The sequence below is a fragment of the Agelaius tricolor genome, unplaced genomic scaffold (assembly GCF_023055355.1).
Source record: "Agelaius tricolor isolate 1412-34295 unplaced genomic scaffold, bAgeTri1.0.p SCAF_23, whole genome shotgun sequence".
NCBI classification, from domain to species: Eukaryota; Metazoa; Chordata; class Aves; order Passeriformes; family Icteridae; genus Agelaius; species Agelaius tricolor.
The window spans coordinates 10,572,927-10,634,968 of NW_027269283.1; the positions used below are offsets into that span (position 1 = coordinate 10,572,927).

A 62,042-nucleotide genomic window follows, 5' to 3' on the forward strand; every position below is an offset into this window, starting at 1 on the left:
ACTAGCACCTAAATTCCTCCTAATGGGTGAGCATTAAAAAACCTTGAGGAGATTTTATTCCTTGCCCAACAATCAGAGTAGGTATATGATTATGCTTCCTTGTTGTTTCTAAGCCACATGTTGCCCTAAAAAACCAGTTTCAGCACAGACTGTGTCTGTATCTATAGTAGATTCTCCTCTAACCAAAGAGAGAGCTAGTGGTGATTTTGCAATTCATCAGAATAAAAGCAATTTCTTTCCAGATTTGTTATTCTTCTCCCTTCCTGGGTATGGGCAGAAACATTAAAGAACAGGACCTCCCACTAATCTGAAAAAACTAAATGCTAGACAGAAGTAAAATGAGATTTTCATAAGGAACCAGAGGTTTGGAGGTGTCAAGTGTTGGAATATGACTGTCCCAGCCCTCATGCCACTAGAAGGGAAAATGAAAATTAATGCTGGACTGCTGGGGTTGTGAAGGAAGCAGCATAACCACAGAATCAGCACCAAGTTTTTTGAATACAGGCCCAGTTTTTACTTTGGAACAAGAACTTGGACTCACATGAATTGCTTGAGGGCCTGGCCTTGGATAATCAGTGGGTGCTCAGTATCTGGCAGGATCAAGTCCATGGTGAACAAGAATCTTGGCCCAGATTTGAAACACCACTTCTTCTGCTTTCCAACCCCATGGTGTAACCACCAGACCACAAACGTCTTTCCTACTTTTTGCTGTTAAGAAGGAAGCGTCAGTTTTCAGGCTTGGAGAAATGTGGCGGACTGAGGGCAGGAAGGATCTGTCATTCATAAGAAAACGTGGCCTAGAATTTCAAGATTTATTTAAATTTTAAATTTCCTTAATGCTGATAGAGTCAGGGGGCAGAAGAAGGTTCCCTGCCCATGGCTCTCACTGCAGCATGAAGTGAGCTCTCTCCTCTAGCTGCCTTTTAACGTGTCTGCAAACATTAATGACACATTTAATTCCTTCACACTTTGGAAAACAGTGGCACCTTGCACAAAATAGAAATCTGGCTCATTTTTGATTCTTCCTTCTTCCCAAGGCCCCAAAAGGGACCTTGAATTAATGTGTTTTCCTGATTAGCATGATGATATAAATCACAGCAAGCTGCTTTCATGTGGAGATGTGAAGCCAGGCTCCAGAGTGCCCTGCAGTGCACACACTCTCAGCAAATATTGTGTAGTGCAGTGACACCAAACAGAGCTGCTGCTGCTGCTGCTTCACGTGCTACACAAACTGTTGCAATTATCTCCAAGGATGTGGGAACTTTATCTGTTTCAACCTTTTGCTCTCAGACATTATAAAGTTAATTATAAAATGTGCCAAGGGGGAGGCAAGGAGAAACCTTGTTAACCTTTTCTTTCTGCGGTTTTCCCCCCTCATTGCATTTACATTGGCCTTGAAGAGCTGGGACATTTTGCAGATGGTTTAGGGTCTATAAATTCTTATTTAAATCATCGTGAGCCAAGTATAACAGGTAGCAGCCCAGACTTCTCTAGAAAGGACAAACTCCAGCTAAGCATGTAAATAATACTCCAGTGCTTTTTCATATATAAATACATACACTGAGCCAGGTGCTCTGCAAGGTTTATTCACATTTTCCTATTGTTGCTCTGTAAAATGCACTGGGTATGCATTGCATGACTCTGCAATATTTTTTTAAAATACTATTTCTTAGTGAATAGTGCAAAGTAACAGGCTAAAGGAAGGTGCTACTTCCTTCACTGCTCATCTCAGGTGGCTGGTAAAGACAACCAAAACTCTGTCTTTATCCACCAAACCTCAAATGGCCAAGTCCAGACAGGCTGCTGCCAATCATGCAGAAGTGAGAGGGAATTACCTGCTCAAGATCAGGCAGGTGTAAGAAATGATGGGTGATCAAGGAGGACAATGCTATGATTTTTTTACTAATGGTGAGGAGTGTGGCAGCAATACAGCATGGAAGGGTTGCTCTGTGCTGAGCTGAGAGAAGCAGGGTACTCCTTTCTACTCATTATTGCCCATTCCAGCTGGAAACCACCCTGAGACAGGTCCTGATGGCACCTTTCACATGTCTGAGCAGGACACATCCTCCATGGCTCCAGTGTCCCTTGGGGAAGATACTGCTGTCTTCCTCTAAATGTTTTGAGTTAATTAATAAAGGCTCTGCACATTGTATTTCTCCTGAAGAATCCTCTGCACATATTAACTGTTTTTACTTAGAAGTGAAATGAATAGCATTCCCACCTTATTTTTTTCCCCTGCAAAATTCAAGAATTTTTTCCTGGTTTGTTTATTTTTATACCTTTCTTTATAACTTTTTGTTTCAGTCCCCATCTTCCAATTGTGCATCATGGTCCATCTGTTGGTGAGCCCAAGAGTGTTAAATGTATATAGCTCCCTCCAGAGTTTCCCAATGAGATTCAGTGAAGTTCCATGAGGGACACGTAGCTCTTCTCCACAAGTGCCCCAAAAGAGGGATATATGATTCAATTTCCACCCCCCAAAATATACACCCCTGAAAGTGAAATAGAACACAAGTGGTTCTAGAGGTATATATTAGTTGTAAATGCACATACTCAGCGCTTCCAGGTGGCCCAGTGCATCCCTTGGCATCCCCTCTTAGAGACAGGACTCCAGAAGCAGCACTGCTATGATTTATGCACAGGGCTTTTTGGGGACCCAAGTCCCACTCAGAGGATCCCTCTTTTCAGCCAACAGTATTTTCAGAGCAGTTGGCTGATCAGTCTTTGGTTTCCTGGCCTGCTGCCTTCACGTGTGGTTGCCTATCCTTGCTGTTCTGGCAAGGGGAAGAGAAAATATTTGGCCTTTGGGAACAGGACAACTCAATGCCCTGTGTAGCTAACAAGAGTGCATGAGCCTGAGTTCAAATATTCTGTACCTGTTTTGCACAGGAATGAATATTACACAAGGTGCCAGGCAAGTGAAGCATAGCTAATGTAAAAACACCTTGGGCTGGTTCCCAGTTACCCTGCAGCTGTGTTAGTATTTACAGCACTGCGAGTAAAGTGCCCCTGAATCAGAATAGGAACAGCTTTTATTCTCTTCGAATGCATAAATCAGGCCACATAGTTCTGCTGGAATTACAGGCTATTTGTACTCATTTGTCTCCCTCCACGTGCTTTGCCCAGCAGGTAGCCTGTAATTATTTGATAATAAAAATTATAGGCATTTTTACATTGCTGGTCCTCTGCAGGAGCTGAAGATTACCCAGCCATTTTTACACGAGCTGAGAATGCAAGCCTGATGTCCTGGCAGACTTCCAGGTTGGAAGACTCCATCGCCTGTCTTAATCCTCCTGGTATTTCTAACAGGCTGTGGCACTCTTCTCACCCTCCCGGGGCAGAGCACGGCCCAGCAGCTGCATCGCCGTGCTCGGGGCTCCGCAGCACCAGGGTGGAGGGAGGAATTCTTCCCAAAAGGAAGAGAGAGAAAGGCTCATGGCTCGGTTACTTTGATAAGGTCCCTTGGGAGCCACAGGGATGAAAGAGGCCAGATGAATGAAATCTATCACTGTGCCCTGTGGGGCTGATATGTGATAAAAGCTCGCCATGGTTTACGTATGATTATTAAAATTTTCAGACACCTGTGTGAAAATTGCTCTGCTTTGGTTTTATTCCTTCCCCCCAAAAATGCTTTTAGAATACTCTGAAAGAAGTCAAGGAGATTAGTGTTAGAGGCTGGAAGTGTCATATGAGAGGTGTGTAGCCAAAACAAAAGTTTGTTAGTGGTAAAAGCCTACCTGTTCCATTATTTTTCTCATTTAAGTTGGGGATGCCTGAAAAGAGTAAGTGCTGGTTTATAAAGAAAACTTCTTGCAGAACTATTTCTTTCTCTCTATTATCATTATAAAGGACAACTTTTTTTTTGCCTATGCATTTGAGAATTTATATATTTGTAAATATAATAAAACCGCAGTGGTTTGGACATTTACCGAGAATGACTGGCTTGGGGAATTTGAGAAACAAAAAGAGATAAAAACATCAGCTAGAAAAAGGAGTGCCTGCATTACAAATGGACTTTGTTATTTTTTATCTTGGCAAGTATCATTAAACTTTAATTCTTTATGCACTCAGGACAGATAAGTTTGTCCCGCTTCACATTAAAGATGTTATGCATTATTTTTGACAAAGTCATTAAACCCATTGCAGTGAGACCTCACCCCAGCATGCTGAAGGTCCTGCTTAGCAAATATGGGACTATGGAATCAGGCCTCAGCTTCTCCCCACTGCAATCAGCAGGAATACTGCTGTGAACTTGGAGACAAGCTTCCTTATTTTCCCCTAAAGTTTCCTTTTATTTGGTGAAACAGCCAGTTTCACCAGGAAAAGTGAGTGTGCAGGGTCCTGGGGTTCTGCCGGGGGCATACATGTGTTTTGATTTCTTTGCCTCATTTGCAAATACTGAAACTAGTTTTTCAGTCTGGAAAAATGCATTAAACTTCAGCCTTTAGTGCCAGCACCATAAGTGTTGACCTGGCAGAGCCATGGCAGCTCAGCCTCTTCCCTCACTGCTTCCAAAGGCGGCCGGGCCCTCACACTATGGGACACACGCATTGTTTTATGTGCTCAAATGGAGAGAACAAGAGGGTTCATCAATACTCACCGAAACAAAGAAAAGTGTTGTTCTGTCCCAGACACATCTAAGTTCAGATTTGTTCTTTGCTTCGTGCCAAGAGCTGATTCTGAGTCCTTTGTCAGTTGCAGCTCTGTCCCACAGGCCTGGTTTGAGGAACGGAGAGGGAATGGATGGCATGAGCAAGCACCACCTGAGATGGGCATTCTGACTTGCCCTCAAAGAGTCCCATATTTTTTCTGTGTAGAGTGTTGAGAGGATTTTTAAGGGATTTACCCCATTCTTTTGATGGCCCTGGTCATAATGAAGGGTCTGAGGGTGCCAGCGACACAGAGGGCAGGAGGACCAGGCTGTGGGTATGTGGGGACAATTCCCTCATGGCCTGGGGATAGAGGGATGATCCCCTCATGGAATGGGGACGATCCCCTCATGGCACGGGGCTGACGAGATGATCCTCTCATGGCTTGGGGATGGAGGAATAATCCCCTCATGGCGTGGGGATAGAGGGACGATCCCCTCATGGCGTGGGAATAGAGGGACGATCCCCTCATGGCGCGGGGATAGAGGGACGATCCTCTCATGTCATGGGAATAGAGGGACGATCCCCTCATGGCGTGGGGATAGGGGGACCATCCCCTCATGGCGTCCCACAGCGCAGACCTACCCCCCAACGGCCTCCGAGACCTCGGGGGCCAGGGCAGCCCCACGGCCGCAGGTCGATTGAGGTGGGGCCGGTCCGTGAGGGAGAAGCGCCAGTCCCGAGGCGGGCGTCCATCTCGATCTGTGGTGCCGGGCCGGGACTGCCCTTCTCCTTCTCCTCCTCCTTCTCCTCCTCCTCCTCCCCCGCGTGTGCGGTGCGCGGCCGCATGTGGGGCGCAGGCGGCGGAGTCTCCACCTCTTCTGGCAGCGGGAACCTGTGGCTGCCAAGCTCCATTAAAGCCATCAGCAGCCGGGGGGACGCGCTCCGCGGCGAAGGCGGGGTGGGCTGCGGTGCTTTATTTTAAAATATATACTTTTCTTTTTTCGCCCCCCCTTTATCCCTTCGCAAGGCTCGGGCTGAGCAGGACGCCTGTGGGCTGAAGCCGGGGTGTCTCCGCCGCGGGCACCGGAGCGCCGGAGGCGGCCCATGGCTGCACCGCCGGGCGCCGCGCCCCGCTGAGCTCCGCGGGCACCGGCGGCGATCGCGCCTCTGGCCGGGACACACAGCGGGCACCATGGTCCGGTGCTGGTGGCTCGCAGGGCTGCTTGTAGGTAGGTGCCACCGGCGGCCGGTGCCGTCCCGCGGCGAGAGGACGGGAGGGCGAGCGGGGGGCTGAGTCGGGTTCGTACCCTCATGAGGTTCCCCGTCGCCTCCCTCACCCATCCGGGCACAGTGAAGGGGCAGGAGCGGGCAGGAGGGTGCAAGGGGTTGGAATGCAACGGGACCGACTTTATGGGGAGTGCAGAGGGACAGCGAGGAGTGTGCAAGAAGTGTGCGAGGAGAGCGCAGCGGACTGGGGAGGAGGATGCAGGAAAATGCAAGGGGAGTGCGAAGAGGGTGCAAAGAAGCGGCGAGGAGGGGGCGAGGGGACCAGGAGGAAGTCGCACGGCGGGTCTCGGTGGGGCCGGCGCCGGGACAGGGATCCCGGGGTGCCCCCGCCCGGACAGAGGCACCTGGCGTCCGGAGCTCCTCGCTCGCCGCTCCCTGCCCGGGTCACCCTCGGTGCCTGCCGGCCCGGGCAGGGTTTCCCTCACCCTCGGTGCCCGCCGGCCCGGGCAGGGTTTCCCTCAGCCTCGGTGCCCGGGCGGGGGCACTTCCCTCAGTCCGGCCTGGGCAGGGTTTCCCTCAGCCTCGGTGCCCGCTGTCCCGGGCAGGTTTCCCTCTGCCTCGGTGCCCGCCGGCCTGGGCAGGGTTTCCCCGCCGTGCGCCCGCGGAGTGCCGGGAGAGCCGCAGCCCCAGCGCCGCTCGCCGGGGCAGGGACGGGCGGGGAGCGCCCCGGAGCCCCGGGTTGCTGCCCCCGAACTGTGCGATTGGGAGCGGGGACAGAACCCCTGAAGCCTTTTCGGAAGGAGTGAGCGCCGTGCAGGGATGCCAGAAGGGCTGGCGGTCCGGTGCTGAGCTGCCCAGCGAGGTGCTGGCAGAGGCAGTCGGGCATCCCCTTTGTCACCGCAACTCGTTCCTGTCCCGCGTGTGGTGCACGGAGAGCACCGAGCAGAGTTTCGCGGCAGGAAGGGCTTAGAAGTGATTTTCACTGGAGCTGGGAATTCTCCTTGGGAGGCTCCAGCACCTGCTCTGGCAAGGGACAACCTCACAAGTAGCCTCCTGCTCCAGGGACCTGATTCTGAGCCCCAGCTGTGCAGACAGACTCGCGGGGCAGCACAAGCTGCATCTTTGCAGCTCTCCTTCAGAAAGGTATCTTTCAACCCCACGGTTCTTGGAGCAGTTTCAGAAGAAAAGGTTCTGTCTTAAGAGACCAAATGGGAAAACAAAGGCAACTGTGCTATGAAAAATACACAAAATTACTTCTTTGTTTATTTTTCTTTCTTTATTTATTTGTTTACGACAAAGAGCAGAGTCAGAGGGAGACTCCTCTATCCTCAGACAGTATTTTCCTAGGAAATGCAGAGAAGACCCTTGGTTGAGACTCCTGAACAGAAGGGACAGGTGAAAGGAAGGGTGGGAGGATGTCCCTGAGGGCCTTGTGCAGTCTGGACACTGAAAATCCAGGCACCTGGTTTCTACTGCTCTTTCTACCACTTATTTCACTCATCTGAGGTTTTGGGCAGCAAATACCACACTGGCTTGCCTCTCCAGCTCAGGGCTTAGTGATCAAGGCAAAAGAACTGTGTAGAGAGAGCTATTGGACATTACTTGCATTAAGTGTAAAGGACCAGACTATAGAAAGAAATCTCTGAGCAGGGCACTTCTGTACAGTTACTTTCCCTGTTCTTACGTGGGATCCTTGTCATGTGTTTGCAAAATAAAGCTGAGAAATATGAATCCTCCAAGTATCTTACTAGCTCAAGTTGCTCTGCTCAGGAATCTGTTATACTGCATTATGTAAGTTTACTCACTGAAGTCTAATTAGAATAATTCTTTCTTAAATCCTTATGCAGTTTCTCTTAGTTCAGTCTAAACTCTCTGCTTCTTTCATCTGATGTCAGTGAGAGAATTTCCATTGATTTCAGTAAGAACAGAAACTGAACCTCAAAGTAACTGTTTAAACACCTAAGGCAGACCCAGAACTCATTAAAATCAAAGCAAGCTTTGCTCACTGTGAGCAAGACTGGCATTCTGCATTTTGCATAAGGCTGAACATTAGCATGAGCATGACACCAGTGCATAATTAGTTGAAAAACCACTTCAGTTAGGTAACTGGATCTGACTTTGGAGTCTCCTCCAGAAAAGAATCACTCATTCCTGGAAATGTCCCCAGAGACCTGCTGAGTTTTACCTAAGCTTTCATGAAAGTCTGTACATTCCAATAACACTGCTCTGATATTTTTCATGCGTAGCTTCTCCTACATGGTTTTAACATAAAAGATCTGTTCTTGCTTTCAATGTTTATTTTTAAGTTTGAAAGTGACAATGTTGAGGTAAAATAAGATCAGTTGCATTCAGTTAAGAGATTAGCAAGAGAATCCCATAAGTGATAGAACAACACTCAGCACAGAGATGTGTGTCTATTTACACAATAATATATCTGTTCTTACTGCTAAACCAACATCATTGTCTTTGGTTCAAATATTTATTTGGTTAATGTTTACTTAGCTAATTATTTTTACCAAGTTGGTGGTTTTTATTCTTCATTTCTCAGGCCAAAAAAAATCAACAACTAATGTGCTATGCTGGATTGTGTGATATGACTCAATTTGTTCTTTCAATAATTATAGGGTTAGCCATGTTTCAGAGTATATGGATATAGATAAAAACAGGGCTGAGAGGTAAAAAAAGCACAAGGGAAAAAAATATTGTGTGGTTTCTATATTTTCCCCACAAGCACAAATTGTTGAGTAAGGAGATTTTCAAAAGCCAGAAATTGCTGTGAAGAAAACCAAAGCTGGAATCCAATGCTAGGGGAGACTGCATCTGGCAGAACAAAGTTTGGAAAGAGGTTTTGCTTTCAGTGGGATCCTGTGTTTCCCCACAACAAAGCATATGTCATCTATAAAGACAGAGCTTTCATGGATGAGATACAATCACTGCTAAAATCAACCTCAAAATTAGGAAGCACCTATACAATGCTCTTACACAAGTGCTTTGGTTTTCTTACTCATTTGCTGAGGAAGATAAAGGTATGAAAGAAGAGAAACTTCCTGATTTTAAGATGGTGTATCTCAGATATAATAATCCCAAGAAACTGACAGTGAGAACGTGAGAATTTCAATGTGTAACCCTTCTTCTGTAGGCTAAGAGTGCTGCCAGAAACTGAAAATATGATTCATAGAACAGCTCCTTCTCTTCCCATTTTAATTTGTGTAAGATCCGAGGGGTTAGTAAGCTGCAATCTGTGGGTTTTATTTTCTGTAAGGAGTTAAAAAGTCTCATGGTTTAAAATGCAAAATTAGAGAAGTTCTGTTTCTAAGAAGCTCTGATATCTATTTGAAATGCCAGAGCTTCAGGGTGTTAAGTGATAAGAGGGTTGAAATCCATCATTATTTTTGAGTTTTAGCAGGGTGATGGTGTGATAATTGTGGCTTTCATAGTGGTGTTTTCTCATTTTCATTGAATCATCACGGTTTGAATTCAGCTGAAACTGAATGCTGTAAGGAAGCTCAGCTCCTGTGGCACTGTTAGACAGATATTTGGATTGGTGCAACCTCTACTTACAGCTGGTGTGAGGGGACATAAATCAACAGGAGAAGTCTCACCACAGAGTGCTTGAAGAGATTTGCTTGAGTTTAGATTTTAAAATAATGCTTTAAACTTGAGTGTATGTCAAGCACTGAAAAAGTCCCCCATGGTTTCTCCTGGGTTAATAAGAAACATTGACAAATGTGTGACATTTTGGCCTTGTCTAACTCCAAGACTGTGGTCTTTGGAAGCAGCTTTCTCCTGGCAGTCTGGGATCAATGTATACACCAAGCTCCCCACTGAGACAATTGGATTCACCTTGTTCACACTCTCACTAAATCCACAAGTGCTGGACAAGCAAATTACGGCTTGGCTCTCCCCTGTTGGTACAAAAACACAATGACATGTTGTTTTTAAAGCTTTTCAGAGAAAAAAAAAAACCAACATATTTCCCAGTTAGGCTGCCTGGAAAAGACAGATGAGAATATAAATGACAACAAGGTTTTGCTGCAGAAAAGCTCCCAGAATTTGTTAGTTTTGAGTAGCACAAGTCCTGTTATTAGATTATGCAGCACGTAGGTTGAATGTCAGCTCTGATTTTAGCATCTGTCGGCAGGGTTTAGGAGAACTGGAACACATCAAAACTTGGCTGATGTGGACAGGCAAAACAGTAGACTGAAATTTCAGGCTATCTAGAAACCACACCCAGACCCCAAAACACATGTTAGAAGTAACTTTAATTCTGTGCTCCAGCTGAACAAGTAACCTTTTTCTGTGGTCACTTGTGGCTCTAAGTTAAATGTGTGTGTATTGCTGGTGTGGGCTCTGGATCAGTTTCCCTCCTTTCTGCAGAGCTTTTTTCCCGAGGATGCCTTCTGCTATGACTGCTTTTGAATGCCCTTCTCATCCTTGGCTTTGCAGGAGCCAAGTAGCCTCAGAATATTAGATCCTATTAGATCCTATTTTTATTACTATAAACAGTATCCTTGCAGCAGCGCCAAGAGTCCTGTTGTGTTAGGTGCTAAATAAAGAGAGAACAAAAGGATTGTTCTTGCTTTAGTGGGTTTATAACCTAATTTCCTGGACTTAGATTTTCAGCAGTGAGTACTTGACATGGCAGGGACCTGCTGGGATTCCCAGCTGTGTCCAGCAGTTTAGTACCTATTGCAGTCCCTTAGGTCTGTACATCCCTAAATGCCTTTGTGCATCCAGCCCTCATTTCTCGTCCCATGGAGGCCAGGCAGGGATTCTGAAGAGCAGGACAGTGAACAATGTGCTTACACAAGAGAGCAGCTGTCCCCCGTGGGAGCAGGGAACTGGGACAGCTCCATAGCAGTGGGAGACTGAAAGGCCACTCAGATTATCCTGCCAACTCCCTGCCAAGAGCGGGCTGTTCCCTGCTGAACTAATGCTCTGCTCAATCCCTCAAATCCTGCCAAGCAAGTGGACTTAGGTTGCCTACTACACTGTGCCTTGAGAAGTTCACTCTGCCATACAAGCCACATGTTTTTCCTCTCCTCATTCACTCCCAACAGAATCCTTTTATTCACTGCAAGGAATTCCTTCCTTTCCTTGGTGTTTGTGCTTTGTGAATATTTATAGGCTGTTATTGTATCCATCTTGCTCAGCCAGGCTATATGTACTCTGCTCTTTTAATCTTCTTTTGTAACTCAATCTCTCCCACCCCCTCATCATTTTTTGTTGTTCTACTCTCAACTCCCGCCAGTTCCAGTTGCTCATTTTGCTTTGGGTAAATGCTCTGTTTATGTTAATATTATGTGGTGGGTGGTCCTCTCTGCACTCTTGGTCCATGTGAGTGATTTAGACGTTTGAAATGAGGTTGACATTTTATAGCCAAGCCATGGCTGATTACTGGTTCTGCTCTTCAAAGCACTCCAGGAAAAAATATGCTTAGCCATCACTATTACAAATGGCCATGATAGCCACTAATAAAGTGTCTGTGCAGGGGTTCAGGGGTGCTGCCAAAACCTGCATGGGTGCTCTATACATTCATAACAACAGTGTGGCATTAATTTCACATCCATGGGCTGTTTTTTCTGTTGAGTTTCCGACTCATCTGAATTAAAGAATATAGATGAAATATTTGCCATTTACAGACTTCAGTAAAACTGGGATCAAGCCCTTGAATCCCCTTTATAGTGTTAGGCTTGGTTGTCTTTGGGGTAAACAGCCAGAGAGGCAGTTTTAAGAAGCCATTTTATTTAAATATAGTTTATACTGATGAAGATCTTTGGGGTGCTTCTCCTTCCTTCCCTTCCCTACCACAAATCCCATCTGTCTTGTCATCTGTTGCTGGACCTAGCACTTAACGAGAAAAAGACATGATTCCATTATTCCATGAGCAAAATATTTACTTCTCTAGTGCCTTTAAAACCCCCAGGCAACTCACCACAAGCCCTTCACTATTTTAATTTTGGATATGAGACAGATCAGGCAGTGCTCACAGCCTTAGAACAAAGCCAGGCTAAAACCATAGAATGGGATGTCTGAACTCATGTGCCATTGTGCTAAATGTATGTGGGGAAAGTATGTTTTGAAAACTTCTCTAAAATCCCAAACTACTTGGGACTTTTGAGTCGGCTGAGCTTCCTCTTAGGATCTGCAGGATTTCATGTGTGATTATGCTCAGCTGTGCAGAGGAAACTCAGGATGATGCTCTGCAATGATAGTTCATGGGTAATACAGTTACTGTGCCAGCCCTGAGGGCATAACTGAGAAACATTTTGTGAATTCAAAGCATTTTATGAATATCATGAACTGAGCACCAGAATGGTGAAACAGCTAAATGTGAAAATACCTGTTTTACAGACAAATAAGAGAATGGATGAATAATAGAAATACTTTTCCAGAAACCAAACAGTGCTCCAGTGAAAGCGCTGGCATCCTCCCTCAACCACTTGACCACATTCTGGCTTCAGTTCAGGGAGGCATTACTAATCAGGAAAAATGCTCATGCACTGGCTTAATTTCAAGCACATGCTTAAGTTTCACTGCAACCAATTAGACTTAAGCGTGTGCTTAAGTCCCGTCCTGAACTGTGTTCAGTTTGCATATAGGCAAAATGCAAGGTTCTGCTGTGATACACTTCTCCATCCCCAGTGGGTTATATTTAAATTTTATAACTTTATAATATTATAATATAAAATTTATCTCTTCCCACAGAGCTATTCTCTTGAGAATGCCTTTTTCTGAGTGAATTAAAGGCACTACTAACTTAATCTCCACACAAATGCAAGAAAAATTGATTTGCTAAATACAACCATTTTGTTTGCTTCTAAAAGAATGCTTATTCCTTCAGTGGCTAACCCAAAATCTGTTCTGTGTGCTCTCAGGAGAGAAAAATGCTAAAGAAACACTGTTTTGCTGTGTTAATGAAGTCTGTGTGGAAAAACATAATTCACTTATGCAAAATACATTGATACATTTCTTATCGCCTATTTCTTTCCAGTCTGAACATTCCTCAGAAAATATCAAAGGTTTTATGTCATCTCTAAATGAAGAAATGGGTAATGCTCCGTGACTTCAGGCCCTGATCTTACCCTGTGAATGGGTGACTAACTGAAACATTAGAATTATAAATGGGAATGATAAATTCTGGCCATAGGAGGCAATAACATGTAACAGATTAAACAATCTAGCTCTGGAGAAGAGCTGATCCACAATAACTAATTTGTTGCAAACTGTAATATATGCATTTTCTCCTCCATTTATGAAGAAACAGATGTGTGACTCAACTTTGCTTTTTTCCAGAGTCAATCTGCTTGGGGGAGCACAAACAAGATTTGTTTCCAAAGAGGAATACGACAGCATTTCTCTCTTGGTTGATGGTTTTTTCCTTTAGAAGTGAGAAGTGGCTCCGCATCTGGAGCACACAGCTCTTGTGTAGCACAAGGCTCTCATTTCCAGGCTTGGCTGTTGCCTCGAAATCTTCCACCTTATTTTTACCAACAATTTACTGTGAGGAGAATTTGAGAATTTCCAGTTCTGCCCTTCTTGTCAATTTGATGCCATGGATCTGATTTTCCTGAAAGTGGCTTACACAAGTGAGGGTTGGAATGGTTGGTCAGCAGCTGCTGCTGGTGCTGTTTGCTCCAGGCGTGGTTGGGTTTGCGCTGATGGTGGTGATGAGCAGTTCCCAGCTCTGCCACTCCCTGCCTGGGTGCTTGTGCAGCTCCTTGCTCCAAGGCTTTGGGCTGCTCCTTGGGATGCAGCACACACTGGAAAGCTGGGAAAAGCCCCTGTTTTGTCTAAGGGCTGTGCTGGGGAGCTCTCTGGAAACGCTTGTGGTTAATCGATACAGACGGACGGCAGAGCGAGCGAGGGGGAGAGATCACAGTCAGGCATTTTTTTAGATTTTCCTATGAATGAGGATTTTTGTCTTGAAGATGAATTGTGAATAATTCCTTCCTCCTGCCTGAGAACTCTATAGAGCAGTTAATTTGTGTCTCTCTTAAGAAAGAGGAGCTGCTCTGATGCGCCTTACCAGGGGCTGGGTAACAGAGTGACATGAGTGACAGCCACTTTATGCTGCTCTTGGAATAGAGAGGTGCTCTAACTACAGATTTTAGGTCTGGGACTAAACTTTCCTAGCTTGAAAGGATGTTTGGATCTGGTGGGGCTGGAGTATTTGAGAGAGAAAAAAGCAGCCACAAATTTTGGACACAAGCCAATAGCTTTTGGTTTGAGGATGCATCCAGCTTGGAGTCTTGTGCACAATTAAGTAAGACAAAATCCCTAGGAATTCCCATCATGTCAAATATTTACATTCTGGAGGCTTTTTTTTTTTTCTTTCCCCATGAAGTTTGATCCCAATTATAAAAATTCCCTTTTGTATTGAATGTGTCAAAATTCATTGCTTGCATTGCCAAAGTGTCTTTGCTCCCAAACAATGTAGACCATTAGTGTTTCTGCCAAGAGTAGCACGAAGGGTTCAGCGAGATATTGGGGCTTCTGCTGCAATAAACACACGCAGAGCTCAGTTTGTGACTTGACTGGGTTATATCCTGTATATTTTATAGCTGCATTCTATGTATCTATAGACTGCACTGATACCTCTGGAGTCTTTCTGTGGTTATGGGCAAGAGCAAATTTGACCCTTATGTCCATTATTACCTCTAATACAAATACAGTTATTTTTTAGTTTACTGTATTCTCTAGGATAATAATTTTGTGTTTGTTTGAAGTGTGGTTCAGTTTGGACTGCCCTTGTTCTGATGACTCTCCAGTGTTTAGGCCTCTTAGGGCAGTCAAATGAATCTTGGCATATTCTGAGTGTGAGTTTAAAAAAAAGCTCTGGGAGTAGGGAGCACACAGGACCACAGAGTAAAGTCATGGCAGAGCTGGGATGAGGACACAGATCCCCAGCTCCTAATGGCTCTCCTAAATAGGCACCCATGGGGCAGCCTCACACATGCTGCAGCTGCCAAATTAGAGCTTTAACTAATAGCAGTGGGTTTTGTCATCCCATATTTTTCCATTTTCACATGAAGAATCACAGGAACTGCATTTTAGGAAGCACGAGTGCAAGCAATTGTGAAGGAGTTGGCTGTGCCTGCTCACCTCGTCCAGCCCTTAAGGATGGTGAGAGCAGTGCAGTTGTGAGCCTGCTCCCCAAAGAGCCCTGAACTCTAATAATGTGTCTTTCCAGCTGTTTCATGCACTCCAGTGCAGGGTGAGGTACCAGAAAACGCAAGGCTGCTTTCCCTGGCCTTTGGGTACTGCTCTCCTGCTTCACTGGGGGCTTCCCTCCCCAAGTGTTTATTCCTTTTGTGGTAGTTCAGGCTTTGTGTGTTCAAGTCTACATAAATCCATTTCAAGTGATCTGTAAAACCTTCACAAATGGCAGCATCATAGTGAAGTGGCTGAATTTGTCCATCAGATAAAAGTCTGAAGTTATTGAGTGGGATTCCCGCTCCTCTTAGAGGGGTTTTAGTGGGGCTCCCTCTCCAGGAGCCTTTGACTTGCACAGCAGGTATTTAATTACTGAATTCCTACCTGACTTGGTCCAGAGCTTGTATATTGTGACTCTGTGTGTTCATCTCCTGGACTGAGGCACGGGGTGTGCAAACCTTTCACATCCTCATTCTGTGGGAAGGCAACACAGAGATGTTGGATCTTTTGTTCCAGCTGATAAGCAGGCTGGAAAGCAACCTGTGTCCTAACATTGGTATGGAGTGAATAAATGTTGGCTTCAAAATGTCCAGCACACTCCTGGGTAAAATGCAAAGTACAGCTGGAGCCAATGGACCCCCTCTGGGCTCATAAAGCCCTGGCTGGGTTGAGCTCCACTGGAACCAGGGTCAGTTGTGCCACAGAGAATCAGTGGGGTTTCGGGAGGAGCTTCACCAACAGCTCATTCCATGGTGCCATGAAGAGGGAAATCCCAAGTTTCTTAGAGAAGCGGGCCTGCAATGAGTGCCATGGAGAGCTTAAGCAAAGAGTGAATAATGTATAGGAATAGATGTACATATGTGTGCGTGCATGCAAAGGTCTTCAGGATTTAGCTGAGTGTTCACACATTCCCTAAGCCAATAACATCCGTTGTTATGGGAAATGAGGTAAGTGACAGAATTACTGTCCTTATGGCGGGCGACAGGCAAGGCCAGCGTTCCCATGCTGTAATTCCCCGTTCCAGCCACTGCCTCAACAATAGCATCAGAGGGGAAGAACACGAACAAAGAGCGCTCCGTGTTATTTGAAGATTTCATCTAAAAACCAGCTGGATTCAGACGAAACTCAAGTCGGAAAACTTGAGCGAACTAAAACCCCGCTAAGGGTCCTTAGCTAAGGCTTTGGTGCTGAGCGGGCTCCGTTCGCTGTGCGCGCGGGGCTCGGCGGTCGGGGGGCTCCGCTCGGCGCTGCCCCGGCCGCGCTGACCCCGCTCCCTCCCCCGTGTCCCGCAGCCTGCGCGGCCGCGGAGCCGCCCTGCCGCCAGCAGCTGCGCCACCTGCAGGACAGCGCCGGGACCGCCGCGCGGCTGCCGCCCCGCCTGGAGGGGCGCTGGGTCTCCACCGGGTAAGGCACCCCCAGAGCCCGGGTAAGGCACCCCCACCCTCCAGAAACGCGCCCCAAACCCCGAGAAGGCACTCCCAGACCCCGGGAGCCCGCCCCTCTCCCCTGACAATGCGCCCCTAAAACCACGGGAAGACACCCCATACCTGGGAAGGAACATCATCTCAAAGGGCCCCAGATACCCGGGAACTCTCCCTTAACACCCCGGGTAAGCCACCTCGTTCTCCTGGGAAGGCATCCCCATCCACTGGGAATGCATCCCCAGACCGTGGAGAACCTCAGAATGGACCCCCAGAGGCCCCAACTCCTCAGCGCAGCTTCTGCCCATCCCCACAGAGCAAACTGCTCGGCAACAAGAAGAGAGAGATTCCTTTTCCCCGTCCCAAGCCCTCATTACCATCTGGAGGAGGGCTGGGACCCCCGGGTGTCCCTAGAGCCACCTGCTATTTCCCTGTCGGGGTGCAGCTCAAACGGGCAGAGCAGCCCTAATTCCTGCTGCCCTCTGCACTCCTCCTGTGGACATGCCTGAAGTGTAAGGCCTCTGTCCATCACTTTTAGATTTTAGTAGCCGATGCCCAGACTGTAAGCCACCCGCAGGTGGCCACCATGTGTTCCCACATGCTTTTGCCCAGGAAGCTGCTCCTAGCTCTGCTCACCCCGCTCCCGCACCCCAGCTGCCATGGGAGGGATTTCTCCCCATTCCCCATGGCTCAGCGCTGCCTTCCCCACAGGTGTGAGGTGCGGCCGGGACCCGAGTTCCTGACCCGATCCTACCTCTTCTACACCAACCGGCTCTTCAAGGCCCTGCAGTTCTACTACTGGGACCCGTCCTGCCGCGACCCCTCCTACTCGCTGGTCATCAAGGGCAAGCTCCGGCTGCGCCAGGCCTCCTGGATCACCCGCGGCGCCACCGAGGCCGACTACCACCTCCACAAAGTGGGCATCGTGTTCCACAGCCCGAAGGCCATGCGGGAGGCGGCCTCCCGGATCAACCAGACCTCTGGCGAGGGCTGCCGCGGGTTCCTGCCCCCGGGGCGCTCCTGGGCTCCCGGAGCCCTGTACGAGGTGCTGAGCGCCAAGACCGAGCGCGACTGCACAGCGGCCCTGGGCTTCGCCATGCACGAGCTGAGCCTGGTGCGGGTGGAGAGGCACTTCCAGCCGCTGCTGCAGCCGCAGCAGAGCGGGAGCCGGCTGGTGGAGGAGCTCTACCTGGGGGACATCCACACGGACTGGGGGGAGAGGCTGCACTACCGCCCCACCGGCTACCAGCGCCCCTTGCAGAGCGCCCTGGTAAGGATGAGGCCTTTGCACGGTCCCCTCCTCGCTGCACCAGGGCTTTGCCGGCAATTCCCCGGCTGTTCCAGTCACTCCTGGCAGTGCTTGGTCCCCGCAGTCCTAAGGACACGCGGGTGAGGTGGGGTGGGAACCTGGGGCATGCGGGGTTCACCCTCTGCCTTCCTGAGAGGACAGGACCAGGGTGGGTGAAAGCCCAGCAAAGCCAACATGGGAAACAAGGCTGCACTGACGTGGGCCTGGAGCTACCAGCTTTTGTTGGGCTGTGTTTTCCTAGGAAATGCATTTTCCTTGTCTCCAGCACCAAAGTCAGTGAAGGCTTCAGGCTGCACATTGTTAGAGCCCATCTGCTCTGCCCTTCATCTGCTCTGCCCTCTCCTTGCTCCTTGGGGTGTGCTCCAGGCTGAGGGGAACAAGGGATCTGCCATTAACTCTTCAGCCCTTGCTGCAATGCCAGTAGCACAGGAACTTGCCCCCAGTACATTAATGTTATTACATAGGAAGCAGACTTCCATTTTGATATACATAAAACTGAGCAGCAGACTTTGGTTGCCTTTTATTCTATTCTATTTTGTTTTATAGCACCTTAGTTTATTCCCATGAAAGCAGCTTTCCATCCGAATCGAAGCTGATCAAATCAGAAATATGGTGGAGCAGCGAAATGGGGTGAAAACACCTCTCTGAACTTTGTCAGATAGAAGGGAAATAAATGAAAAAAAATTATTTTGGGGCAGCATTTCCCCACACCTTGAACCACCCCAATTGAACTTCAAAAAACACAGCAACACTCCCCTCCCTCTCAAAAGTAACATTCTCAAATTGGTTAAACTTGTATTATCTTGGGCCAAAACCATATATATGAGCAAAACCAGATGGTAAACATAAATACTTTTAAAAGTTAATTTAAAACCAAACCTAAAGATACTGAAATTCACTCTCTGAATGCAGCCCTGTAATTAATCAGCCAACAGCTCTCCAATGGACCCGCACATGATGTCACCACTTGGCCATAATTAGAAGCTGCCATACATTAGAAATAACTTCACACGACTGGTTTAAGCAAGTAAGGGTTTTGGCTCCATGTCCATAATGATAATTTTATTGGGCACAGGATTTTTCTTTCTTTCTTTTTTTATTTTTTTTTTTTTATTTTATTTTCTGTGAACTGACATCCATTTGCCTGTGCTGGTGAGTTACACAGCTATGTCAGGAATTATTTTTTAACTCTCTTTTTGAAAATATCACTCTTTTCCCCTTAAATTTATATCTGTTTTAAAGAAACCTATTCTCCCCAAATTACCTTTCATTATCAAAGAATTTCCTGCCTAAGGAGAGCATATATATTTGCCAACTTCTGGGATTATTTAGCCATAATGTACTGTGTACTGTCAGCACTCATTACTGTGACAGTAGCAGTAAAGCAAGCTGAAAATGACTAAATTACAGTAGACTCCAATCAACTTGCATGTAAATTACCCACCCTACAGTTAACTACTGAGTTATTTAACCTTCTTGCCTATGACAGTTCAGTAAAGATTAGCTCGTGTTCTAGAAAATTATATAATGTTCCAACCCTGCTTATTTAAAAATAAATCAGTTGTGATATATGAAGTACAAGAAAAATTTCCAAGCTACACAAAACCCCTGCTGGCAGCGGATCAGGGCAGGGCTGCTTTGACTCAGAGCTCTGCCCCGGCGGGGAAGCGAAGGTCAGGGCCTCCTTCTGCACAGGGTCCCCGAGTTTCCTTCCCCCGTTCCGGCTGCTGGCAAAACCCCGCGTCCCCTCCCGGCTTATCCCGGTCCTGCCCCGCATCCCTGGCTGTGGGAACGGGGGCAGGAACGGGGCGAGGGGAGGCAGAACACCTTGGGCTGTCCCGGAGGTGACAGAGCTCTCCCCGGCCGGTGTCACAGCCTCCTTCACTGCCGAAAGCTGCGGCGTGGTTCTGTTCTGGCACCGCCCCGCGCCCTCATTCTCACCCAGCTCTCCATGGAAACCGGATGGGAGCCCCCTGGATGTCCCCAGGGAGCGCTCCCCGTCCTGGCTGCGGCTCTGCCCTTGCCCCGGGCTGTCCTCAGGGCTGTCCTCAGGGCACAGCGCGGTGTCCTTCGGCTACCAGAATAGCAAAGAGCAGGGCAGCTCTTTATCCCCTTAATCTGCTCGGCAGCCCTGCCAAGCTCCCCGCAGCTCCGCACCCTGCTGCGGCCGAGGGAAGTCGCAGCTTTTGAAATATTCTGGAAGGGTTTTTTTTTAAATTATTATTAGTTTTTTGCTTCCCAATTGGCAGAACTGTTATTTTCTGTCTCCTGCAGCACCACGTGCAGCCTTGCCCGGCGTGCGGGATTATCTCCAGGGCCGATGAGCATCATCCCCCGATCCTGCCCGCCCGAGCCGCGCTGCCCATGCAGCTCAGCGGCAGCTGGGTCAGCACCCACTGCGAGGTGCGCCCGGCCGTGCTCTTCCTCACCAGGTACTTCACATTCCACGGCAACAACCACACCTGGGAAGGGCACTACTATCACTACTCCGACCCGCTCTGCAGGCAGCCCACGTTCACCATCTACGCCTCCGGGCACTACAGCCAGGGCATCCCCTCCTCCAAGGTGCGCGGCGGCACCGAGCTGGCTTTTAAAGTCACCCAGGCTCGGGTGACGCCGATGGACCAGGTGACGGTGCTGATGCTCAACTCCTCGGAACCCGGGAGCTGCGGGCTGGAGGGCTCCTGGAGCGCCGGCGTGGAGCAGGATATCACAGCCACGAACGGGTGCTTGGCTCTGGGCATCAAGCTGCCCCACACCGAGTACGAGCTGTTCAAAACGGAGCAGGACACGCAGCAGCGCAGCCTCCTCTACATCGGGGAGCGGCCCACGGACGGCTCCAGCCCCGACAGCCCCGACAAGCGGCCCACCTCCTACCAGGCCCCTCTGATCCAGTGTGCTGCGGCCTCGGAGGAATTCTCTAACTACATCAGTCTGAAATACGTGGGAAGAAAGGATGCTAATGGGATTGAAGCACTAAAACCTTTGCCTGTGGCCTTTTTATTGTTTATAGCACTTCTGTTTCTAAGATGGGACTAGTTATCTCTTCAGGTACAATGCAGAATTCAGATAAATCTTGGTGCTAGCGTGATTTTTATGTCCTTCAAATGAGCACATCTGGAATCAGTTTTACTCAGATTTGGAAACACTTTTTAAAAACACCCAATAGTGAATGAAGCCAAGGAGATATGCCTGACTCCACACTGTTTGTCCTGTGGCTTTATTGCCTAATCTCCCCTCTTTGCGTGCAAATTTAATGTACTGACAGGGATGCACTGCACATTGCAACAGATAATTTAGCAACACGAGGGGGGAAAAAAGTGACATCAATTAAAATTGCTGCTTTGAGCTTTTGACATTGCTAAGATTTAATCAAGAGCTTGATTCAGATGTAATTCAAACATCCAAAGTGTTGGCTGCTGAGTTTCTTTGAGGTTAAGTTCCCTCCCATCACACTCCTTTTTGCTGTTCATGCAAATTTAATCTGCAGAGTCAGTCAGCAATAAACAGTCAGCAAGTGTTCTTGAGAAGGGCACGGTTCACATGCCTCTTGCAGTTTACAGATATTTTCTGCACTTTGCCTGTGTATGTCACACACAGGGACCCACAAACAGTCTTTGCACTTGGAGATGCCCAGAACAGCTCTCATAGAGGGCTTGACTTTTCCAGCTGACCCTGGGCATAGATTACAGTAGATGGAAAACACTTCTATGCACAGCTCCAAGCTTCAGCATTCCCTGGCTGCAGCACTGCATCCCTGCCGTGTTACCCAGCTCTCCAGTGCAGAGCTGGCCTGGCTGTGAGCCCTCAGCAGTGTCCCCGTGTCACTGCTGCCATGCCCAGCACAGGCACTGTCACCATGAGCCCTGGGAAGGGAAAGATCCCTCACAGCCCTCTCAGGCCATGCATTCCCACTGCCTCCTTTGCAGTTACTGGCACAGCAGTTGTTGATCCAGCTCTCCTCTCAAAGTGTCACTTCCAGCCTTATTCCTGTACAGATGTTTTATAAATCTGCCTCTGGTGAACAATGAGCTGAAGAGATGCTCAGATCAGACAGCACAGTCAGGTCAAACTGATTCCTACTGACAAGCAGGACAAACTATGAAATTATATTCCCTGTCTGCTGCAGCTAAGCATCATATTACTTCCTCGAGAAGCCCTTCTCCAGCAGCTAAATCCTCTCCAAATAAGCCTATATATCTTACCCACAAAAGATATTTTGTTAAAGCAGCTATGCAATAGCCACCTTCTTAATGCTGTATGTACGAACTTGCAGCTTGTACTTAGATAAATTATGGGGTTTATAACACAAAAATACTTTGGGGGGATCTGTACATTAATAATTCAAATGAGAAGCTTATTAAATGCATTACAGTTGTGACATAAATGTTGTCAGCATGTTCACGTGTTCCAGGCATGACCCAGTATTAGTCATGCACATAAACAGTTCTACTTGAAGGTGATACACAAAAGGGCCAGGCTTGGCTGCCTTGCCTTGGGTTCCCTCCCTAATCCCTGGAGACTTCAGCAGGCAAATCTTATTTCCAATCCTGTTGGCTGTGCTTTGTTCCCTGCTGCTGCACGGAGATGCAGGGGCCACTGAAGTGATCTCAGAGCAGGTGGTGTCTCCTTGGGGATGTTCCCATCAGGATGCTGTGAACTGGGCAAGTCCTGGGCAGCTCAGCTGCACCTCCTGTAAGCCACACTCTGGCAGAACTTTTCCACCAGGAGTTTCCCATCACTGTGCTCACAACAGCCCAGAGAAAGGCTCCTGTGGCTCCCATCAGCACAGGCACCTGTTCTGCAGGACATTTGCCCATGGCAGGAACAGGAACAGCCTTGTGCTGCCTTTGGAGCATGGCTGGAAGAGGGACAAGGCAATTCTTGCCCTACATTTACCCCCATGAATCACAGTTGTGTGCAGATTTTTTTTTTCATTTACATGGCACCAAAATGGATTAAACTTAACAAGCATCCAGGCCCTGCACGGTGTAAAAGCTCTTACAAGGCCACAGATCCTTACAGGTGGGGATGGGATTAAGGTGCTGTGAAACACCATCACCCTCTTATGCAATGTCAGCCACAAGCCCTTGGGAAGGCTCTGCCCTGCAGCAGCTCAGGCTCCAGCAGCACCAGTGCCCCACGGCTCTGCTGGCTGCACTGCCCTGGGAAACCTCATCAGGAGCCTCCTTGTCCTCTCCTCCCCTCTAAGGACACCTCTGAGAGGAAAAAAACCCACAGAAGAGCTATTTGCATAAATATCATAACTTTTATTGTTCTGTTCACAGTTTTTGAAGACACATTCCTAAATTACACAGTTATTCTCTCTTAAGAATTTGTGCCTTTTTCCAATTTGAATTTGCCTGGCTTTGACTGCCAGTTGGTGATTCTTGTGTTGCTTTTTAAGATCAGAGAGCTGCAGTGTGCAGTATTTTCTGCCTGTGAAGGTACTAGTGCACTGTAATCAAGACAGTCTCAATTCTGGTAGAAAAACTCAGCCAACTGAGTTTTCTCTCACCCTCTCTAAGGCATTTTCACACTCCACCAGTAATTTCTGAATCATATTTTTTGCATCCATTCCAATTACTCAGCTTCTCTTGTAGAATGTAAATATCCAAATTGCATCCAAAATTCCCAACTCTCCCAGCTGAGACATACAGAAGGATAATCACTTACAGCTAACAGTAATTAAAAACAAGAACACATTCGTATTCATTAGGCTTTTACCCTGGGACTGCACTGGGAATGTGCACGGAGCTGTTTTCATTCTGGTCCTGGCTATGGATATTTCTGTAATGTTTTATCAGTAGTGACTTTGTGCCTGTGTTCCTCAGTGATCTGGAACCACAGAATCTGCCAGGTCCCTGCAGAACCCTTCTCTGGGCACCCCCATTTCATGGTGGCTGTCTCTGAACTGCAGCAGTGTGTGGCTGCCAGGGAGCACCCAGCTCTGCAGGGCCCTGACAAACCCAGCTCTCTCTGATCCCAAAGAGAACTGCAACCCAAAAGACAGAATGAGAGGACTTACACCAAGCTCCATCAGGAACATCCATCTCCTTTTCCATCCCTTCCCAGGCTGTCCCAGTGTCCTGAGGCACTGACCACCCCCAGCAGTGGCTCAGACACGGCCCCAGGCTCCTCCCTTGCAAACACTGATCAAGGCTTTTGGGCCTCCTGAATTAAAAACTGTTAATTTTTAATCATGACCATTGCTAAGGAATGACATCACCTTCCCAGTTCTCTTACATCATCCCTAGGTTTTATCTCCTGCATTTATTTCTTAACAGTTCTTACCCTATTGCAGATTTCCTCTGAACTTCAGCTCCTCATCACCCTCTCCAAGCACTCCAACCCACATTTTTCTTTTCCTTTGGGTTGTGCTTTCCTTATTTTCTTCATTTCCTAACTCCCATTTTGAATGGATTGCTGGCTGCTTCCCTTTTTCTTATTTGTTTTATATTACTTTCCATCTAATTTTCCCCCTTATTTCATCACTGAAGTAGGATGGGCAGTTAGCCAAAGTTGTCCCCCTTCTCAATTGCAAAATTATTGTTTTTTTGGCTATTTAATACCTTTCACTTAGAAAACTGTCAATTCTACTTCAGTTTTTCATCTAATTTCCTCCCCACTCCCAGATCTGATATGAAATTTGCTCAGCTATGCCCTTTTGAAGCACCAATTAAATTTATTAGCAGCTCACATGGCTGTTTGCTGAGCTCCACTGCAATCAGGATCCCAACCTCATTTCTGACATTCATTTATCTTTATCTGGCATAAACAAGACCAAATAATTTCATCCTTCATGTCTAACACTGCTTCAGAAAAACAGGTCTAGGACACAGACCAGGAGCTTTAATCCTGACTACTGGATTCCTTTCCACCACAAAACAAACAAATACATTTTTACTGTCCCTGTGAAGAAAACCCAAGCCAGTGTGTGCTGGATGTTGATGGTAACAGGCACATGTGTCTTAGTAAACTCTTCTACATTCACTTCTCTTAGAATAATTTTTAAAAGATTTATTATTATTTTTTAATCACTCCAAAAAGCAAAAATAAAATAATCTCCCAAGTCTCAAACAATTTTCTGGCTTCCTGCACTGAGACTGAGCCTTCAGTACCTTCTTTAATAACACAATCTCCTCAGACAAGCTGCCTTTCTAATTTTCTGCTTCTTTAGCAGGTGCAGAAGTTTAAAGTGTGAGCCAAGTCTGCCAAACAGTCCTGGGTCTGACACACACAGCTCAATTAACAGTAACTTATTTCTCCAATTAACCACCTTCATGCCTCCCTGTTTAAAATACCTCAGAATGCATTTTTGCATTCTAGATTTCTCAGATAAGATGGAACCAAAAAAATCTGAAGCACTTTTGGATATGTTAACAGCATTGTGCTACTGCTTTGTCTGAGAGACAATCCACATGGAATATCAAAGTCTGTCCCACACTGTAAATAAATCCACTGCACTGGAATAGCAGGGGGAAGCTGGAGACAGAAAGGAGATGGGTGACAAGGCTTGGTGCTGCAAACTCCCCAGAGTGAAGAGGAAAACACAGAGGAAGCAGGAGGTGAGTGGCTGTGTGGGATGGGGAAGGCACCAGGAGCAGCCAGGGCTGTGCCAGGGAGAGCCCAGCCAGGGCCAGGCAGGGAGGGAAGGGCAGCCCTGGAAGGGTGAAGGGAAGAGAGACCCAGATGGAAAACAGGCAGCAGGGAGGAAAAGCCATTAAAGATGCTGGGCTGGACAAGGGTTCTTTGCCAAGGAGCAGGGAGGGAACAAGGATGGCTTGGCCTGGAGCAAGCGCTGAGGGAGGGGATGGAGCGAGATTTGACAGCTCAGGCAGAACAGAGCAGGAGGCAGCCTGGGCAGCAGAGCCTCCAGCCCCACAGAAATGCTCCTCTGGGCTCAGCACTGAGGCACAGACTCCTGGCTCCAGCCACACTTGTGTGTGGCCTCCCAGGGAAATGTGCAAACAGAAATTGCTGCTTCAGCTCCCAGCTCCTCCCCACCAGGAGCTCAGGTCAAGAATGGGGATCCACACACAGAACACAAAGAACTCCCCCAGCACACACATGGGTTACACCCAACAGCACAGTGCCACAATGGGAGTTCAACTTTTAAAAACCTATTTATATGTAACTTCAGAGAAATTTGGGTTCTCCAAGTCCAGGCACACAAAGGTGGGCAGTTTTGGACAATTTCTGAGCAGTGTCAGCTCAGTTTTTGATCACTGAAATGATCAGACACTGCAATGTGCTCCCCAAACTCAGAGCACAAACCTGGTTCTGCCATTTCCTACCTCCTGAGTGCTTGACTTTGTACAGCCTTAATAAGGGTCTTTTAAAAGTAGCTCTCTGTGGGTAATTGTGTGTGGGACACTTGCCAAACTAAACATGAGGGAGTTCAAGAGGCTTTTCTAATCTTGTGAGTTTATCCACTAAAGAAAAAGATTTGATTAAAAAAATGAAGTACAGCTAAACTGGGAACAATACTTTACTACAGGCTGTTCTTCATAGGCACTTCAGAATCTTGAAAAAAACTCCCACAAAATTAGGAACTTATTAAATCAGAATGAAATGTACCAATGCAGAAACATAAACAGAAAAGCCAGATGTATAATGTCAACTTGTAATACACAGCTTCAATTATTTCTTCTTAATTCATTTGTTTTCTTAACTTCTTTTGTTTTGCTCTGTGGAAAAGGCCATTTTCTAATGACAGATCACAGGAGGAAAGATCCAAAGTTCAAGTTTACTCCAAGGAAAAGCAGCCTCGTTTCTGTGTCCCTTTTGTACTTTTCACTCTGTGGAGGCTTCAGGACAAGCTCAGGCCTGGACTGTAGCAAAGAGAGCTACGTGCAAGTTTAGTAAAGGTTTTCAAGTTTTACTCCTCAAGTACAAATGTGAAATTAGCTCTTGAACAGGAACTGAAGCCACAGGAAATGGCAGAGTGAGTGACAGGCACAGAGTCACTCAGCAAGTGTGCAGGTGTGTGCTCACTGGAGTACCACGTGCAAGATTCCTAGCTGGCTCTCACTTGTGTTATTTTAAAAATAATCTTCATTTATCCCATAAAAAAACCCAACCCATTAATCAACCAACTTTTATAGTTAAGCAGATTTGAGCAGTGGAAACACAATTACTTTGTTCTGTGAAGCTGATCTTCTCCAAATCCCAAACACATAAACTGAATTTCACTCACCACCTGTCACTTCTCAATTGCTCACTCCAGGACTTGGGCCAGGGATGCTTCCCCATTCCCAAACCATGGCACAGTGGCTCTCCAGGCTCTGGGCAGCACCAGTGCAGCACCAGTGCAGCTGTGACCCAGCCACAACAAACAGGAGCCTCAGAGTGTTTTTTTAAAGGGGCTTTAATTTCAAACAGAGGGATGTTTGGTGGTGCTTTTTACCTCACTTCATATAGAAAACAGAACTCAGGATGGGGAATTTCAGGATATCACATAGGGCAAGAGAAATGTAGTTTCAAATTAAGAGCACTACAGTGAAGCCACTATTGTGCCTGAAAATTAAGGACATTCCACTGAAGAGACAGAAGTGCCATTTTGTGAAGAAAAGGGATGACAGCTTCTTCCACTGGCAATGCAACATCAAGTAAGCCAAGACATAAATGATCCATTCCTTGTGCACACCACGATGTAAAATTGCTGACAAGAATTGCAAGTTCACATGTGCAGCAGATACAAACCCTTCATAGTTTATTGATGAAAAGAAATTCTAGTGAATTGCAAAGTGAAGTTCCAACTTTATCCCACTAACAGCATTTCAGGAGGAAAAAGTAACACCACCATTGAGCTTTACAATCCTGTATTTTTAGAAAATGACATTATGGTACATCAATCCCCCTCAACATAACAACATAACATGATCTTGCTCTTCAGCCCCCAGGCTACTCCCCAGTAACCTGAGCTGCTCCTGGCTTGCAGGTGCAGCTGTTCCAGCTGTGCACTCCCAGCTGACAACTGCCAGTGCCCAGCAATAGTTATGATCATCCATGCACGGAGTATTTGCTTTAAGATGTGGAGAACGACATAAAAATAGAAGAAACCATTTTCCATTTGTTTCCCAGCTCTAGGCTTCAAGCTATTTCAGATATCTGTTTATCCCAAATTTGCCCAGAGTGCACCAAGCAGCCTCTACTGGGTGTTACAAAAATCAACAATAAATGTGCAAGTGGTCACCTTAAAGTAACAGCAAGGACAATAATTAGATTAGTAATAACTTGATTTCTACTACCATGAATCAATCACAGGTTTCTAACATCTGATGTTGTGTGAGGAACCCAGACAATTATCTTATTTAGAAACTCTACATTTTGTGCACAACTTCCTAAGATACACAATGTCCTTCAGAATAATTCACTTTCTGTGAATACTTCATGAGAACATTTGCTCTTGTGTTGCCATGAAAGGAACAACTTACAAAAAGAGCCAGGTGGCTTAGGAATATCCATCCAATCTATATTTGCACTCTATCTACAAACTGGCCTTTTAGGAACCTTGGAGGAAAAAAAATATATCCTTAAGATTTCTCTCTACTGCCTATGAAAGAAGGGTTTGGTCAAACAGGAGCTGAGAATTCCCCTGATCAGTGACTTTATATCAAGCTCAGCAAAGCAAAGCATTACCCAGACAATTCAGGGCTACTGTGTTCAGGCTCTTGTGAAAAATGGTGAGGGAAAAACTCAGGATTTTGGTAAACTCCAAAAATACAAGCAGTTAATTTAAGAGTCTTGTTTAGGACTGATGGTGTGGGTCAGCCCAGCTGCAGGTTACAGATGTTACCAACACTGAAATCCTCTCCTGGTCTCCTTGCTCAGTGTTTGAAGGGTCTGGAAAAGCATGAGAAGGTTTTCTAGGACCTCTTTATGATCCTGGAGTGCAAACAGCAGGAGCAGCTTTGCTCATGCACAGTTCCAGGCTGGCACAGATCACCAAGAGGTCACTGCTGAGCACTGGGGGAGGACAGAGCTGCTCTTGGCTTTGCCCTGGGCCAGCAGAGGCAGCTCACACTGGCTGTAAAACCTGCCTGAACATCACTCCAGATATCCTCACAGGAGACCAGTTTAAACCTAAAATCCTCCCCCTTTATCCTGCAAAGATAGTGATTTTTTTTTTTTAAACCAACCACTTTTAGGCTGTTTTAAAGCAGAACAAAGGACTCTCAAAAAATTATTTTTTTCAAAGTGAATCAGAAATTCTGATAAGAGAACAAGATATTTACAGCCACTTAAAAAAAATCTACTTCATATCTCCATCTCCCTTCAGCAAAGGTTTTCTCAAATATATTCTTCAAAGCCATGAAAATTAATTTTGCAGTGTCACTCACAACCTTGCCTTTCTGAAAAGAATGCTTCATTAGAAAGTTTTCTTCAGCTTCCACTGCCCAGGCAGTATCTTCTTTATCAATTCTGCCCAATTTGTCCCATAAACTCCCTGGTTTTTCCTTCCCAGCTCCTCTCCCTCCTGCCCTGCCCTTTGCAGCCAGGCTGCAGTGGCTCTGTCCCTTCCCTGTGAGCAGACAAGGCACCAGCACTTTAAAATGCCAAATATACACCTCTCCTTTCTATTGAATCTCCTAGAAATACTTCCAGACTCATGTTCAGAAGTTGAACACACCAATTACAAGGTTTTTTTCTCACCTATTTTTCTTATTAAGCTTTACATAAAAATTCACTTATTTGCACTTGCAGAGGAGGAAGCCCTTGAGACACAAGTGGGACAAACATAAAGGTCAAGGAGTGCAGCAGAGAGGCTGCACCCATCCCCACAGCTCTCACAGAATCCCAGGAACAGGGAAGGAATGACAGAAGTCATCTGTAAAAGACTCAGCTTCATCTCATAATATGCTACAACAAATTTTGCCCCTGAATGTTTTTGGATCTACCATTTGAGAATAGATGTGAATTTATCTGCTCAAAAACTGTTTAATCTACTGAATCCATCATGTTAAAACACATTGAGCCTGCTTATACATCTTGTGGTAAAAGGAAGCTTAGAAACAAAATCTCCTTGTTCTAAAGGTGCTGTCAAGTGTCTGAACTCCTGAAGCCAACTAACCTGGAAGGTGGGATGTTACCTTGTACCTCAGCATGGTGACTCTGAACAACCTTTGTGTGTCAGGCTCACGATGGGATGGTTTGCTTTGATATTAAAATTAGTCTGGAAAAAAAAGAAATTCACCCTGAAATCAGACTGCAAGTTTCCTTATGCCATGAACAAAACTGACAAGAGAACACTGTTTCCTCCCCACCTCTAAAACTGTGAGAACAGCACAAAAGTAACAAAGGAAACATTAATTTGGGGGCTTTATTTAATTTTGCTTTTCTTTCTTTTTTTCTTTTTTTTTTTTTTAAGATGCTACATAGTCAAACAAGATTGGTCTTTTTACGGCATAGGACTAATTTACTACTGATATTTTTGTTTCTCCCCTAAATAGACTTATTTACATACAAAAACAGTTTCCTGACCACTGTTTCCCCAATGCTCAGATGACCAAAGCTCCCAACAATGGTGTAGTGCCCAAAACACCAGGAGGCAGAAGAATCTTGCACCACTACAGCAGCAAATTTTTAGTTCTCGTCACTGGCTTTGAACAGGTGCCTTTTCATACCACAGAGAATTAGTCAATTTTGTGATAATAAGGAAACATGAGATGAAATACATTAAATAAGTCAAATATGCATTAAACATCTCTGAATAACATTTTAATTCAACTAAATGAACCAACAGCAATGTAGCTTGGTCCCTTGGTGAGAACAAGGCATTGACCTTTATTCTGAACGAGCCCCTCGGTGCTGCCCAGCTCCCTCAGTGCTGCCACACCCAAGGCTTTGCAGCTTCTCACTACTCGTTTAAGTGCCAAGAAATTGGTAACTTGCACAGAGTTGAAGACACTGACAGAAACTGTTAAATTCAAGAGCAGAATGGTGGATTAACGTATTTTACAGAAGTTATCAACACCTCCTGCCTAACCCAGCTCCAAACATCCCTAGGGCCAGCTCCAGCAGTGGAGGAAGAGGTTTTTCTAGTTTTCCTTTTTTTTTTCTTTTTTTTTTTTAAAAAGAGGTAATCCAGCAACATGTACCAGGGCCTAAGAATGTTTAAAATGACATATACAATATTCCATTGTAGTGTTAATTCAGGATTTTCTCCCCCCTTCATCATTGAAGCATATTCTCTTTCATTCATTCCCTCACCGTACATTTTGAACTTTCTAGATTATGTTACATAGTATTTGTGCAGGGGTAATTTAAAGGCAAGACCTGTGAGATGTCATACATTAATTTTTTTTTAAACATTGTTATGAATAAATTTAATCCAATGATATGGCAGAATCATCAAACCAATTTACAATTTCCAGCATGCTGCCTCTACAAGGCTATTTTTCCTATAATTACACCAAAGACAAAGAACAAAACCACCAAAGCAAGTAGTCTGGAGCTGAGCCCTTCATCCTTGACAGCAGCTGCAGAAGGAGATATTGGGTTGTTTGTCTGGGGTACCTTCCTCATCCGCAGTCCATCTTCTTCCTAAAGGAAGAGAGATTGATTATCTCTACAAAAAAACCTTAAATATTCACCCTCCTCATATTTATTTGGGTGGGGGTTATAGAATAGGTGAAAGCAATTTTACAGCTAAGTTAGAGCTCTGTGTACTGAATGGTCCTGAGAAGGGAGGGTGGTGAGGCAGGAGGGGAAAGCCAAGGCAGTGGGGAAGCACTGAGGAGCCCTGCAGGAACTCCTGCCCAGAGCCTGGAGATGGCTCCAGAACTTCAGCAAAACGATGGAGGAAATGCCATGAAGGTGCTTTGCTTGCTCCATAACAGGAAAGGTGTTGTTGAGGAAAATGTTTCTCAGCAGAACTCAGATGAAGCTGCATGTTTTTCACAAGCCAAGGCAATTACACTCCTCATTTTCCATGTCAGATGGCACAAGCAGATCTTCCAGCCCTTGAAGTGAAATCAGCTTCCCCATCATATTAATGCTGACATTTTGACATGAATCTAATGGCAATAATTAGGATATTTTCTTGATAGGAATTTGGCAGCTCACCTGATTTAAAGATGAGACAACAGATAAAACAAAGCAACACCAGCAGAAATTCTCATTCCAGGTGGGAATGATGCTCCCCTCAGCTGTCCCTGAGCTGCTGTGCAGCACAGCTGTGTGTTAGCACACTCCACTCACACACACACACACTCTGAGCACTTCAGGAGAGGGGAAATGAGACTTTTGTGACTTAATTTGTGTCCAGCTGAAGCAACAGTGTTAGACTTTTTAACGTGATACAGTATTATAGTGCAAAAGTAAAAGGTATCAAAGCAAAAGTCTCCAGTCTCTACTTAAATACTCAAGAAACAAAACTGTAATGAAAGTTACTGCAGTCTTCAAAATTGTCAGGTAACTGGAGCTCAAAGGGCTTGGGGTATATCAGTCTTTCTCACTTTTGAATTTAAAGGGGCACCTCTATGATCTGAAGGTGAACTTATTTTTCTAATAATTTATTTATTTATTTACTAATTGAAAGCCACAGGGTATCCAATACCTCACTGCTGCTCTAATTCTGAATGGGGACAACTGACTTTGGTAAACAATAAAATGCTGTTTACATACAACACACTTTATATATAGAAACAACAAATGTTCATTTAAAATATTTTAATTTCCTTCTGACAGTGACTCCAGCCTGACATTGCAGCACCTGGTAGCAGGCAATTTAGCATTACTTTCTGATATTTTACAGGTGTTTTTAACACTCCACAAAGGGGCAAAGAGCTCCCCTATCTGGGATGTTACTGTAAGAAATCACCTCAATTCCAGATAGCTCTTGTAGAGTGCTTAGTCAAGACCAATTTGCAAAAAAATTAAATAAAATCATATAGAACTTAAGAGTCCTGAGTTGCTGGCAAAACAGGAACACAAGGAGAAGTTAGGGCCATGTCTGTTATGTACACATATTATTTCTGTGCAAAACAAAACTGTTTTCAAGAATTCCTTCATGCATCAGGCAGCCAAGCAGCATCAGAGCTGAGAGAACAGAGCTCCTTTCACTGGGCTGCAGGAGTTACAGCATCCACACTTTCCTTGGTGCTGATATCCATGGAAGTACACACTTACAGCAAGTCAAGCTACTGTAAGAAGAATTTTTCAGCAGAGTGATAAAGGCTTCTCAATTACTGGATTTCCCAGCTATGTACTGGATATGACAGGAAGCCCATTTCCCATTCATCTGTCTTAATTTGGCCATTTCAGCAGCACATTACAGGTGCAATTACTGAAACACTCAGTATTTGCACAACACTGCCCTCAAGCTCCCATGGTTTGGGAGAAGGGGCCAAGTCCAACATTGAATGCTTAATTCAGACTGAGAAATTAGGTGGGAAAAGAAAAAAGAGGGGGAATTCACTCCTCTGGGTTGCTACCCAATCTCCTTCTGTGACTGCATGACTTGTGCCTCCTTTCAAAGGAACCATTGATTTCAGCACCTTCTCGGAGTTTACAGAGAAACCTGAATTATCTTTTACTTTATAGACAGTAGTAAAATATTGTGCTAAGGTCAGGTAACCAAACCTTTAAGATGGAAGCTTCTTTTTCAGGAAAGGGGTAAATCTGAAAAGAAAACAACAGCAATCTTTACCTTAAACTGTTTATTCTCCTCCCGTAACCTCTGAACTTCTACTTGAAGCCTCTTATAGTCTTCCATTACTTTCTTAACTTCAGTGTCATCCAAAGAAGAACTTATTGATTTAGACATTACAGAGGAATCTGTCTTTGTTGCAGTTGTGGATACAATTTTATTTATTTCTATGTCATGCTGTTAAAAAAGGATAGAGTGATTTTTGGTTAGTTATTAACACCACACCACACACCTGATAGATAGGAGGAGAATCAGGTAAAATTGTCTGTGCACACCTGACACGTGCCTGTATCAAAAGAAACAAACAGCATTTTGCTTTCTGTAACTCTACTGCTATCCCAGAAAACATCAGGTCAGCAGCAGTAAGTGAAGAGAGAATGACCTTGACTTTTCAGACCCTGAACATACAGAAATGTCCCTAAGCCAGGTCCACACCCAAGGGTCTCCTTCCCCTTCCCTCCCCAGGCACAGCACAAGCAGCCACTGCAGGACCAGGACAGTCTGCAGCTCCCTCCCCTTCACTCCCACTCCTGGCTGTCCCCTCTCCCTATTTCTGTGTTTCTGTGGGGATGCAGGAATTTGCAACCCAAGCTGGAAACAAAGCTCAGATCTCCCAACCCTGCTCCCTCTCCTGCCTTTGGATCTCCTCCATGCTCTGCACTTTAGAAAGGGTCTCATAAAATCAAACCTCTCCCAGCCAATTACATAATCCTAATTACAGCCTGTTCAGTGCAAGGCAGAACAAGTGTGCCTTTAGTACCTGCACACTAGGAAGAATTTTTCAGTTTATTCAATCAATTACCAGTTTTATACTGGACAATACATATTTGCATTACAAATTATCATGTCTATTACCCTAACAAGAAAGGATCCTACAATATTATAGATGATAATTTCAATATAAATCCTAACTGCACTTGTGTCTTCCTCATCAGGTTTCTATCAATTCACCTGACAAAATCAGAGTTGTACTAAGGAAGTGTTGGACAGGCAGTGAAATTTATATTGCTGATGATTATAACTGCTTCACTATAAACTCTGAGCTTCACAACCACCAATCAGCACCTTTAATTTTTTTTTAAGTATTCTTTATCCTGTGACCTTGCACTAAATGACAACAGATCAACTCAAAAATTGCTTTGTGCTACTGTTGCATTTATGAAGTTTAAACTGCTGTTAGTTACACCAAGGATTCCCAAGATTTTAAATAGTTTACATTGTGTTTTTAAAGGGTGATGCCATCCAGGCAGTGAAACAGAGGGTTCTGTCTTGTGCTTATACAGCTGTCTGTACAAACATGCCATTTTACAGGATTTACTGTGGTATTAAGTCAAATCACTCAATATGCATCTGAAAATACTCACAGGCTTATCATTCTCTGCTGGTAGCTCAAACACACACCTAAGTTTCGAATCCATGAGTTCTTCTGGTTTTGCTTCTTTCCACTGGAATAAGTTAATATTAATTTCATATTAAACATATTAGTACAATCAGGCAGATTGGAAATGCAGTGCATTATGTAAACAAATCACATCATCTCACTCAGAAAGAACCCACAGGTGTTTATCACACTACCATTAACCACAGACAGGATGAAAAATGAGATCAAAACCAAAACTGAGTGGTATCATACAGACAGACCAATACTATGAAGCAAATCATCCTAAATAGTCTGAAACTTCCACAGGTAATTTATGAGAGAATTGGGAGCTGTATCAGAGTAATTAGCAGAGACGGGGAGAGTAATGAACCTGCTTAAAGAAAAAAAAAAAAAAGTAAAAAAAGTAAAAGGAGGGGTGAATTCAAGGGAAGGGAAAGATAACAAGACCCCAGATCAATCACAGAGTGAGTTCTCAACTCTCTGGCCAGTGGAGTTCCTGTTCAAACTTTTCAAATTTCACATGAGCTTTTCTTCCTGACTGGAATGAATACAGGACTGTTCTTCCCCCTCCTTGCTTTCCACATCCTTGTTTTTCAGCATCAATGTCTGAACAGCACCAGATGTGCTACATACTGAGGGATAACTTCCCCTCACTCCTTCTCCTCCCTTCAGCTGGGGAGTCTGCCATAAACAAGATTCCTTACAACCTTTTTAATAGGGATCAGCAGTGATAGACCTTTGCTCAGTATCAGCTGTAACCCTGAAGTGAAAAGATTTATTCTCAGTGATAATAAACAGCAAGAAGTGTCCACACTTCTACCCTGGAGTTCTCACGTGCTCCTCTTCACTTTGACCATCCTCCTGGTAGCTTGGTATTCCTCAGCATATCTCAAGTAGGTGACAAATTATGGCTAAGCCCATGCAAGCTGGAGTAGTATTTAACTCATCCTAAACAGCTGAATCGAAGTTCAGCTCTTCTGGGGCTGAAGTCAGATCTATTTCGAGCTCCTTGGCTGCCTGTGAAGTGTTGAAAGCTTTATAGTACTCCCGTAACGGGTCTCACCTGTTCATCCAGGATAGGAAGAGATCTGGAGAGTGGTAACAAAACTGAGAACTGATCAAAGTGTTACAGGAAAAGGAATCCAATCGGTCTGGAGAGCTTTGGAAAATTGAAAGGCCCATCTAGGTACTAAAAAACGTTCTTTGCCAGCAGAGTAACATTTGTCATGGTATAAAGTAACTCATAAAAATTAAAGAGCTCGAAAGAAAGGCAGACTGACTTATCTTTCTAGTGATGCAGACATTTTATTACTATTGCTGTTTCTCCCACTGGATCTTATTTTGAGCCCATTAAACAAATATAGTTCCATAAATCAGTTTCAGAAGGGAAATTATTAACCTGCAGAGTGCCCCAGCTTTAAGAAGCTATTCAGAAGAAGACACATATTGTAAAGACTACTGCAGAGTATTTTTGGGTTGGCTTTTTTGTTTTTAAGTAGCACACACAAGCCACACACTTTTAGAATAATGGTGTTTTTACATTGTGTCCATAATAGCCCCATAATGTTCTCTCAAGCTAACAAAAGCCAGGCTACAGAGAGCTTCCTTGTGCCTTCTTCTGGGGGCAAATCCTGCTGATAAAGGAAAGCCAGCAGTTGACACAGTGGTTTACTCCTCTGCAGGTTGTCTTACTGTAGCCTGACATCTTATTTTTATGTCTTTTGTCCTTCTCTGCTCCAGCTCCTACATATTTCTCCTGCTCTCATTTGTAATCCACAGGACAGAATCTATGAGGGCCTTTCATTTACAAAGCCACAGCAGACACAGGTAGGGATAAAGAAAAGTACAATACTGGTAAATCATCCTCTTGCATCTTGCAGAAGGAGCTGCTCAAGAGAAGACTCAAGACTGAGAGCAGATGCATAAAAATGATGCCACAGACTTAGAATATATTCTGTATATCCTTAGAATATATGATTCAAGCTGCCCTTTCTAAAGAAGGATATATTGCAAAAAACTACAACTACTTATTTCATGATGTGGCATCCCATTACTGACAGCAGCTTCCTAAAGAAGCAACCACAGACAACAACTCTCAGTGCAAGATTCCTGGGGCTCAAAATAACAGAAAACTCCTTGCCATGCAGAGATGGAAATCTGGAAAAGCTTCCAAGGACCATTCCAGTGTGGTTTGCCAACACCCCTTCAACAACGCAGTCAAAGGACTTACAACATTCTACAGTTAGAAAGAAATCCATTTAAAATCATTTCAATACTTACTACTGCTTCCATATCTGAAGTATCAGCTGGAGCAAACATAGACTGAACCATAAACTTGTGTTTACTTTTCTCATTAGGGTCATAGTCAAAAGGCTGTAGCATCACTGGAAGAAAAAAACCCAGAACACATTGCATTAACATTGCTCTGCTGCAGAGTCATGCACTGATGACACAGCCACCAGATTCCAGGAAAACAAACATCAAAATGGTTTCAAGTTGTCTGTTGTTAAGACCAAAGCAGCAGCTGAGATCAGGAACCTCACTTTAAACCAGAATTTTGAAAGGAGGCAAGAGAAACAGATTTCCTCAGTCTGTATAAACTTTGGTCTGAAAATTCTGGAAATGCTGATCACTCTACATAATTCTGTACACAGCTATAGCAAGATACCAATAGTCACTTATAGGAAATAGGATCATTTACATATCTTCTGGGACAGAGGGAAAAAATTTCCAAGACAGCATCTTTTTGTCTTGCTCCATCCTTGGGGCAGAAGTAAGGAGCATTTTGATGAGCTGTACACACAATATTGCTGATGGTGCCCGAGAACAGCTACAGAGGCAAAGTCCAACATTGTAAACCTTGAGGTTCAAGTCTCAGGATGGAAATTTCCTCTAAAAAGTTTAAGAGTCTCATGGCATTTGATTTATCAAGTACAAGTATTTTGCTTCCACAAATAAGTTACTGAAAGTTTGTTACCAATTTATAGCCAGAAGTTTATAGTTAAATGTGATGCAAACTTTGCCTATGAAAGGCATGCAAGGAATGTATTTCTCTTCACTCAAAAAATAAAAAGCATCCCAAAATTTACTTATGCAGAAAATGACTCTCTTTAGGGGCCAGAGAGGAAGGAACAGCAGGTTTAGGGAGTGTGTGTGCTTTAATTAAATTTTTTAAGCAATATTGGGAATTTCCATGACTTTGCTTTTGGGTTAAAGCAACCTGAAGAGGGACAGTTGGGTATTCCATTTACACAGAATAATCTTTAATCACAGTGGTCACTTGGAACTCCCACATTTGCAAATGACACCTGGATATTCAGCTACTGGGGCATTAAAAACCATGAGCTTGGCTTCACCATGAGACAGGACATGTGGAAATAAGCAACCCAATTTACACAAACATGTTATTAGGCACTGCAAAAAGCCTCCACCCCCTCAAATTGAAAACAAAGCTTGCAAATACTGCCATTACTGCTAACAAAAAAAAATGGTCTAAGGTTTAAAACTTCACATTTTATGACCTCTCTTACTTCAGCCCCTCAATCACTAAGAAGAGAAGCAGGTCAAGAATTAGGAGCATTTTCAAGTACTGGTGCTATCAACATTATGTGCCCAAATTCATATGCCCTAATTGTAGGGGTTTGTTGTATAAAAGCAATATCCAAAGATCCCATTTATTGCAAATGAAGGCAAGTCAAACCAATTTGCCTCCCTTAATGAGCAGGATATGCTATGGCTGTGCCATCTTTACTGTGCACACAATCTGTGGCCATCAACAACCACATGCCTTTTAAAGCCCAGAGAGAAGGCAGGCAATAAATTCTCTCAGATGAGGTGCTTTAAAAATTATTATACATTTTAAACTCACCTTGCAGTAGCTGAATATTATCTAAAAAAACGTTTGCAAATTAACTGGCTAGCTTTAAAATTATTTTCCACACAGGAGTGACTGCACTGTGAAAGCACAACTATTTCAACACTGCTGGACACATCACTGAAAAGCAGCAGCATTGTTTTTTCTCCTCTGGAGCACACAAATAATTTCAACTGTAAGATCCAACTGGATACCAGAAGTACTCAGCATTTATGGAACTTCTACGATTGTGGCTTTTTCAGCTCGCTTTGCTGAGTGCAGCTATCAGCTCATTTGAAAATCCTCATTTCCCAAGGGACAGTGCTGAATCCATCCTGGAATGCCAAATGATCACTGCTCCCAGCTCCATTCACTGAACCACAAGAGCCAGAGAGGGCTTGACAGCACAGACGTTGTTAGCACTTGTATTTTTAGATCAATACATGAAAGCCACATTGACACAAATTATTCAGCAAATGTCTTGTAAGCCAGATGGAAAGCTCAAAAAGATGTACTTTTTTCAAGAGGAAACCAAACCATTTTAATATTTATCCACATACTATTGGGGTTTCTGTGAAAGATTAGTTCCATAAAATTGCTCTAATTGCTGGAGAAATTGCTAGTGAGAATGTGGCTCCTTTGCTCTGAATGGAAATCACAAACCTTATGCAAAAATTATGTGAGAAGTATGTTCCTACAGAATGCCTTATCGCATCAGAGGTCCCATCTGGTCAGAAGTTTCAATTTTCATCAGCAATCAGAGTTTTAAGAAACAAAATTATTAATGTGATCTTCAGGTTTACAGTCAGCAGCATCCATCAGGCAGAGATGTACCTCAGCCACTTCCCAGGCTGCTCACCCCAGAGCTCCAGCACCAGCACTGCTCTACCACAAGCAAAAACTGCAGAGTCACTGAGAGATCAATGGCCATGGGTTTTCTCACACATTCCTGCAATATCCCCACATTTTATGCTCAGTAGAGAGCTAAGGAGAGGCACTGACCACCCAACGTGCTCCTTCTTTTCCATAGAACAGTTCACTGGCAAAGTTAGTTACAATTAGTTAGAAGCATTAAACTCCTCTGGTTTTCCTAGAATAAACCAGCTTTTCCAAAGAACAGTGGAAATCTGAAGCAGGGAACACCTTTAACACCTGCTAGGATCTAGCTGTCCTTTCCAAGAGCAGAAGGAACAGAAAAGTCTCGCAGCTCAGATAGTCAGCAACCTTCCTCTAATTTCCATCTAAATTTATTAATGGCCTGTTTACTTGGTCCTGGACCAGCACTGCCCTAAAGCTGAAATACCAGAGAAGGAGAAGAGTCATTTACTTCTGGTGCCCTCCAGGCCATCAATCACAGTAACTCCTGGCCTACTGGTAAGCTTGAGCCAGACTTGGTGGGCTCTGTCCAGGCCAGGCTCCCCATTCATCCTCTGCACCTGTTTTGGTTTGAGCTCCTCTAATTACACATGCAGGAAACTTTACTAGAGCCTTGAACCACAGCATTTATGCCCTCTCACCTCTTCCCTTATCCAGATGTATGATGCTACATCTGCCTTCCTCACAGCTACATTGTGTACTATTATTATTATTATTATTATTATTATTATTATTATTAGTATTATTATGTTTATTATCTTGCTAACCCCAATCAGGCCCCTTCATTCAACAAGCCTGCAATTGTAGCCAGAGTATTTTATTCTCCAAATACGTGATTTTGCAGTTTTTCTAATCAAACTCATCCCATTTCTTTTACTGTAGCCTTCAAGGACACCTAATTCTGCTGTCTATCTTCAATCTCTCAACTTTACAACATCATCAGAGTTTTTAGTGTACTCTTTGTTCCAGAATTGCTGGCAAAAGCATTAAAGAAGATTGGGACCAAGAATCACTCTCAAGGAACATCACTAGTAGCTCCCTGCTTTCACATTTCCATCCACATCACTGTTCATTCTTAGGCAGCTCATTCAACAGACTGGCAATTTATTTGTTCTTTTCTACCTTTATCAATCATTTTCCCAAATGGCACTGCAAGGAATTCTTCATGGTCTGGATGGATCAAATCTACCACACTTATGTCATATAAAATACCCCAACCAGAAACAAGGGCAAGCCTCAAGATCCTTGTGGAATTCCATCACCTCAGGCAGAGGTGAGCAAAGGACACACATCTACAGAAAGGAGCAGAATCCATTGCACCATCCCACCTTTGTTTCATGTTTACATAAATAAACATAGTATTATTGAAATATTTACAGAAATTTTAAGTGTTGAATTTGTGAAGATCAAGATAGAATTTTAGAGCAGGCAGGCAAGAACAACCCAAAACTTGGTAGTTTCTGCTTGGGAGATCTGTGGGAACAGGGCACGGGAGTGACACTGCCAAGGAAAGTTTGGGAATGCAGCAGTGGATGGGATACAATCAGTGCCTGAGGGAATGGGGCAGACCCACTGTGACTACAGAGCACAGGGCTGCAGCTCCATTCCTGCCTTTTCAAAGCCAGGAAAGCTCAGAAAATACTAAAAATCCTCCCCGGATATTCGAGAGCAGGCTCAGCTCCTCCTCCCTGCTAGGAGGCGTGTTCAGACCGCTCTCCTCAGTGGGACACTGGGCAGGGACGGTGCCATCTGCAATTCCATCCACTGCAGGCTCACCAGCATCTGCTGGCATTCCTTCACTTCTCCTTTGTAATCCATTCACGGCTTTTATTGAGGTTTCAAAGCCACAAAATCAGCTATCCGTGCTGAAATCAGAGGTGCTTAGCAGCAGTGCAATGTGTGCAAATGGGCCTTTCCCAGCACTGCAGCCCCAGTGCCATGGAATCAGATGACAGCGCTCACACAGCTTCCCGACAGTTACATAAACTCAGCTGTTAAAATTACATGCCATTATATAACAGGTGAAAACACAGGCTCCAAACCTGACATCCCAGCAGGCAGCACATGCTGACAGGGCCTCAAATGCTGGTATTTAGCAGAAGCTGTGATATGGCATAAGAAGGCAGCATTTGAGACTCCACTAGATTAAAGTGAGCTTTATTTTTCTAGCATTTTGTTAAGTCTTTAAATGAGCCATCATATTAATGTGAAATAAAGTGGAACTGCTGCCTCTTAGAGCAAAATATCTTCTCATATACTCACAGCAAAATAGTACAGACACAGTTTCACAGGAGTGTAACAAAGGCATCTGGTTACTACAGAGCAAGAAGGAAGAGGCTGTCCCAAATTCAGCTCCAGGCAATAATATTCTCTGAGACTAACAAATGCTGAGGCACTGATTTTTTTGGAGACAAGGTGCAGCACCAATGCAGTGCTATCAGTGCCTGTGGTAAAGCCAGTCAGCAATTGCAAAGGGAACAGATTGCATATAGTAAACACAACCCAATTAGCTTAAGTGTCCAGAAGTTACTGTATTAACTACATTTTAATATTTCTCATCAGTAGTATTTTCACTAGGTTTGAAGGAATTCAAGCCCTATTTTTATGCCCTGTGCAAGACTTGAATTAAATGACTGAAAAGATAACTGATTTAGAGGCAAAGAAACAAATTCTATTTATTTTTCACTTCATTAACTCCAAAATCAGTCTTTTGTTCTCAAGCAATATTACTCCATAGTAAAGGTTAAACACATCTTCCCCCTTTTCTGTGAATCTGAAAACAATTGTATTTTTCAAGTTATAACAGTGCCCTCTTTGATGCTTCCCATCCAAAGGATCCCATCTGCTGATCAAAACCAAAGACACTGCCATCCTCAAGTCCAAAATCAGGTCCCATGCATGGTTTGAATGAGTTATCTAAGGAACAATGAAAGTGTGCTACTTGCATTTTAAAATATAATGTTAATATAAGGACTGGCAATTTAAGATTGTTATTTATTACTACTCTTAATAGCAGCATGAAATTATTAGAACACACATGTGAGCTTGTGATTAAATATACCACAGCCGTTTTCCACACTAACCAAATCATAAATCACTATAAATAAGGTTATCAGAAATTCTTAAAGCTGTGTAAGCAAGAGCAGAGCACAGCTCAGGGTTAGCACAGCAGTCTCATAACTCAGCTTTACTCCTAAGATCCACGCTCTACCTGGTGAGCCACAGGGAAGGAAAAGAAGCTGCTGGCACCATAACAAGAGATGCTTCCTACAACACCTGCCTGCACTGTATTTGCTCAAGGTGGAGCTAAGGGGCACTTGTGAGCAAAACTCAACACTGAGATCAAGACAACATTTCAAAAGGCCTGGTAAGAGCCTGCAAAGGAAGTAGGCTTTTAATTTTCAAAGTTCATCTGCAAGATGAAAAGCATCCACATCTTTATAGCACAAAGATAATTTGTAGCTAGAAACCATGCTAATTTTCATTATCATTTCATTGATTTCAGTGCATTTGATATGCTTGCCTGCAGCTAGTATAGATGACAGACAGCTTTACTTGGGAATTGTTCCGACTTTTAAAAATCTCCATTTCTCTCCAGAGAGCTTTTTCATTTACATATTAGTCATTTCAGAGCTCACTGGGTACGTGCTGGCCCTCTCCTGAAGCAGAAGAGCTTTGCCTGCCCCACCTGGAGCTCCCACCACTCCCTGGTCACCTCCTCCCTGCCATTCCCCTGGGATTACCTGCAAGGGAGGCACAATCCTGCAGCCCTTTGCACACCCAATTTGACACCACAGAAATCCCAAAGACAACAAATCAATGAGTGTGCAAATATGGGCATGTATAAGAAGACTCATAGGATTAGAGTTGCTTAATTTTACAGTGCAAAGTGGTTTGGGGATCAATTTGTATTTTGTTGAAGCAAGTTCTCTCCAAGGGTGAGGTGTTTAAATATTTTACATTTTATTAAGTAAGAAACTGAACTCAATTTTTACATGTTCATTTTTTTCACGTAAAAAGCAGTAGTTTTAGCTTCCCAAAATTTTATCCCAGGCGAAAAGAGGTTGGTAGGAGCAAACTGTATAACCTATCAATAATATTTCTTATCATGCCAATATTAATTTTTTAGGAATAGCAAAGCAAATCTGAATCTTCAGGTTTAAAGGGATAATTTTCTTAACTCAAGTCTGACCTCATTCATCCAATAAGCCACAACTACATCCTTTGATAGAATTCTTTATTAAGAACATGCATCAGAGAAGTTATTGAGAGAATATATTATCAGCAAGTTAACACACAGATACTGTTTGTAAGAATACTCAGCTCTTTATGCTTTCAGAGTAAGCCACTCCTTTGCTTTTCCATTACCAAACTTAGGCAAGTCAAGAGCTACTGACTCATTAGAGAAAATCATTAACTTTTCCTATGCAACAGCTTTAGTCATTTGACATTTTTAACACCAAAGGATACCGAATCTTCAAGGCACACAAAACAAGCATGGTTTGAAAGTAAATGTTTTCACTGTTGGTTAAATCAAAGACAGATTGCCATCTGCCCACACTGGTCTAAACCAGTGGCTACAATCCACCCAGTTTTATTCCTCCCTCAATGTGCTCATCCAAGCACTTGTTTGACCCCGTGGTGAGCTGGTTCAGGAAGTTAAGCTGGCAAAAAACTAACTGTACAAAAATAATCCCAGAGGGAGGGCAGGGCTGCAGCAGAACTGGTTTGGATACGCTGGCTGAGGCTGTTAATGAACCATATCAATCATTTGTGTATTTCTGCCTTTTTCCTCTCCAAAACAAGATTTAAGACCAAACCTGTTACTGCTAGACCAGGAGTAAGGGAAGCAAGGATACATGAAATGGCTGCTTCTCCATGAAAACACAACCTCTTGGAAAAACCAAAATACTTTCAGGCTGCAAGGCATTCCAAGAAATAACAGATCATAAGAAGCTATTTTCAATCAGCAAAGAACTGCTTGAATGGCTTACCAGAAACATTAATTGATGTTCCTGCATCAATAATTCCACTGTTGGGCCTTACACAGTATCTACGTGGTGCTGTGGTCTTAACTTTGAAGCAGACATTTCTGTCCGTGGGGTTGCCGAGCTTCAGGTTTGTAGTGACCACATCTGTGAAAGGACCTGAGGAGGAGAGCAAAAGCAGACTTGAAATCACACAGAAAGCACTTTTCAAGCAGAGGCTAAGCAGGCTCTAAATCTCTGTTCACAAATCTTATAAAGTAATTAGATGTTCAATTTCCACCTGCAGCACGTACAGATAATCGTGCACGCAAAGCTGAGGCTGCAGGCAGGCCCCAGCCCAAGAGCTCATCATTAACAGCAAAACAAAAGGGGGAAATCATTCATACATTGTGCCAACACCACAACATGGCATTCAAAGGATGCCAAATTCCCTGCTGTGTCACAGTTGCTCCATTCTAGTCACAGAAGCCCAGGCTAGCAGAGATACCACATATACCCATGCTGTAGGTGTAAGTAGTGAGTACATTAGTTTGTTAACCAAGGAATGGGAACCAAGGACTACCACAGACCCATCTGCACATGAAGCTGGACCTCCACAGAACCAGGATTCCTCCAGGCATTCAGGAATGCCATATCAAAAACAGCAAGACAAGCATACAGAGTGCATCTCCTTTTGCCTACCAAGTTTTAAATTTTTTTTTATAAACTGTCTTGGCAACTAGAAATTCTAGACTAGAAGAAATAAAGTAGCCTACCTCACCCAGGACAGGAAATAACCATGTGGAAATAGGAAAATTTTTAGACACTGAGAGCACTGGTGAAAATTTCCATATTAGCGAATCCAAAATCAAACCATTGTCAAGTGCTGCAAAACCAAGTGCAGGCAGATCCTTTTCTCTCAGGCTCACTACCTAATTGAAACTCCCAAACCCCTCAGGCAGAAGAAAGGCTGGTTTCCTACAAGACACTGATAAATCAGACAGGTAGCACACAACTACAGTGCCTCACAGATGGCAAAGAAGTAAAATTAAAAGAAATATAACCACACTTTGATCAACTGTCTTCTCCATAGAAGTGATTAATTTGAGGCCTGAATAAAATACCTTCATTTGTCCTCAGGAGTAAAAGCAAATTAGTCCAAAAAAAGCATCAAACTTTTCCTTGCAGAAATGGCAACCCTAAAATTGAAAAAGGGTGAATGATGACGATAATAAAAATACTGGCAGGCAGCATTCCACCACCCTGCTCTGCCAGCATGGATGCCTTGATGTAATTTAAGTTTGCTTCTTATTCTACATAAATTTGTCTCCTAAAACAATATTTAATCCAGCTGTAACAGTACTACAGTCCTGCAACCTCTATCCTTGATCCAATTTGTTTAAAGTAATTAGAAGGGGAAAAGCCTCAAAACAATCACACACAGAATAACCCCAACCAGACAACAAGGCAGCACCACTTCTGTCTGCACCCTGAGCAAACCAGCTTGGCAATGCAATGGGAGCTAAAAAAAAATTTGAAGGAGTAAAATTTTCAGATCCCATGGCAAAGATTTCACTAGACCTGTGCCTAGTGAAACACTGAGATGTGAAAGAGAATGAAGCACAGCTGTAAAGTTTTCTCTGTGTTCTGCATGCAGAGAGAGACTTTAAGCTAATGGAAAATAACTGGCCAGAAGCAGCCATGAGTTGTTAAAGAAGTTCAAATAAGCCAAATCATCAGAAAAATCCAGCAAACGTTTAGGTGTGTAAGGGCAGAGGGCAGTAGCAGATCTTCAAAACAGCCCTAACAGGGAGAAATCTAATATTTCAGAAGAAATTATAGGATGCCTATGCAATAAGGATGTGTCTTTACTAAAAAATTACAGCTTGATCTGTTCCAGCACAGGGGGAGGGTTGCCTGTACAAAGCCCTTCATGTGCAGCTGCATCCTCAGTAGTGCTTTACTGGTCTGCATGCTGGGATAGATTTCCTGGGGGAAATACCATGTTTTTACTTGGCTGATCCATGAATGTGCGCAGGATTTGTGTGCCCCAGCACAGAGCTGCTGTTTGAAATAGTAATACGACAACAATTCTGTGTGGAAAATAATTTCCAAATGGAATTACTTATTGCTAACATAGATCACACCAAAATATTTGGCAGCAAAACCTTTCAGCAGACGGAACTCATTTCTTCTTGTCTGCTTGGTGTTTCCTCTTCTGTTCTGTCCACTAAACCCTAAACAGTTTCTTTAGCTACATTTCCCCCAAATTACAGGTTTTACAGCCACCACAACTGTACTAGAAGGTTGACATCTGCTTCCAGCAAACCTGTGGGCAAGCACACTCATTCTGATGGCCCTGCTGCTCAAAGTCTGCAGCAAAGCAAAACACAGCAGACAAGTGCAGGATTAACGTGCCAATTAAGGTCTCCTGAAGTAAAAAAATAAACAGACCACAGGGTATTACTCAGGGGTAACTGGGGCATGGCAGTGAAATATTATCACTTGGCTGGCCTGCCTTTCAAGAGCAAGGCCCATGGACTGCCAACTGGGGCTGAAATGAAACCTTGGTCGCCTGTTGTTGGATTACTACAGCCGAGGTTACAGGTTTTTGGGGAGGTTGGTACATGTGGGAGAACTTATCCCAGGAGAGACACAAGGTAATTCTGCACTGGTGACACACCCTTGCTTTCCAGCATCTGGATTTGAGCACTGCAGATAAAGCTGGTGTGGGCATTAACAGTCAAGTGAGATGCACATCAACCCTGCAGCCTCATTCTGCAATGCAAGGCATTGGGACTTTGGGAATCGTACCCAAATACAGTAAGAGAAAACACCCTACAATCTTTCTGGTAACTTTGTCCTTGTCACGAGTGGATGGAATATTTACACAAGTTTATGCAACACCTGGACAATGCTTGTACTCCCAAGGTGGGTTGAAAGCACAGTGGAGCCAGACTGGTGCATCTGGATGGTCCTTGGGTGAAAGCAGCAAGTGAAGAATGACTCTTAAGACCCACAACCCTTACTTAATCACATTATTTTGTTTTGAATGTCTTTTTGATTGCTCATAATAATATTTCTAGATAAGTGGAGCTCATACTAAGGCAGGGTGCTTTCCAAATGACAATTTGCTCTTTAAAATCATCCCAACTGTTTTTCTCACATGTTTTTTAAAGATCATGAGAAGAATGCCACCGGTGTCATCTCAAGGACAAAGTTATGGGAAACAGGGTCTGTACATGCATCATCTGACATGGGGGTGTCACGGGAGCATGGAAGAATGTAGTAAATTGAATTTAGTGCTTAAAGTCTGCAATACTCCACAAGGGCTTGGTGACTTTCTCCTGCCAAAATAAAGTCAGCCCATGTTAATGCAAAGTGGGCATCCAGTGATACACAAGCTAGCAGTATTACTGAAAGGAAAAGAAACATCACCTCCTATACTCATAAAACAACAAATAGTAAGAGGTATCCTGGTTTTTCATAGGACTACTTTTGAGCAGGGTTATTACTGAACTGTGGCTTTTCACCCACAAATCCAACCCTTCACGTCTGAAGATCACAATGTTACCTCAGAATTTTCCAGTCCATTTCCTATTCAAACACCAGTGCTGTATCAACCTTTCCTTAGAGAGCCATGCTGCAGTGTATGGATGGCATTGTAATATCCCACACCATTTTAGTAATGATAAAAAAGTCTGGGAATTAGGTCAAAAGAACATGATGTCAACTCTATTTAAATTGTAAATAACCCTCACTGCAATTGAAATTGCCCATAATTGTTTCAGCAAATTCAGGCTGATAACTTTTGGATGAGCACAGTACTCACTGTGAGCTCCTTGCCACTCGCTCCTCAAAGAAATCACGTTACACAGCCACATCATTTGTACTACATCTTAACACAACCATCCCCCCTTAACCAAAATTCCATGCTTTGGCATGGCAAATAATCAGTGCTCATGCTGTTTGGCACATGAAGGAATTCAGCATAAGTGCCAGCAGAGGGAAAGCTTTGATGGCACAGGCTTGGGCAGGAACATTCAAACCCAGCAGGGACAGTCCTCTGCAGATCTCTACCTGCAATTATCACCACATCTTCATCATTAACTACACACATCAGCTGGGCCACAGGGTTGCTTAATTCCTGCATGAGCCCATCTCAGTGCTGAGAGGGGAAGTGGTCTGGCCTCTCATCTCCACCAGCTGCCTGTGCAAGTTGCACTGTGTTCCTCTGCATGGGCCAAGAGCAGAGCCAGGGAGCTGCTGGGGCTGGAAATTAATCCACTTACCAGAGAGAGGGAGGGGGCAGTGGGGAAGAGAAAAAGGAGAAGCAGTTTTCAGCCAGAGCGAGCAGCACTCAGAGCTGGCATCAGGGAAACTGCATCTTCCTGCACAGCATTCTGCCAATTTAAGGTCTCACAGTTGCAGGTTAAAGCTTGCAAGCACATCTGGGCATACGTGCTGCAGTCACACTTGTAGTGTTGGCAGAGCTGCTGAAAGTAATTAAGGCACATTCATCATTTTGTCTGTACTTAAATTTAATGCAAATTCTCAGCTGCTAAAAGCTAGGCATTCCTAAAACATGTAGTGAACTCTTCAAAGAACAGCACTGCAGGAATACTTGATACAACTGGCAACCACTGATCCACAAGACTAAGAATAAATTCTTATCAAGTTGCCCATGTTATTCCCAGAGTGTTTTAGATGCACTTTCAGCATCTTCCCCTAAACTTTTGCAACTCCAGCTCACCACAGACATGTATCAAACAGCAAGGTAATTGGAAACAGCCAGCAATACAGGCAGAGCTCCTCATGAGATAACCTCTCTTGTACTTCCTTTGTGGAAAGCAGTGGAATGCAATAATAGGAGGGGAAGGATGTATTTCACCATGGTTTAATCCCACTGATGTGTCAGATGAAAGTCATTAATCACCTGACACATTAATCAGCCATAGAAAGGTAACTGAAGAATCTTTAATAAGGGAGATGGTGGAAAGCAATAGAGGGGAAACCTAAATTGTTTTGTGACTATTCTCAAGAGCCCAAATCCTACATGTGACTGGTAAATGTCCACATGGAGCAGTAATTAATCCAGTGAAAGAGTCACACTGGCCCTGTGTGAGGGGAAAGGATGGGGGCTGAACGTGATACTCATCCCTTCCCCGTCCCACACCTACACTGGCCTCTCCCCATAGCATTAAGTGCCTCCCCCAGCTGTGCCAGCCCCTCAAACTGGGATGCCCCTTGCCCTGCTTGAGAAAGAGGTGTCAGCACCATCAAACAGCCACCATACCCCTGTCTCCATCTGATCAGCTCAATCTTTCTACCTGCACCTTTTCTCATCTTCACATCCGAGTGGTTTCTCAGTTCCTTTACTGCCCCTGACAACATCAAGTGATTTCATTTTATTTCCATGGGCTCTCCCATTTTATTTCTGTGGGTCTCTATCAGAATAAGAGAGACAGGCAAAATAAAACTAGCAGTGATGTGCAAGAGGGCTCAATAACAGGTGAGGACCCTGACTTACTGCACGCTTCTTTTAAAGTCATATATAAAGCTGATGACCTTTGAAGATAAACACTAAAATGAAAAGAGCTGAAATGTCAAGCAAGACATCTTGAGCTATCAGCCAGGTGCCTGAGAATCAACAACACCCAAGATCCAATCAAACTCTCCACCACCTTCCTTGTCTTTAGACAAATCACTTAAGGGCTTGATCTTCTGCTATTAAGAGCCTTAAGAGTTGACAGCAACTCCAAAACAGAAGCAGGTTTGGACCCTTATAGTTTCCCTCTCAGTCAAGTAAGGAGAATACTTACCTAATTACACAGAATCTTGTGAAGATTAGTGTTTTAAAGAGTACTGTGTGCCAAGGTTTAATCATCATCATCATCTGGCTCTGGAGACTCTCATAATTAAGTGAGCATCCGCAACTTTTGAAATCAAAGAAGCCAAAAAATCAGAAGCAAGAAGATCCTGTGTTGCATAAATATCCGATTTCACAAGTAACTCACTGAGACAACCTAAACCCCCCAAATTTGGTAATTATTTTTAAAAAATCCTTGTGTAAACCACATGCCAACCTTTTGACCTCAGCTCAGATTTTAAAAGGAATTAACTACAAACCCCAAGCCCTGTGGAATCAATATCTTTACTCCCAGCACCCACCTCCCCACCCAAAAGAGCCCTTGAAACAAAGTGACAGGAGGGGAGTGGTCCCTTCCACTTCTGCTGTGTCAAACAGTGGATACCTGGATGAAAAAATATTACAAAAATAGAAGCAACATCTACATCACTCCCTATGCAATAGCTGATGCAGTGGCACAATTTTTTTAAGAAGTATGCAATCAATAAATTGACCTAAGAGGAAAAAAAAAAGGGTGCAGAAACCCAACAAAATTACATGATTCAGATGCCAAAGTTGGAGCAAGGTTGGCACTAAGTTACTCCATTTAGATGGATTAATCAGTGTCCTTCCCTGGCCTATTCTAGCATAAACTATTTTTCTCAGAGCATGCCTCATGCTTAATTGGGAAAAAGCCCAAACCCCAAACAAATATGAGACTGAAGGCTATTTTCAGGGTATTTGTTAGTCTGTAATTTTTGTCACCTTTTATCCCTCAGAGGATCATTAACAGTCTGACTTCACAGCTGTAAGAACTGAGAGGCCACACATAAGCTTGCCAAGAGAAATAGAAGAATATGTCCTTCATCTAACTTTGGTACCACTGTCGTTTGTTTTTTCCCAATTGATCTCTTCAGAGTTTTTCTACACCCAAACATTACCTACAGCAAACTTCAGCAACAAAATCACACAGCACAAAATACCTTCTCTGCATCATGAAGTCAAACCAGATTTCTGCACACACTGGCATGAACAAGAGACTGAGAGCAGCCCTGGTGAGCTCTCAGAGGTGTATCTCTGTTTCAGCTGTGCTTTCAGACCCTTTCAGGACCGAGTGCCAAACAGATTGTATTACCTTGCTCATTCTGCACACAAATATCACATGAGCCAACTCTGTCCAGGTATGAAAACAGCTCAGGAAGCACTGGGACAGCAGCTGCATCTCTTTCAATAACCATGATGTAGCCAGATTCACTTAGGTAAGATATCTCCCTTTTTGTACATAGCCTGGAGCTCCATCCACGGGCTGTGGGAAGGACAGAAACAAAGCCCAGGCTCCCAGGAGAGGTGGGGATGCAGCAACAGAGCAATGAAGCCTTGATGTGCAAACCTCCCTGATAAAAACACCGCTGAAGACTGAAACCAGTGTAAAATGTTTCCCTGGAAGAACCATCCTGATTTTAATCACCAATCCAAGCTACACTTTTTCTTCTAAAGTGATTTTTTCCTGGTCTAATTTCATCACTAATCTCCATTTCAAATGCACATCAAAATGTTAGGGAAGGAGCAACTTAACTGCTCTAATTTTACGCTCACATATACTCCTCAAATAGAGAAATTTGATGTGCAACTTAAATAGCAAATGAGCAAATAAAGTGCAGAACTGTGCATAAGTCGAAAATACCAGAAGAAACAAACACAGTTAGATATTCTGGGGATGCACAAAGAATAGCTGCTTTTCTAATAAGTTAAAAAACCCAAGCCACATAAAATAGGCAGTGGGATACTATTTATGGCTACAAAAAAGGAAGGAATCCTGAGCTTAGCAAGATACATTTCAGGGGAGCTACTTGAAAACCAGCCTGTACTTTCAGACCAAAGGGGGAAAAAAACCAAAACAAAACAAAACCAGAAATTTAGCCAGCAGCAGACAGAAAACATAATCAGAAAAAAAAAAAAAAAATCTGACAGTTTATATGTGTGGCATAGAACAAGAAACAAATGTCAACTTGTGTTCTTCAAGCCTAAACTTCTGTCTTTTCCAACCTAAACAATTCCATGATTCTGTGATCATCTGCACCACTGTATGACACCACTAAGCACAGTGTAAAACCAGCTATACAAAAATTAAGGGGAAAAAACTGTTACTGCCTTTCTATCTCTGCTCCTAGTCTGGTAAAAATATAGAAAGGCCAGAAGACAAGAAATGACAATCCAGAGGAAATGCAAATGTTTTGAGAAAAAAACAAAATATATTGTTAATTCACATATCACAAGAAGCACTAACTGCAAATATCAACAGACAACAAACATGGAACTGCACAAGGGGGAGGGTGAACAGCTGTGAGAAACACCAGAAGCACCAGCAAGGATGAAGCTAACTAGCTGTGATGAAAAAAGTAGCAGTCTTGGGAAAAACAAGAAAGTGCAATTTTTTTTTTTTCTTAAAAGAATTACATAGTCATTTGACATGCCTTCTACAAGCACAACTAATTTGTCTTTTCAATTGCTTGCAAAAACATAAGATTTGGCTCCATAGTGATCCCCACACCTACATGATTTTATAATCTGCATCCTAAATAACTGGATCACCAGGCAAACCTCCTCCTTCTCTATTTTTCCACCCCTCATGGAAACCAACCAAGAAAACAGGATTAAATTTAGAATGATAAAATCTTTAATCCATGCACCATGGTATGAGGGACTTCGTACACAGCTCAGAGAACTAGACACTAAAGTAGTTTAGCAAAGAGATTATTTTCATAAAGTATTTATAAAAACGTGGGGTAAGTACTGCAGGCAGCAGCAGTACCCAATCTGTACAAATGTGTTTGAGGCCAGGAGAATTCCAGCTGAATTGAGCGATTTTCAGAACAGCTCCAAGAGAGAAAGAGCAGAGCATCCTCAGTGTGGTTGGTGCTGCTGCTGTGAACACAGAGCCACCATCAGGGCAGGTGAGCAGCCCTGAACCACTCAGGGCAATGGGGATTTGCTCTGCACTCGCTGCCAGTGACAGCAAGGACTGGGACAGCTGCTCCACACCCACAGCACAAAGCCCTCCTTACAAAAGGCTGCCTAGCAGGCCAAATTTTCAACTCAACAACATCCCAGGCATCTCAGAAAGTATCTTATATGGCTCTACAGACATCTTGGCCTGCAGAGCACTGAAAGAGTTCATATATTGAAAAAATCCTGGGTCAAATGCCGGAGGAAGAGACTTAGCATGAATCTAACCCCTAGCTTGGACAAACTGGTAGTTAAATATTCATATATGTATGCAAAATAAGCTTCCTTTCTGCCTCTGGTCATCACACAGGAAGACAAAGGACCTTCAGTGTTGTTTGTGGCAGGAGCTGTCACACCAGTGCCAGTCCCTCACCTAGAGGGGAGAGGGCTTTATCTAACTGGGAAGAGTTCCTGACCTAAGCAGTGAGGATTTACTTGCAGAAAAAACCCAACAAAAGAACAATTGCAGCAGCAAGATGATAATGTTAAAGATCACGTTTCTTACAAATACAAAGATGAAATTTAAGTCTGAAACAACAGCTGTCACCACAAACAGAACTGTTGCAAACACCATCAATAAGGCTTTCAAAGCCAAGCAGTCACACTGACAGGGAAAGTAAAGAGGCTGTTATTGTCCCAACTATGAAATGCATTCAGTAGTTATTAGCTGTACCCAGCAGGCAGCAAACATAAGACCAATATGGTAACAAGATAGTAGAAAATGAGTGTGACTGCAAGATGTGGGCAGAATTAGCAAGGGTCATTTGATTCCTGCACCGCCTCAGCTGGGCAGAAAGCTGTGCTCAGAGGCACTCAGAAACAGGACAAACCCTCCCTCGCCCAGCTTCCTACAAAAATTGCATTATAACATACGTAGAAGTTGCTCATTTGATCCAAAACTCATTTGATGCAATCAGTACCTTCCAGAGCTGGCTGCATAGAACAAATTAAGCTGCTTTTAAAATTGCGTATTTGTTCATAGGTGTAAGCTGACCTGAGCTCATGAAGTTGGATCATTTGCTATGGTGATGATGCCTTTTTTCCAGTTGAGTTTCAAAACAGATCTGACAATCTATTTAAAGGTTTGCACTTGAATTTTTACAATCCTAATTCTGAATTAGAGAAACATTAAACAGAATTCACTCTTGTATTTAATGGCAGCTAACCTGTTTTAAAAGAAATAAGGCATTACACGATTACCGGTAAGTTTTTAATTTATGAATCTTGCACCGTGAGGAAAAATAGGTAATAATTTATTTTCCAATGAGGAGGCACTATCAGGAGCTGCTGTATAAATTTCCACTCTATATTCTTTCACGGGTGACAGGACACTGCACATGGCATGCAGGGCAGCAGCTGGTAAATACAATTTACTGCTAAGTACCAGTGTGAACCTGCATCCACTCTGACACATTAACTGTGCCTTCATTTTGCCATGATAGCCATGCTCCCAGGACTTGAGAGAGCCACCCCTTCCATCTGTATTTTCAATACAATCTCTTATCAGATATATCTTCTGAAGTGATGAATAGAGGTCACATCGCAGCAACTAAATCAGACTGGCAGGCTGCCATCCTGATGAGCTTTAAATAACAAACTTGAAAAACTTTTTCATGTATCATTACAATAGCTCCATAGCTCAAAGTGAGCTGAAAATCCATGGGCAAACACAGGATTCCCGAGGAACAGGAAGTTGCGAATGTATGTGGCCCATTCTGTACAGTAAAGGCAATGAGTTGACCACATTTAAAACACAAAATCCCACAAAACTAAGAGAAGCAATGGCCAAGTAACAAATTTTATTACTGCATTAGGTCTTTCCCTGAAATAGTAATACTTTGATCCTATTAATGCTCATAACTTCAACTGGAATTCTTAAAACCTGTGCAGTACAAAATTATTCAAAAGTCCTTAACCCGTAAATCACATTGACCAAAGCTTTCAAGGAGATTGTGGTATTTTTGGAAATAGTCTTGGGAGACCTAAATACATTAATTAAATTTAACAGAAAATGCACTGCTTCACACATCTCAATTGTTCTTTGGTGCTCCAATCATCCTATTCAAAGTTTCAAATTTCTGTTAGTCCCACACGTACAATTCCTTTCTCCTTTCCCAGTGGAGCTGTTGAGTGTTGTGTCTCTAGTGTACAGGACAGCAGCAGGTTAAGAAAGCTCAAGACAAGCACAATCTTCAACTTATTCCACCTTTCAAAAAAGAGATGTGTTGTAAGAAATGCACAATGCATCACTATCCTCTCTTACCTCCCGTTTTTCTCTCCTAACACCTCTCTCCTGAAGTGAAGAGACTATGCAAACTGATGAATTAATTATAAAACCAATGGAGCATGTGAAATCAGAGTAATTCAGTGAGATGCAGCAGGTCTGTGCAACTAAACAAATGTTTAATAGAATAAGTTATTGATTTTAGCTAAGCTGCAAGAAAAGTGAGTGCATCATTAACTGCATCAGAAAAAGACTGATTTCTTTGATAACTGGGATATATTTTAGGATAAATTTGTGTAGATTTAGGAAGCCTGCCTGTTATTTAAATACTATGTCCCCTTTTCAAGACTATGATTTGATAATTAAATTCAAACATGTAGAGAGATGCAAAGGTTTACTCGTATTTAATGCGGTAACAATGACTTGACTTGGAATCAGGCCAGACAAAGGGAAGCAAGGGCTGGTACATTTTTCAGCAGGAAAGCAGACAGCCATTGGCACAGCAGCCTTCAAAGAGTAAAGAAATCCTAGTACTGGCTGCCATTCTGCTGTGAATACCAGGAGGGCTCTAAGAGTTTAAAGAAAACAGCATATAAACGTTCAGCTTCAAAGATGCATATTAATTATCCTAAACAGCCAACTACTCACAATAATGTCACTATTTTACATTCTTAAACATGGCCTGTGACTAGAAATTCCTATTTATCCAATACAGAAGACAATGAGCACGAAGTCAAATTCCTCCCAATACCTTCAGTGCAGGAGTGATTCAACCATTCCCAATGGATCAGGACAGGGACAGAGACATAAGTGAATAGTCCACATGCCCTGACCCTCTCTTCTGAGACTTGGCAACAGCAGCTTCAGCAAACACTAATCTCACACCCCAAATGTTACTGCCTGTTGGACTGAAGAGCCTCAGCCTGGTATCTGGTAGAAGGGGATATTCCTGTCACACACAGGAGGCTTTGCACACCCCCACTGCAATGAGCAGATCTGGCTGCAGTTTACTCAGGCTGACCTGGAGGAGCTCAGAGTGTGTCTCAGTAGGGAGTGGCAGCCACCCCACCACGGAAACACAAACTGCACAGGACTGGGGTAAACACTAAATTCTGAACATTTCAATGCTGCAGATGCACTGCTGGACTGAGTACACCAATACAGGCCGAGGCCACCTTTGGGCTGCAGCTCTGAGGTAGCCAGGGCTTGTCCCTGAGCCAGTGACAGGTGACAGCCCCAGGTCAGGGGCTCTGTCAGCAGCAGAGAGGATCGGCGGCTCTGGTCCATTGTTGTGCCCTTAGCAGAAAGCAAAGCTACACAGTGACATATTGCATAGGTCCAGGATCACATACTGGGGACAGGAACCTGCATTTCCAACTGGCACGACTGGCAGAGTTTAGCAAGGCACTAATCCCTGCTTGGCAGTACTGCCGGGAGCCACTTGGGGAGCACGGACAGAGTGCTGAGTCATAAGTCCAGCCTAACCTGGAGCAAACCTCCAGAAACGCTACCAAAATGTCCCTCAGCCTCCACCACCGCCCATCTGTGCCACCCCTCCTGAGCAACACTGCCCCAGCAGCATCTCAAACACTACAAACCCAGGGCAGTCCTAAAATACGCTATATTTTAACAAAATTTTACTGGCTGGTGTTAAACAGCCGATCTCTAGTCCTGGTGGGCACATATGGTGAAAAGACAGATCAGCCTCGGTGGGCAGCCATCCTGTGAGGTGCAGGAGGCATCCTGCAGCACAATTCCACATCCTTGTTCAGCTTTAAATCTAGCAAATCTTACCCCCGAATGTTCTAACAAATTCTTGGCAGATTAATGTCATCTCTTAGATTGAAAAAAAGAAGAAAGAAAGGGAAACATAAATGTAAATGTCACGTATACCAACAACGTTCTTTTTCACCATTTGTTACCAGTAAATGCTGAGCTGTAAACCTTTAGCTGGATAATTTTTTTGCAAGTCTACAATGAGCAAGAAGTGAAGGAAGTCCCTGGCAAGCCAGTGAAGCTCCTATTTCACATGGCATCAGAGAGCAGGGCAAGAAGTGGGCACCTTCAGCCACCTAATGGTGTTCTGCCTCCCACGACTCACAGCTGCATTTCAGCACAGCACACGCTGATGCTATTTTGGAGCATGTGTGCTCTGCTGTAGGAGATGCGAGGCGGGAGGAAAGACAACCCCTGCTCATGTTCACATGCTGTGAAAAAAAATTCCAGCATGAAAAACTCCTTTGATATTTTTTTCAAACGAGACACAAGCACAGTATTTTGAAACAGAGCACCAAATGAATTTATGACATTCACTGCAAAACCAAGGGGCTACAAAAGCTTCTATAAAATGGTTTTCAACCCTTTAGAAGTGAAAGTGCAGGCCATGAATGCAACCCCAAAGTGACTGGGACACATTATAGAAGACTTCCTCATTCACTATATTATTCCTGACATCCTACCTCCCTCTAAATTTTATACTGAAGAGCTACACAGAGCCTTTCAACAGCACCAGAGCAAACAATTTTCTGCTTTTTCTACCTGTCTGCATTTGGACTCAGCCCTTCACCATTTCCAGTATTAGGTTTACAGCCCAATCTCAGTCTCATATGTTGAGTACCATGTCTTTCAGCACACACCATAAGGATGCCTGCACCAGTCAGCAGCTCCACGACCTCTGTCAGCCTGGATCTACTTGTACGGGGCCAAGGAACACTCTGGAAATAAATGCAACTATTTACAAAGGTAACAATATCATTTCAGCCCTATCACCAGGCAGTATGTCATCACAAAATTAGTAGGGCAAGAAATGCTTAGAGCAGAATTTACTTCATGAATACTTCAACCTGGTGTTTCCTGAATGAAGGACAGCGGTCAGCACTGCTTGCTAGAAAGGACTGTAAGGCACAGGTATTGCCAAAGCATATGAATGCTGCCCACAGCATTAAGTCTGTTTGAACATTAATATTTAAGTGTACTTTGAAACTAAGCCATTTAATAGCTGCAGTTAGTCAAGTGGCATTTTATGCCATAAGGAGTACGCGTTGCTGGCTAAAGATCTGGCAACCAAAAGCGCTATGGTTAGTTGATTTAACTTCAATGGCTACTGGTTATTTAGCTCAGAACCTCATCTGAAAGAAAGACACCTTGACAAGTTATCATTACTTCAAGAAAAAACAGAGTCTGGAGAGGTTTATATCTACCTGTGATGAAGAAAGGAATGAAAAACAAACCCTGAACCACAATTCTGTCTCATTAGCAAGTCCGTGCCAATTAAGGGCCCACTTTTGCCCACCTGAGCTAGGATTTGCTTGTTTGCTGAAAGCAATTTTATCCAGAACAAGAGGTGATTTTAATCTAATCACACTTAACACAAAGAACGTCAAAACAACAATAGTTTCCTTCTTAAGCATGTTTGATACTGCTGCCATAACAACTTCAGCTTACAACAAAGATAGATTCATTCCCCCCAGTGTTTGTTAACAGGCTGTTTGATAAAACCCACTTCGTATTAATAGTTCAAACATATTAGCTAATAAAAACTGGTAAAGACCTCCTCTATATTTAAAAATGTACATGAAAGCTTTTTTTAAAGGAGTATTATTTTTGCCAGAGGCCAATAAACAGATCCCCATTTTTTAAAAAAGCTTATTTGCCAGATAATCAAGCAAAGCTATAAAACACCTCTGACTCTAGTCGCATAAATAAACTTGCTGATTGCTTATTTGTAATCCCAGAATATTGTATTACAGCTGTGCTGTCAGGCTGCAAGGCAGGAATTTCAGTGCCAGTGGAAGCCCAAACCCATTCAAGACTTTTATTTGAAGGATGGATTTTTGCACAGGCAGCCTATTCGTGACTTATTTAGCCAAACAGCTTGCTAAATTATAATAATAAGCAGGAAAAGCCAGGAAGTGCTGCCCAGCACCTGGCCAGAGGCCTCGCGTTTTTGGCCAGAGACATGATTGCAACCCCACAGTGCATGGGACACATTACAGAAGAAACAGAATTCGTTATCTTATTCCTAACATCCTTCCTCCGTCTAGATTTTATACAGAAGACCCACTCAGAACACTTAAACGGCTCCATTGCTAGCAATTTGTCTTTTGATTAAGCCCTTTATCCGTTCCTAGGGTTTGTGGCACCTGGGCTCCCGGTCCCACCTCACGGACATCGCTGTCCTACATTACAGCACCAGATCTTTCGGCCGGGGCCGCGCACACACCCCCGGCGGGGCCTGGGGAACGCAGCCCGGCTCCCGCCGCTGCCCCGCGGGGTCCCCCCCTGTCCGCGGCCACCGCCCCCGGGAAGGTCAGCCGGGCACAGCCCGGTGTTCCCGCGGCCGCCCGGGGAAGGCGGCGGCCGGGACCCCCCCGCGCAGTCCCCGCGGGCCGCCCCCACCCGCGCCGCGGCTGCGGCAGCGCTGAGCGCGGCGCGGGGCGACCCCCGCGGGCCGGGGGCGGCTCCGCGGCGGGCGGGGGGCCCCGGCGGGGCGGCGGGCGCGGCGCTGAAGGACATTTTAGCTGCCGGCGGTGCCCGGCCCCCGGAAAATGGCTGCCGGGAGCGGGCCCCGAGCGCGGCCGCGCCGCCCGCCCGGCGCGGGGAGTGGCGGCAAGGGATGGCGGCGGCCGCCTCGTACCTTTGAATTTGAGCTCGTGCTGCGGTTCGAGGCTGAGGACCTGCTCCGCTTTCGCCATGTTCCTCCTCCTCCTCCTCGGCGGTGGCGGCACCAGGCGGAGAGAGGAAGGGACGGGGAGGGAGGGGAAGGAAGAGGGGAGGGAGGGAGGAAGGGAGGGAGGAGGGAAGGCGGGCGGGGGGCGCGCCCGGTGCCGGGTTCACTCCTCGCCCGGGTGCCGGTACACCCTCTCCCGGCTGCTCGTTCGCTCGTCGCTCGGGCGCTGTTTCACCCTCCCCTGGGTGGTTGTTCACACTGTCCCGGCGGCCCCGGAGCGGGGACAGGCGCGGCCGGCGGTCGGGCGGCGGCTGGCGGCGCACACGCTGCCGGGCAGGGCGGGCGGGAGGCGGGATGATGCAGCACGGAGGGGCCCGCGGAGAGGCTGCGGCGGCGGCTGACGTGAGCCCGGCCCCGCCGTGAGGGGCCGCGGGGGGAGGCTCCGCGCCGCCGCTCCTCGGGCGCTCCCGTGGCCGGAGGTGCCTCCCCGGAACGTTTCAGGAACAAAGAGGTCTAATAAACAACGTTTAATCGTCACTGGAAAGCGTGGTTTGTAATAAAGCGTGGTTTGCCTTTTATCCAGAAGCAGCGTGGTTTTTTAGGCCTCTACTCCGTGTGGCCTCAGGGCTGCAGGGGAAGCCCTCGGGCCCCTCGCCGCCTGCCCGGCTCCCAGCGGAGCTCGGCCGGGCTCGGGGAAGGGCAGGGAAGCGCTCCCGGGAACCCGAGGAGCTCCCGGGGCCGCACAGCGCCAGGGCAGCCCTGGGAACCGGCACCAAGCTGCAGGCAATATTCGCTTTTTAATGAATAAAACCAGAACTTCAGGTCACCTCAGATTTTAAGCCATCCCTCCCCCTCTTTCTTAAAGTTTTGGAGTACTCGTTGGGGTTTTTATGTTTGTTTTGAGGTGGTTTGTGGTGGTTGTGTTTTGGGAATTTTTGTTTGTGTTTAGCTTTGGTTGGTTAGTTTTTACTCCAGTGTTTAAAAACATTTCTTTGAAATTTACAGCATGGTTTAATATAGAGTGCAGCTTTATTGATAGCCCTAGGCCAGTGTAATTACAGCAACACTACGATTTTCGCTCCCTTCTCTCCTCGGATTGTTTTAAACATTTGAAAAGTTCCTAAGAATTTATAAAGCATTCCTGTTACCTGTCAGACACATGAGTTTGGGATGCCCTTCTTAACAGCAGAAATATGCCGGTCTTAAAAACTGGTAATTAATGTACACTAAAAAGTATTCATTGGACTTCATGCATTCTGGAGTTTATACATACGTGACTTCAGGAGGAGATGCCATTTGCAGAAATAAAAAGCTTCCAAAGAAAATTCATTTCTCATACCAGTATAATCTACATGATGCAGGACACCTTTCCCTCACACAAATTCTTTGCATCATGCTATTTTACTTAATAAATGCCAAAAATGTGTAAGGTAGCTAAATAGATCTAGAATTACAACAAGATTGTTGTTCTCTTTCTGGCACTAAAAGCAAAGTCAAATGAGTGATGTGTATGTTAAAATTAACACCCCTGAGCAGGGCAGTGGCATTCACTGCTCTGAGCACATCTGCAGTGTTTATGCCACACCTTCAGCTGCTCCTGTCCACCACAATCCCTGCTCTTCTGCTCATGTGCTTTACCACCTCCCATCCTATTTCACCTTTTTTGTTCTCTGTCATCTTTCATTCCATGCCAAAACAACCCAAACCCATAGCTGTGTTTAGTACAAAACTGTTACTTTTGCTTGATACAAGTGAAACCTGCCAACTCCTTCCAGCCAGGATAATGGGACTGATTTTTTAAAGCTTCAGCACTGCAGGGCAATACCCTCAAATACTGCTCTTGATCCTTAAATTCCTT

The 62,042-nt window shown here is 44.4% G+C and overlaps 2 protein-coding genes and 1 long non-coding RNA gene across 3 annotated transcripts in view; 1 reads left to right on the top strand and 2 right to left on the bottom strand.

Moving 5' to 3' along the window:
* LOC139599514 (uncharacterized) overlaps nucleotides 1-5,397 on the bottom strand; it is a 6,042-nt gene extending 645 nt beyond the window's left edge. Inside the window, exons 1-2 of the long non-coding RNA XR_011682253.1 lie at nucleotides 5,235-5,397; nucleotides 4,601-4,716 (exon numbers count right to left, since the gene is read on the bottom strand). This is a non-coding gene — a long non-coding RNA (uncharacterized lncRNA). The remainder of the gene's footprint in view (nucleotides 1-4,600; nucleotides 4,717-5,234) is intronic.
* Nucleotides 5,398-5,446: 49 nt separating this feature from the next.
* Nucleotides 5,447-22,107, top strand: APCDD1L (APC down-regulated 1 like). The gene is made up of 4 exons (XM_071446817.1): nucleotides 5,447-5,821; nucleotides 16,268-16,379; nucleotides 17,108-17,666; nucleotides 19,980-22,107. Exons 1-4 carry the CDS (start codon nucleotides 5,785-5,787, stop codon nucleotides 20,742-20,744), a joined length of 1,473 nt encoding a protein of 490 aa, XP_071302918.1. The 5' UTR covers nucleotides 5,447-5,784; the 3' UTR covers nucleotides 20,745-22,107.
* A 5,287-nt stretch (nucleotides 22,108-27,394) lies between these two features.
* Nucleotides 27,395-60,541, bottom strand: VAPB (VAMP associated protein B and C). The gene is made up of 6 exons (XM_071446818.1): nucleotides 60,152-60,541; nucleotides 44,465-44,617; nucleotides 37,022-37,125; nucleotides 34,725-34,805; nucleotides 33,361-33,537; nucleotides 27,395-31,253 (listed from the first exon to the last, which is right to left on the bottom strand). Exons 1-6 carry the CDS (start codon nucleotides 60,207-60,209, stop codon nucleotides 31,095-31,097), a joined length of 732 nt encoding a protein of 243 aa, XP_071302919.1. The 5' UTR covers nucleotides 60,210-60,541; the 3' UTR covers nucleotides 27,395-31,094.
* Nucleotides 60,542-62,042: the final 1,501 nt, after the last annotated feature.

Coding starts and splice junctions, on each gene's coding strand:
- APCDD1L (XM_071446817.1), top strand. CDS start 5,785: ATGGTCCGGTGCTGGTGGCTCGCAGGGCTGCTTGTAG. Junction 16,380..17,107: donor GGGCGCTGGGTCTCCACCGG/GTAAGGCACCCC, acceptor CCTTCCCCACAG/GTGTGAGGTGCGGCCGGGAC. Junction 17,667..19,979: donor GCCCCTTGCAGAGCGCCCTG/GTAAGGATGAGG, acceptor TGTCTCCTGCAG/CACCACGTGCAGCCTTGCCC.
- VAPB (XM_071446818.1), bottom strand. CDS start 60,209: ATGGCGAAAGCGGAGCAGGTCCTCAGCCTCGAACCGCAGCACGAGCTC. Junction 44,618..60,151: donor GCACGAGCTCAAATTCAAAG/GTACGAGGCGGC, acceptor TCTCCTCCTCAG/GTCCTTTCACAGATGTGGTC. Junction 33,538..34,724: donor CAGCAGAGAATGATAAGCCT/GTGAGTATTTTC, acceptor CTTTTTTAACAG/CATGACATAGAAATAAATAA.